Genomic DNA, 72,089 nt, shown 5'->3' on the forward strand with positions numbered 1-72,089 from the left:
CCTTTCCTCCTGAATAGACTTTGTTCATTGCTTTAGTGCATTCTGCTATGTCAACTGCTTTTTTTAATCATAGAATGTTAACATTTACTTCATCTTGATATTTACTTTTACTGTTATTACTTTACCTCAGCATTGTAATGAATGTTGGTTATTTTTTTTAAAGAAACAGTTGATTTGCCCTGTACAATCTTCTTGACAAATTAATGTAGTGTTGCTAATGATTGGGAAATGTGCACTTTAATTATTTAGACTCTAGCCTACACACTTTCACAGAACATTGGGCTGCTTTGCATGCCAAGGTAAGTCAAAGAAAGACGAAAAAGGTTAGTTGCTGGGCAGTAATGTCAGGGTCTACAAAGGGTAACAAAGTTTTAGTGACCAACTTGATGGACTTCAAAGATACTTTATTCTTAAGTACTTATTATGCAGATGACTAATTTGTGTGAAATGTATTTTAAAGAAACTGAAAACCAGTGAAATTCTGTTTATAAAATTAAATATCATAAAGTGTGGTAGAATTGGAAATCCCCTCCTCAAATTCCAGACATACAAATGCCTCTTGTAGAGAAAAAAAATCAGTTTTAGCAGTTGGCCATTGAAAAAATGGCAAACAGTAAATTATAAATCAAACTCCTGTGAGTTTCAACAGGAAGTGAGTGTCGCCACCTTACCCTTATTGTACAGATATGGTAAAATAAGACCAGTATCTATATAGATACTTAGGCTGCCCTTATCACCATAATCACTTCTGAGCTTTTTAAGTATTTATCATCACATTTACCTTTATGAGATCAGGCAATACTATTATCCCCCTTTGAAATGAGGAAGAGAGATTAAATGAGTTTCCCAGGGTCACACAGGAAGTCCATAGGAGAGCCAGGAACTAAACCCAGATCTCCTGATCTCCAATCAGCCTTAGCTACAAAACCATGAACAATCACACCTGCTACGTAAGATATTAACTGAAAAAATCAAGGGGAAGTAGATAGACTCAAGACTCAATTCTAGTATTGTTGATAACATTTAATCCCTTCCAAGTCTATCAGTAAATGCCAGTAAAAAATTGATTTCACCTTATACACATATACACAGATTTTAAAAAATTCCATTGATAGTAATTGAAATTTACAGATAGGCAAAGAGAGCAAAATGTTGCTTGAAAACTTATTAGGGTTTGATTTAAGGATATGTACTTTGTATATTTTCACATGCAATGTTGACAAATTGTGCTTTAATGGTTATAAAGCTTTAACTTCTGGAAACTCAGCATCCACTGTAATTAAATAATTATTTTCTGACAGCCCCCGCAATGTTGTGCAACTGAAATAGATAAAAATCAGAAAAAAACCTTCGAAATAAACATTGAGATCATCCGTCAAATCTATAAAAAAATAATTCTGCCAGACCTCTTGAAACAGTATTACTGATTTTGTTTATTCTACTTTCTAGTAAAGATAACATGCAGAATTATAGCCTGCTACCCATTTGGTCTGTGGCCAGCCTCATCTTATTACACTGGCTGATGCTGACTTCTGAGTTTCTAATATTGTTTGTCAAGTTTGTTCTATAGGGCTACATTGGTACTTAGCAAACCAGATTGGACCTTGCAATTTAGCAAACCAGATTGGTGGCCTTCGACTACTTATATTATAAAGCTTTTGGGGTATGGGTAGACTTTTTTTCTGTTTTTTTGTGGTGCTTGACACATTGGGGTCCTGGCCCATGACTACTGCAATACCAATAATAATAATAATTATCGGTAGTCACAGTGAACCAGATTCAGCACTGGTCCAGTTCCCATAAATTTGTGCTTGCTTGTGGTAGGATTGAATTTGGCCCTTTAATAATAAATTTCACCACCAGTGATCTACTGAAGTAAAATATAAAAACATATATTATCCCCTTTTGACAATCACATTTAAACATATAATCCTGATTTAAGTTGGGCCATGCAACTAGTTAAAGTAGTTTGCAATGGCAACATTCTGTGTGTAAACATATTTGTGATCCGGTTTCAAAAGTCTGCCCCTTTTGTTTCTCATTATAGAATGTAATACATGTTAATCTCATCCCTTATTATAACTTTCTACAATGTGAAATGAAACAGCCCATCTTACCACAAAACCAAGTCTTCGATAGTTGTTTAGAAACCACCAAAAGGACATTTAGATTTTTTTAATCTATTATGTCATAACAGTAATATCTGGTATTTACAGAATGTTCCACAAAGTAAAACCAGATGGCTGATCTCCTGATTCATGTTGGGTCTTAAAACAGTCTTAAGTTTTAATTTAAATGCCATTATTTCTTCCAGTGCCAAAGTTGCTGAAGATGTCAGCAAATATCCAAAACTGTGTCTTAATGCATAACCCCTATACTCGGCTCTAAAATATGGATCTCAGAATAACATACTTATTTGAACTTGAGTTTGATATGGTTCTGAAAATTTTGACTGCATGTAATGATTCTTAGGGAAGAAAATTGCAATTAGATCACTGGGGCAGTAAGTAAGTGGAAGGAATACAGGGATTATCATGCCAGAAACCACAACATTGTCTCCATTTGTGCACCGCCTCTGCAGTGGTTCCATCTGATCTCCCAGAAAGTTCAATGTGAAATCAAAAAGAGAAGTTTCTCTTTATGCACCTCTCCTTCACACTCTCATACTAGATACCAGAGGAAAACCTGTTCAGATGCAAAAGATATTCCATCCCCGAGGTGGAGTTTCTGATTTACAACAGTCTCCAGAGACCTAGACATTTAAAAATGGATAAATGTATGCATCTCTATATTAGGAGAGAAACTTTTAATGTAAAGGCATCAAGACAAGGCTAATTGTGGAAGTTATTGTTCTTTCATTCCCACATCATGGGTTCAGTTTTTTACACAGAGTTACTCTTCTATATTTTCTCCACACCAAGTTAGGTACTCTCCAGCAAATCACTTTCTCTTTTGAGGAAGAGTCTGAAGTACTATTATGCAAATATAATGACCGTGAGGAATAGATAGTATAATAGAAAGAATAGCAATTAATATGGCCACCATTAGAAGACAAATCAGGAACACTTTCTTGTCTTTATGAGTTTGGTGGTTAAAACATTTATTTGAGCAAAATATGTTTGAAAATTGACAGTAAAGATCTAGCATACATCTTTCGCTTTCTTGCCACAGACAAATATATATTTGGATTACATGAGAGAAAGTGACAAAAATATTTTGACCTTTGAGAGAAGAACACAAGATGCTTTGCAAGGGAAGGAAATTTCAAATATATACCTGTCTTCCCTTCTAGGTTATTGGGTGAAGTCAGGAAGCTTTGTGCATAAGGAATATATTTCTGAGACAGCTGTTTTGTACCCAGGGAGTACATCTGACTGAGGCTCAGATATGAAGAAACAAGTGATATTTCTGTGCTGAAATGTCTTCTAATAAATCACTAGAGAGGATAAAGACTGACAAACACCTGAAGGAGCCAGAGAGTAATATTGTGGAGGTGTGATGGGGAACACCCTAACCCTAGTAAAGAGGATGTTCATGAGCACTTCTGAGTTCAGACAGCACTAACCAGACACACTTGTAAAGCTTGCTCTGCCTGGAGGGACGAGTCTTAAAATGGGAAAGTCTGGGACAGGAAGGGGTGGGGCTGCTTGATGGTGGTCTGAGTGCTGGACTCTGGGTGAAAATGGTGAGGCTGAGCTGTAGGAGCAAGCTGTGTGGAAAGAAGAAATACATAGAAATGAAAAACAAAAACAGAGTAAAAGTCAACATTTTATAATTGTCAAATTAGTGACAGAAGAGTTGAAAATATGAGATGTTAACCCCTTGAAAATGACAGAATGGATAAAGCAAAGTGATGGTGACACACAAAGAGTTAAATAAATTCTATCTATGGATAGAATGTAGACATAAGGAGCAAGCTGAACATTTTCTTAAAACTGTAACTTTAGGGAAAATGATAGGTACTTGCCAACTGCCTAAATTCCTGCCAGGAGCAAGGGAGGTAATGTATGGAGTGTCATTAGGAATGTCTGAGGATGATATCAAAAGGAGTATATGTGCAGATAAATTACTGTTTGTAAAATGGCTACTTACTACGAGAGAGGGAGAATACCGGTCATCTATGGCTTTATGCATAACACTTAAAGGTGGAACACTTCCAGATAGGATCTAAATGGGGTATCAATTTTTCTGGGTTAAATCATATATTCCCACTTCCCAACCCCCACATCCTCCAAAATGCTATAACTGTCAAAGGTTTGGACATTGTAGAAGCCATTTGTACGGGAACAATGAGGTGCAGTAAATGTGGAAGAAATCACTTATATGAGAACTGTGTAGAAGGAACAGAACCTAAATGCAGCAATTGAAGGGAAAAACAGAGTGCAGCATATAAAGAATGTGTGCAGTAGCAGAACAAGCTAGAGAAATACCAAAAAAATAAAAGTATTCAAAAAATATATGCAAAGAACAACAAAAGGTATTCACTGCAGAAAATAGAAAAAGAAAAGAAAAGACACAAGTAAGAGAAAAGATGTACAGGGGCAGCAAAACACATCTCTGATCAGGGAGGTGAATTTGAGAGGAATGGAAGATGATGTACTGCTTGTAGGTAAAGAGACATTTATAGCATTCATTAGAGAAGTAATTAACTGCACCTTGCAGATGGGGGGAAAACCTGAGAGGATTAAAAACATAGCAAAAGCAACTGGAAAATATCTATAGACAACCTTGCAAAAGACTGCATTTACACGATTTTAAATTAAGGCAATAATACATGCTCTTAACTCCTTAGCTGGACTGTGCGTAGTTTAATAATGCATAGATAGGAATTTAAGAAAGCCATCTTTGAAATGGGAAAAAGTCTGATGTAATGTGTGGAAGAAATATGGCTAATAAATAAACTTGTTTTCAATCTAGGAGAATATGATACGATATACTCCAGAGGGATCGAGAAGCTACCAAATGAGCGGGATCTATGTATTTATAAAACAGGGACTATGTTGAAATGGATATGCAGAAACAAAGTTGTGAATATAATGCAGTAAAAAAACACATTGATTTATAAAGTTTATAATCCATTGAAAAATTAGTTATTGTAGAACTTGAAAAAATAGTTAAAGTCAAAAACCCATTCATAATTTGTGGTGACTTTAATATCATAAGGAACTATGGGAAGTAAGAAAACTGACCAAATGGAAAATGTGTAGAATAATGTATGGATATGAGTAAACTTGTATTATTGAATTTAGAAGCACCTATTATATTTGATTCAGTGGATGGATCCTTTTCTGTTTCGGATCTGGAAACTGTAACAAATAATATAGCTAGTAAATGCAGCTGGGAAATTCATAAAAAGATAGAATGGGAAGTGATCACTTCCCTATACTTACTGAGTACCAAAATTAAGGAAATGTTTAAGCCATAAAAAGAGTTCCTAGTTGGAATTTTCAAAAGAGCTGATTGTGGCCTTTGTGATAAAGTAAAAGTAAATGTATACCTGGTCTTAAATAATGAAACAGGTCTCCAACTTAGGAGAGGCAGACATTTTAGCAAAAGAATTTCAAAAGGTCAGTAGTAACATGAATCAAAACAGTGAGTTTCATGGGGGGAGGGGAGGGGAGGTTTATTGAGGATATCTGTGAACTATTAAATAGCTGGAGAGAATATACTGTTGTGTTAAACAAAAAATTAATATGGAAGAGCTGATTGCAGCCATTAGAAAAAGGAAAAAGTATAGCTTAGTAATGAAATGTTTCAACACTTGTCAGAAGGGAGTCTAAAGATTCTATCGTGGTTAGAAATATTTCCATTGTATTCAGTTGGCTCTGGATCAGGCCTATAGTTATTAGTCAGGTCAGGTTTCTGCAACTAAAAGGGCTTTAACTCAAGAAGTCACTTCTTTTTCTGCAGTGTTTACATACAGTCAGGAGGCAAAGGTCATTTCAGTATTTCACCATTCTCAACTTCATCATGACCAACATTCCCCCCACTACATCTATTCCCAGTGTTTTATACTGCTCAAGTCACATTTGTCACTTCGTCGTCAGGCAAGAGCATGGCATGGAATTTCTGCCACACCCGCCCCCCAAGGAGCAAAAGTCTCATTCTGGGAGCTCACATTACAGTGAAGCACAAAATATCATCATCAGGCCCATGCACAGGTTCTCTTTTCTCCTACTTATGAACAGCAATAGGACTTTGGTTTGTCCAGTGCAGTGGTTCTCAAACTAGGGCCACCGCTTGTTCAGGGAAAACCCCTGGCGGGCCGGGCTGGTTTGTTTACCTGCCACGTCCTCAGGTTCAGCCAATCGCGGCTCCCACTGGCTGCGGTTTGCTGCTCCAGGCCAATGGGGGCTGCAGGAAGGGCGGCCAGCACATCCCTCGGCCCGCACTGCTTCCTGCAGCCCCCATTGTCCTGCAGCGGCAAACCGCCACCAGTGGGAGCCACGATTGGCTGAACCTGTGGACGTGGCAGGTAAACAAACCAGACCGGCCAGCCAGGGGCTTTCCCTGAACAAGCAGCAGCCCTAGTTTGAGAACCACTGGTCCAGTGGCTACCAACCAAGATAAAAATAGATATGTATCAGGATGAAAAATGGAGAGTAGATATAGTGTCCAGTCAGATAACATTAGTGCCAAGTTTAGTTGCAATAGTATAAAAAACTAAAACAGACTCAAGCCCCCTGATTTTCATGGCACTCAGTGTATGTTTCCTGTCTGACTATTTCCATGACCTTTAAAGTCTAAAGCCTGGGACAGGAAGCTGAAGTTAAATTAGAAGCAGAGACAAACTGGTAATGATACATTCTTTCTAATGTAGTTTGTAATATGTTTATCGCAATTTCTTTTTTAAAGGATTGGCTTTTTATGCATTTAGTAGCAACAACATCTATACCTCCTTTATAAACATGTTTATAAATAGTATTTCCCTGTGAACATATTGTAGCTGCATATTCAATGTCAAGACTGCCTAAACTCAGCTCACAATCTGAGAAAGCTATGAGCAGTTGTGATTAAGGCTAGCCCATTGGAAACATCTGCTTTATAAAATAGTGAAGAAATGAAGATGCTTTATTAGACACAGAGTTGAGTTGAAATCCAGTTTTTCTGCTCTCCTGGTATTCTTTGTTAAATCCAATGAAATAAGCTACCAGAGAAGGGTATATTTTCAATGCAGTGTACTATAATTAGACTTATGCCTCATGTCAATGATAATGGTGTTAATAATATTCATTATATGTCATATTAAAGATGTACCTTGGGAGATACAAAACACAATGTTTAACTTACTTAACTTCTAGGACCCTGTTTTGGGGGTCTGCTCTGTACTCAGCGAAGCTCAAAAAATGGGAGTACAAAGGTGCATTTCAGCCATCTTCTTGTCACTGGTGAGGCCAGCTGGAGACTGGGATGCTCTTCAGCATACATTAGAGGAGCCTCACATCTGCTCTAACTGTTGCCTGATTCCTCATAGCCCCAAGGTAGAGTTAGTTGGCAAGTTTCAAATGTCAACTTTTTGATGATTTTTTTCATCAAGATTTTGCATTTTGATGAAAAACAAAAAAATGGGATCTATATTCTTACACATACATCTCAGATTATTTCATTCTGTTAAATAGTTTAATATGTAGATGCAGTTCCTAATTCTATTAAGAATCATGTACCATTTTTTGATTGTCACTATCCAAGTAAATCAGAACATCTTCAGAGAAGCTAGTTCCTTGGATAAATCAAATTGAATTCAAATAGTTGTCATATACCAACTTGTTCATATTAGCAGCTATGACAATGCAGTGAGGGAATTTAAATATCATTAGAAGCAAACATTGTTTTCCCCTTTCTAAAGCAGTGATTAATTTCTAATGTGTATAGGTGGGCCAGAACACTTTTTCTCTGAAGCATCACTAATGTCTAATTCCAGAGGCAGAATACTAAACTAGATGGACCAGTGATCTAACTTGACTTAAGAACATAAGCACTTCCCTTAACTTAGGTCTACAACATAAGAATGGCCATACTGGGTTAGACCAAAGGTCCATCTAGCCTAGTATCCTTTCTTCCAACAGTGGCCAATGCAAGGTGCCTCAGAGGGAATGAACAGACCAGGTAATCAAGTGATCCATTCCCTGTTGCCCATTCCTAGCTTCTGGCAAACAGAGGCTAGGGACACCATTCCTGCCAGTCCTGGCTAATAGCCATTGATGGACCTATCCTCCATGAATTTATCTAGTTCTTTTTTGAACCCTGTTATAGTCTTCACAATATCCTCTGGAAAAACAGTTTCACAGGTTGACTGTGCATTGTGTGAAGAAATACTTCCTTTTGTTTTAAACCGGCTGCCTGTGCTATTAATTTAATTTTGTGACCCCTAGTTCTTGTTTTCTGAGAAGGAATAAATAACACTTCCTTGTTTACTTTCTTCACACCAGTCATGATTTTATAGACCTCTATCATATCCCCCCTTTGTCGTCTCTTTTCCAAGCTGAAAAGTTCCAGTGTTATTTATCTCTCCATACCCCTAATAATTTTTGTTGCCATTCTCTGAACCTTTTCCAACTCCAATATATATATATATATTTTTTGAGATGGGGCAACCACATCTGCATGCAGTGTTCAAGATGTGGGCGTACCATGGATTTATATAGAGGCAGTGTAATATTTTCTGTCTTATCTATCCTTTTCTTAATCATTCCCAACATTCTGTTTGCTTTTTTGACTGCTGCTGCACATTGAGTGGATGTTTTCAGAGAACGATCCCCACTGACTCCAAGATCTCTTTCTTGAGGGGTAACAGCTAATTTAGACCCCATCCCTTTATATGTATAGTTGGGATTGTGTTTTCCAGTGGGCGTAACTTTGCATTTATCAACATTGAATTTCATCTGCCATTTTGTTGCTAGTCACTGTTTTGAGAGATCCTTTGTAGCTCTTCGCAGTCTGCCTGGGACTTAACTATCTTGAGTAGTTTTGTATTGACCAGTGGTATGATCTGTCTCTCACAGTATAATGAGCAAAATCACATCACGTCTGTTATGTCACTGAACCCTATTGCCCCTTGGCGTGAAAATTCTCAGGTAACTTCTCTTGATTTCTCACATATTATTTTGTTGGTCTGCCAGTGTCTGATAAACATGGGCAATGGAGGCATTTTTTGTAAATACCACTTTGTTTCTTTTGCCCCAGAGCTCTTTCATTGACTCCTGCTCCTCTCCCTACTGGCATATGGAATGTTTAAGATTATAGTCTCACTACTTTTTTCTACCCCTTAATTAAGTGTAATATTCTGATTCACTTATTAGCACTGAGAAGCACCTTGCCTCACAATTATTTGCTAATCAATGTAAAGGTATCAAAATCTGGACCCAACATTTTAGCCATGTCCAAAGATTTCTCCCTTGTACTTCTGAGTTTTATATTTGCTCTTCCTAACTAAAAAACAAACACAATATATGTCTCTATTTTTATATATACTACTTTGGTGCCCTAGCAGCACATCTGAGAGAATCTGAAACTCATATATTTCTTATTGAAAAGAAAGAAAAGGCAGAGCTGGTTTATTTTAATAAAAGAACTCATATGTAGCTCTTTGTTGTGTTTGTATAAATGGAGAAGTTCTCAATGAGTGTCACATCATATTTTGCTTATAGAGAAAAATCCTATGAAGGATTAGAAGTTTCCATTATCACAATTATACCAAAACAGTCCACAGGAGTTGGAGCCAAGTGATACTGCACCTGGGATAAAAGAAGTCTGGATATTAGGCAAGTAAAATTAATATCTGAAAAAGATATCAAATGGAAATTGTCAGGATCCCAGCTTCCGAGCACCGATTGAGGCCGGGGCTGGGTTAGAGGTGGCTCAATAACAAGGTCTGAGCTCCATCCAGAGGTTCAAGGTCAGAAGCAGCCGTTCATACTCATGTGATATTGTAGAATCAGGTTGGAGCTACACTGGGTCAGAGCCAAGTAGGTCAGCAGAACAGAGGCAGGGCAAGGTATCAGGAGCTGAGCAGTGGGCCAAAACCAGGGACAAGAAGCAAGGCAACAGGACCCCATGCAAGAGGGTCTGTTGTAGCAGCAAGCTGAGGACACATCTAGTTGCAAAGATAGCCTCCAGTGTTTCCCCCTATGCCTTAACAGCATCCCCAGGCCAATCAGGGAACATGGTAGGCGGGCCGTGAGACATTTTGCTGACGTTGACTGTTCACAGGCATGGCCCCCTGCAGCTCCCAGGGGCTGCATTTCACCGTTCCTGGTCAATGGGATCTGCAGGAAGTGGTGGGCCACAGGGATATAGAGCACAAACTTCAATCTCCTCTACAGATTTATTTGCTCATTGAATCATAGTTGTAACTTCTCTTAACTTTGGATGCAGTATGAAAATACCCAGTTTCTGAGGGAGGAAAATAGAACACTTTCCCCCATTTAAAAATAAAATATAAATAAATGAAAATTAGTCATGTAAGGGTGGGATAGTCAAAAGTGTCCAGTGTTGCCCAAACTCTGTTCTTATGGAAGAAAATGATAAAACTAATGTAATTGGCCTCCATAGGAGCAAATATTGGCCAATATTGGGTATTTTAAAAGTTACCATCCTAAATCTTGATTGATTTTAAGAAAGCCAGGCTTCCAACACTACTTAGCACTTACACAGCACTTTATATATTTTTAAGGGCATGCTAGAATTAGCTAATCCCCACAATATCCTTGTGGCATGAGAGTGTATTTTTGTTTCCAGTTTGCAAAGAGAGATATTAAGACAGAAAGAGGTTAAGTGACTTGCTTAAAGCCACACAACAGTTGAGAGGCAGAGTCTGGTTTAGACATCAAGAGCTACTTCCTTCCTGCCTAATACTCAGCCCACTGCATCCTGCTCTCTTTCATGGCAATAGGTACTATAAAGGATTACTTTCAGCAATGTAGAAACCTGCAATTCGCAGTGACGTCACTTCTGCAAATGAACATATACAAGTCTATCATTACATAAATCAGCATTAATACCCATTATATTGATGTATTGATAAAACCAAATAATGTTTTGCAAATCATCAGGCAGTACAGAGAACAGCAATGCAGGTTAAATATATGTCATAACATCAATAGAACAACACTATCAGAAAAAAGAAAGAAAGAATGCTTTCAAATGATCTGTAACACAGAAAAGGAATGACTAATACAAAAGTTGTGTGAAAGGAAATTACAACCACCAGGTGCTACAGTATATGTAAGGAGGACTAACATCTACTAGCTCTTGTGCAGTTTACACCCAGCAACCTATCTTTATAACCCAGTCCAATGCAGTGTCAGTTTTAATTACATTCATATACATTTTGTTTTCATTGTGATATTGATGGAAGCATTCATTGGTTTGAATTATCTTGGAATACTACCAAGTAACTGCTTTTCAACACAATAATATCTACAATGTGAGAAAAGAACATTCAGGGCAAGATCAGATAGCTGTCAAAACAATAATAAGTTGCTACACTTCTCCTTTAAAACTGGCAAGCACTTACATGGAACAGTTATATATTCCTGTTGCATAGCATTGCATTAGTTTATACCATTTTTGTGCACTTTTTGATTGCCATGAGATTAATAATGCAGCTCTTTAGAGATTATAAAAAGAACATGACTCAGAGTTAACTTTATTCTTGCAAGAAGTGAGTAGGAAGCAAGGTCTGGGTCAACTACTCTGACAGAGTAATCACAAGAATCTAGAGAAAGTGGCACAGACAATTCTGTATGTGCTGATCTGTGAGCCTAAGAAAAGAGAATCTTACTTTGAAAACTTCACAGATGTAAGAACAGAAATGCTTTATTTTTTTCCCTTTGCTATAATCCAGTTGTTCTCTTCATATCATGTACAGCTACTGTTACCTAACAGTCTGAAATGATTTAGAAAAAAAATCTGTTATTCAAACTATTGACCCACAAAACTTAGATATACTTTATGCCATTGGTATAGCAAAGTACTACATCAGCTTTAGGAATGTATAGATATTAAAATGTTCATTACAAGCCCAAAAAATGTGATATTCATAGGTAAATCATCAATAAAGTGTCTATTATTACAGGGAGATAACGAGAAAGGTATGAGACATAACATTTTATAGAAGTAACTGAAATAAACTTAGGTTTCAGAGTAACAGCCGTGTTAGTCTGTATTCGCAAAAAGAAAAGGAGGACTTGTGGCACCTTAGAGACTAACCAATTTATTAGAGCATAAGCTTTCGTGAGCTACAGCTCACTTCCTCAGATGCATATCGTGGAAACTGCAGCAGGCTTTATATATACACAGAGAATATGAAACAATACCTATTCCCACCCCACTGTCCTGCTGGTAATAGCTTATCTAAAGTGATTTCCAGCACAAATCCAGGTTTTCTCACCCTCCACCCCCCCACACAAATTCACTCTCCTGCTGGTGATAGCCCATCCAAAGTGACAACTCTTTACACAATGTGCATGACAATCAAGCTGGGCTATTTCCTGCATAAATCCAGGTTCTCACATCCCCCCCACCCCCATACACACACAAACTCACTCTCCTGCTGGTAATAGCTCATCCAAACTGACCACTCTTCAAGTTAAAATCCAAGTTAAACCAGAACATCTGGGGGGGGGGGGGGTAGGAAAAAACAAGAGGAAACAGGCTACCTTGCATAATGACTTAGCCACTCCAAGTCTCTATTTAAGCCTAAATTAATAGTATCCAATTTGCAAATGAATTCCAATTCAGCAGTTTCTCGCTGGAGTCTGGATTTGAAGTTTTTTTGTTTTAAGATAGCGACCTTCATGTCTGTGATCGCGTGACCAGAGAGATTGAAGTGTTCTCCGACTGGTTTATGAATGTTATAATTCTTGACATCTGATTTGTGTCCATTTATTCTTTTACGTAGAGACTGTCCAGTTTGACCAATGTACATGTCAAACTGGACAGTCTCTACGTAAAAGAATAAATGGACACAAATCAGATGTCAAGAATTATAACATTCATAAACCAGTCGGAGAACACTTCAATCTCTCTGGTCACGCGATCACAGACATGAAGGTCGCTATCTTAAAACAAAAAAACTTCAAATCCAGACTCCAGCGAGAAACTGCTGAATTGGAATTCATTTGCAAATTGGATACTATTAATTTAGGCTTAAATAGAGACTTGGAGTGGCTAAGTCATTATGCAAGGTAGCCTGTTTCCTCTTGTTTTTTCCTACCCCCCCCCCCAGATGTTCTGGTTTAACTTGGATTTTAACTTGAAGAGTGGTCAGTTTGGATGAGCTATTACCAGCAGGAGAGTGAGTTTGTGTGTGTATGGGGGTGGGGGGGATGTGAGAACCTGGATTTATGCAGGAAATAGCCCAGCTTGATTGTCATGCACATTGTGTAAAGAGTTGTCACTTTGGATGGGCTATCACCAGCAGGAGAGTGAATTTGTGTGGGGGGGTGGAGGGTGAGAAAACCTGGATTTGTGCTGGAAATCACTTTAGATAAGCTATTACCAGCAGGACAGTGGGGTGGGAATAGGTATTGTTTCATATTCTCTGTGTATATATAAAGCCTGCTGCAGTTTCCACGATATGCATCTGAGGAAGTGAGCTGTAGCTCACGAAAGCTTATGCTCTAATAAATTGGTTAGTCTCTAAGGTGCCACAAGTCCTCCTTTTCTTTTTTTGAAATAAACTTAAGAATACCTAAGAATGGTGAATTTATTTTAAAAAGGATGCATAAAGTGATTGTACATCCTAGATTTGTTCAAACAGTGCTGTTTCCACAAGAATTTCTTTTGGGGCTCCTTAAATGTTCCATATTTTTAATTTCTCCTTCAAAGTATTAATATGTATAACTATAAAATGTTTGTTCGAGACATACTGCTATGTGGCATTTGCTCTGTGCATAATGGAAACTAAAAGGTGTGGTGGAACAAGGGTTCAGTGTGAAGAATGGTGTTGGGAGTGAAAAGATGAATGCGTGTAGACACTATCAATGTTGTTCTTTTACTTAGAGTGAATGTTAACAAACACTTATTCCATATTTCATTATAAATCTACTCAGAATATTACACTGCTGGGGGAAAAACTCAAATATGAATAAGCTATTAGGCCAGTAGCTTACTGTAGTGACATTAGCACACTTTTTCCAAAAGTGGAAGTTTGCCTTTTTAATGAGATTTCATAACCGCCCCCGCAAAAAGTCCAGTGTCCTGGCTTCTATTTTGACAATATGGTCATAATGAAAGCAAACAAAGTAAAAATTACCTGCTTGACTGACACCGAGCATGGAAATATTTCCAATTGTAAATGAGACTTTTTTTCAGAAAGTTTTAATAGAAATCCTGATATAATTGTAAATAAAAGAACCTGTGATATGTCTGGCCTTAGTATGGGCTTAATATGGGAGAAACAGGTGTCCTGTATCTTCCTACTGATGATTCACTTAGGTTCCAGTCCATCAAAGCATTTAAACACATGTTTAAAGTTAGAACATGTGCTTAAGTGCTTTGCTGGCCTCATACTTCACAAAGGGGAAGCCAGAACTTCGATCTTAGGAGGACAGATCCTGGAAGCTGAAATTTTGAAAGGGCAACTTCAGCTATAATTGAGGGCCTTGTGCGTCCCTTCTTCTTCCCTGAAATCACCTTTTCCCTTCTCATCTGGAAGTCATCCTTAATTCAGATACTCAGATATTCAGATACCCAACTGGGCCTAATCCTAAATTGACCCACCCATTAGGTGCAACAAGGTACACTAATTGCTCTCTGCCAGTGTAGGGAATAAACCCCATCCCACTTCACAAATGCAGTTTTTTGTACGTATAAATGGATTCACTTGCCAGAGAAGGAGAGCTGCTACAAGCCCAGTGACCAGGGAACATACTGGCCCGGGAGTCACTTTTTCCGCTGCAGGAATATTGGATAAGTGTGCCCTGACCTCCCCATTTGCCATTATCTGATTTGTCCATTAAAATGTAGCCTTTTTTTTGTATACACAGTTACACTGACCATATCTGTGTGTGTCTATGGGAGTTCTTGAAAATTTAGTCTATTTTCCATTAATATCTGCAGATTAAATTGTTTGTAAACAGGCACATTCTCTTTGCAGTATTTCTCCTGAAAGTATTGGTTATTTCCATTCCTTTTCTTGCCAAATGTGGATGAAAAGGTGAGTTTTTTTCTTATAAAAACATGGAAAAGAAGTTTTCATCTCTTTTCAATATGAAACTTCTTTGCTTGAAAAGGTGCTCATTTCTAATTTCTTAATGCAATTAGATTAAAACCCCATACTGGTTGTGCATTTCCATTTGTGTGTTTTGCACCCTCTTATGATATCCATTTAGAGCAGGGTCTTTTACAGGTTTTCAAATAACATCTTTGCTAATGTTAAATTGTACAAAAATGTCATGTAACAGCTGGTATCTTTGTTTAGTTGATGGCTGACACTAAGAAACTTCACAGCCACTGCAAATGCCATTCTCCTATCAAGAGAGCTGTTGCTGTCACATCGCTCAGTTCTTTATAATGCCAAACCCAGCATGTCTTCTGCTTTGAACTTGCTGGATTTAATTGACTCAGTTTTCCACACAAATGTATTGTACTAGAAAGTGAGGCCACTGCATAACCCTGGCAGAGAGGGTGCAATGTGCATACACTACAGGCTAGGTCAGCTTCACTTCCTACTTCCCTCTGGAGAGGATGGTACCAACAGCGGCACTACATTGGAACAGACTTTGCACTTTGCGGGAGTTCAAAGAGTTACTTCGCACTCAACCACTGCCCCACACACCATAGGATCACTCCTTGGTTGAAATCCTGGCCCCAGTGCAGTCAATAGCAAAACTCCAATTAATTTTAATAGAATCAGGACTTCATCCGTTGTGTCTCTGCACAGTATTGGTCACAATTGAGGCCAGTGATGTTTGAAAACATTTAAATCAAGATTTATTAGACTCATGTCCTCAATTCTATCCACTGCATGATAAAGGCCTCATCATAGTCATTAACCATACACTTCCTGGGCCAAACATAAGCATTCAGGAACAGGCTGGAGCAACTCAGCTGCCTAGAGAATATAGATAAGTAAAATATGCCAATAACAGGGAACAGCAGCTCAAATTTTCATTATTGTAAAGTGGTAGGAGGGACCTCTCCTTTCTGGTATGTCTATTATCCAGAACTAAACTAACAAATCAGAGAAACTATAAACAGAAAAGGAAGTAAGTGATACACATCTTGCAACTTGTTGCAAGTTCTTATATAAAAATACACCCACATTTATATGAACAGTTAGCTAGTTCATGATTTTTTACAACACATTTAATTTGGAGAAATGAAAAACACAATAGTGTTGCTACAGTCTGAAGAGAACAGCATAGATATAACATAATTATGATGTAATCAAAGGATATAGAGTTCATTGCTAGAATACAAGATGTCTTCTTGAAGGTGGCCTCAAGTGAGATTGAACTATGTTTCAGTGTGTTACATAGTTAACTTCAGAATGTGTCCAGTTGATGAAAACTGAAGGCAACATATTTTCAGTAGAAGGAGTATATATTTTTTTTCAATGAGCACTGCAGCTGGTTTTCTTTACCTCTATTTTAACCTCTTAGGTATCTCACTAATATTGAAATAGCTCTTTGAGTTCACGACTTAGTGAGGCAGATGGGACTATTTTGACCCATTTGCTTCTTTTGAATATCTATCTACAGTAGCGGACAAGGAAGAGGAGACAGCAGCTTTGCCTTTAGGAGCAGAAGTGGCATGTACATAACCAAAATAGTGACAGCAGCCAGCTAGGCTGCAGCAGCTCCTTATACTATTGTTTTTTGTTTTCTTCTCTTGATATAGTAGCACAAAATAATGGCATCGGGTATACTTTCCAATGAAGATGTTTTGAGGCACTTTCAATTGCTTTACCTACTTACCCTATGCTGTATTTATTATCTCCACATCATATCCTTCCAGCAATTGAATAGTTAAATGTTCAAGCCCAAATAGTCAATACAGGCTACTTTGGTAACTATAGAGACCTAGTCATAAATCAGACATTTTAAAATGCAAAGCTGTTAAATTATAAGACTCAGATTATACAAGAAGGAATGAAAGCAAGACTAATTTGAAACATGTCCTAATCAACTTGCATGGTTCACAGAACTTACATCACTTTTGCTTATAGCTATTCAACCTCACTGTTCAAGTGTCTTTAATTATATTTAGGTTAAATTTTAATAAATTTAATGTGCAGCTTCTTGAGTTTGGCCTTTTATTAAATTCCAAATCTCTGAGCTTTACTCTCATGAAAATATTGTTACAGACACAGCCATTAACACCATCAAAAGCCTGCCTGTTTTGAACCAACTTGACAATGAACTGACTGTCGAGGAGCTTAGACTTTCCATAGATGGCCTCCCCAATGGAAAGGCCCCTGGAAAAGACTGCATACCATCCGAGATCATAAAATGTGGAAAACCTATTCTATTGCAACATCTTCATGAGTTGCTCTGCCTGTGCAGAAAAGCAGGTGAAGTACCACAAGAAAGGAGAGACGCCAATATCATCACTCTTTATAAAAACAAGGGTGACGGAAGTGACTGTAACAACTATCATGGCATTTCCCTTCTTAGTATTATAGGAAAAGCCTTTGCCCAAGTTGTTCTGAACAGACTTCAGACCCTTGCAGACAGAATCTATACTGAATCTATCCAGCTTCAGAGCTGAAAGGTCTATTATAGACATGGTCTTCTCACTGAGATAACTACAAGAGAAATGTAGAGAACAAAAAAAGCCCCTCTACATAGCCTTTATAGATCTCACAAAGACTTTTGACTTTGTCAGTAGAAGTGGACTATTTGCACTTCTAGAAAAGATTGGATGCCCTCTCTTCAATCCTTCCATGAAAACATGTATGGCACAGTCCAATATGACAGCTCAGTATTTGAGGCTTTCCAGATGCATAACGGAGTTAAGCCAGGTTGTGTACTTGCCCAACTCTATTGGGGATCTTCTTCTCCCTGCTACTGAAACAACCTTTTGGTTCTGCAACTGAGGGCACCCACTTGCACACAAGTTCTGATGGAAAGTTGTTCAATCTTGCAAGACTCAGATCTAAAACTAATACCCAGGAGGCCCTTATCCAACACCTTGTCTTTGCTGATGATGCAGCAGTGACAACCCACACAGAAGTTCATCTTCAAAGCCTAATGGACAGCTTTTCCAAAGCCTGCCAAGACTTCGGGATTACTATAATCCTGAAATGTCTAACAATGTGCCAAGGAGTTGAGGAATCACCCTCCATCAAGATCAACAATTATGAACTTGAAGTGGTGAATGAGTTCACATACTTGGGATCCATTATCACAGTCAACCTTTCATTTGAAACAGAACTCAACATCTGCATTGGAAAATCTGCCACAACAATGTCTAGACTGAACAAGAGGGTAAGGCAAAATAACAAATTGACAGACCACACAAAGATTTGTGTGTATCGTGTGTGTGTTATCAGCACACTTTTGTATGGGAGTGAGATATGGACCTTATACTCTCATCAGGAAAAGAGGCTCATCAGCTTTGATATGTGTTGCCTTCGTTGAATCTTTGGAATCTCCTGGAGGAACAGAGTCATCAACACTGAGGTGCTCAAACTGGCCAGCATACCCAGCATTCAAACACTCCTCAGAGATGCCTCTGCTGGCTTGGGGATGTGTGCTGAATGAATGATGGGCGCATCCCAAAGGACATCCTCTATGGCAAATTGGCATCTGGAAAAAGACTCAAAGGATGCCCAAAATTGCATTTCAAGGATGTGTGCAAGTGAGACCTCAAAGAAATGGACATGGATGTGGAAAAATGAGAAGATCACACTCAAGACCACAGCCTTTGGAAACAAGGACTAAACAAAAGTCTCTGGAATTATGAGAGGAAGCAGTCCATCTTAACAGAGGAGAAAAGAGCTCACAGAAGGCAGAGCCCAAAGGGTCGTAACATCACCTTTAAATGTGACAGATGCAGCAGAGATTGTCTCTCTCGAGTGGGTTTTTTAGGCACATTTGCAGCTGCCATAAAACCAACTGAGTAAATTCTTTACCTCTCAGAAGTGCATACCTATGGTCTCTTGAGACAGATGCCTAAAACTACTATTACTACTCTTAGAAATGATAGGGGAAATACATGCACATCCATTTTTGTGCCATTACTATATACCATTCAACTCAGTAGTTCAACCTGAAAGTGTCTTGATTTATCACAAACTGTTTATACACCCTGGAGAGCTGTATGTATCACATTTACCTGATTCTGAATATAGTTACGTTTGAAGGTTTATTCATGGGCTTCAGTATACAGATAAAGGCTCAATTTCATATCTGGTGTTAGACACATAAGATTCTCCGTTGGGGTAATCCAGCATAGTGCCACTAATTTGCATCATCTGAAGACCTAACTGAGTCTAGGGAGCAGTCCTTCTTTGCTAATAAAATATATATGAAGATACCAAAAGTTAGCCATATTGTGGGGTGGAAGGTGGGCTAGATGGTATATATGGGTACTCTACTGAGCATAATGTGGATACTCTTATGTGTATAATGCATTGCTGATGTATATTGAACTGGGTTGTGTGCATTGAATGTATTTCCTCATCTTTGTACCAATAATGAAAAAGCCATCGGAGGTCCTATATCAAGGGGACCAGGTGTAGGGACAAGGAAAATAAAAGCACCTAATTTTCCTTCATTTGTCACAGACTGTAGGAGGAGGTAGAAGACAACAGCAGAGCTGCTTCAGCAGATGCAGTCAGGTATCATATCTGGCCAAAAATATTCACTAGTTCAAGTTCAAATTCCGGAACAGCCACATATGCCCTGTTTTTCATACCATCTGGCAGCAAACTTTCTGCTGTACTTATAACATGAAAAAAAGTCTTGTTATGTTTTCTTTGAATTTTTGTGCTTTCCTCATTTTCTCTTTTTATACCTGTACGGCTCATTTTTTTGTCTATGATATGATGTATTTTTCCTTCGGTTCTTTTTCAGTTAATATTTCCCCATGGGTGAACACTTTGTTTTCAGAGGGGTTTCAGCTAATTTTTTACCTCAAGACAATTTTTCTCCCATTGTGCCTATGTCTTCCTATTTGTTTTCACCATCACCTCTAGATTTGTCTTTCTAATTTGCTACCTTTATTTCTCAGTCTTCACTTTGGTTAAATCTGTTTCCTCCACATTTTATTTTGCTTTCTCCTCCTCATCTCACTCCTTCCCCTTCCCTGAACCATTCCCTCCCTCCACTATTGTCTTCTTCCTCCATATTTTTTACTCTGGCCTCTCCCCTGAATTTTCCCTCATTTTGGTCTTGATTATGTGCACTGACATTAATGGAAAAAATCCCATTTACTTCAATGATTTGAGATTAGGTCCACTTTCTCTATATTTTCTAGGTATTTATTTTTCCTGTCCTTTATGATCTCTTTGTTTTGCTCCATTATTGAAGCATTAAATGGCAGTAATGGGATGACATGTCTGCCAACCCTTCTCTGGTCACTGTCAAGCTCCAACTCCTCTGTGCCTGCCTATTTAACCTAGAGAGAAGATGACTGAGTCAGACCTAATTGGAGTATTCAAATTAGCTAGCTATTTTAAAAAAAATGAGCTTGATATTCTGCTATAGTGTGTTTGAGAGTACAAAACTAGGAGATATAATTTTAAGTTTAATTACTCTATTTCTTGTATATATTCAATGCTTCATTCAGAGTGTTCTACTCAGCATAAGAGTATTAACCTTGCTATGAAAAGTCCTATCTAATCTATCTATCTAAGTAGAATCAGACCATCATGCTAAAGTAGTGGCAGGAGAACTTCCTGTAAGAGATGTTAACTCACACTTTGTTCTTGTTAGTGCACAGGGATCTATGCCTGCCTCTCTTGTTATTGTTGAAGGAAATTGTGAGTATTTGACCCCAATTCTCCACATCAGAAAATACCCTTAATTTCTTTGCATATGTGCATCCCTGGGAAAAATTGGCACTTAACAATATGCACATTTACTGCTAACATTGGAGTGTAAAATATACTTAAAAATTGAAATTAATTCCTCAAGGATGTTGGATGGAAAAGATACTTTACCATGTTATCTAGAAATCACAGGAGTTTTCTATCAAAACATATATAAACAGGCAGTCATACTTCTATTGTGTTTATCCACCATGGGTTTTATGTCAATTGCCATTGCTTTAAGGAGTTTATTATTTACATTTAAACAGATTTTCTTACATCACTGAACCATGAAAAAAAAAACATTTAAACTACTTTGAAAAGACTTTTTTCCCTTCTATGGCAATATTTTGCTGATATATTAATCAGCATATGTCTAAAGGGGAAATGCTTAGCTGTGTTTAAATATTCAGCTGTTGACCTCTAAGTTGACAGTGTATTCAAACCAGTCCTTGCCTCTCTAAGATAATACACAAAGCCAAAAAATAGGATCCTTGAATTGTGTGTTAGCCAATATTTCTGAAATCATGGTATATTTTGTTTTGTATTTGCTTTTTACTGGTGTCTATCAGCACTGCACAATGAAGTGGATTTAACTCTGTCAAAACTTCATTTAGACCTGCAATGTGGGGTTTTTTATGTCCATTAAACACAAAGGGTCAAATTGTGATGGTGCTTGCTTGGTGACGCAAGAATTTTCTCCCACTTACACAACTGAGCATGTTCCTCCTACAAGAGCAGTCCCTGTGCTCTGGATACTCCTCACTCCTGCTCTTTCCCTGGGGAGCAGTTTGCTTTAAAAGATAGGCAAGCGAAAGGTCATAGCCTGTTTCTGTTACCTCTCTGCTCTCCACAGCAGTCCCCAGAGCAGGACCAGCATACTGAGTGAAGCAATTTGCACCAGCCCAGTGGCTTGTACAGAGTGCACATGCACTGAGCAGCCCCAGAAGATAACGCATCCGTGTGAGGGGCAATCTCCCTTGTGCTTCTTCTAAGTCAGTGCACCCTTACTATGGGCAGCAGCATAAATGTCATGATGTAGCCTAAATCATATTCTGCCCCAAAATGTCACAGATCTCAGGTATTAAAGAGACAAGGAGGGTGAGGTAATATCTTTTATTGGATATCTATGATACAGTTGGACCAACTTCTGTTGATGAGAGATACACAATTTTGAGCATCTCTCATCAACAGAAGTTGGTCCAACTGTATCATAAATATCCAATAAAATATATTATCTCACCTACCTTGTCTCTCGAATATCCTGGGACCGACACGGCTACAGCAACACTTCATACATATCTCAGATAGTTTGATGGCTAAACAAATTCAATGCACACTCATGAAAAATCACAGCAAATCAACAAAAAAGGCATGGACGTGACCTTAAAATGAACTTAAATATCCAGTACAATTCTGTTTCTCAAAAGTGTTTCCACAATTACCTGAAATATTTAGAAAATTTGAATTTGGTATGAATTGGGGAACAATCCTGCCAGGTAGGGTAAGCACACTTCAGATAACTACAGATTTCAGTTCTAAACACATGTGCTTTGTTATCACTCCTTCAAAGAAATTTAAAAAAAAAACTAAAATTGGGAGAACAGATAAATCCCTTGTACAACATTGAAATCAGTGAAGTTACTACACAGATACATTTGGGTCCTGATATCTGTTTGGGTCATGATAACCTCTAGATTTAATGGCAAGTGTGGATGTGCCTATATTATTCCCAGTAAATGATTAAACCATGTCAACAATAGTCAGGGAATAGTCAAACCCTTAGGTGACTAGTATTACTGCTGGAACTGGATTTTCCTAATAATATCCAACAATCTTAGATAGTGTATCTCAGAATTATTCTCATCTTCCTAACCTTACTGCTGATAGATAGTGGAGACAGGCAAATTGGAATAGAAGAAAATAAGAACAAGCCTGCTTGTCCACTCTTTCCCAAAATGTTTTTATGAGTTTCTTCATACCATCCATAAAATAATAGATTATAAAGCCAGAAGGGATCATTGGAATCATTTAATCTAATATCCCGCATAACATAGGACTTCCCTGAGTTTCTTTGTTTGAACTAGAGCAAATATTCAATCTGGATTTTTTTAAAATGGGAATCCTCTAGGCCAAATTTTCTAGACAGCTCTGAGACAGACTGTCAAGAGCTCAGCAACCACAACTAGGACCAAATTTTCAAAAGTGCTCATCACTCAGTAGCTCCCACTGTAACACACAGACTCCTATTCTGGTGCCTAAATGAAAGCTGAACTCTTTTGAAAATCTACTCCTAGTTTTTGGTGTTGAGGACTTTTGAAAAATCTGTTCCTTACTGTGTATCTGTTCAACATCTGCCCACTTCCTCTCTATGCCCCAGAGGTGCCATTCATCCCCCTAATCCACTGTCAGTAGGGTTGCTGGCAAGTATTAGAAGGAAGCTGTGTCTCTCCTAGTTTTCTTTTATAGGAAACTGGGGCACAGATCCTCAAAGGTATTTAAGTTCCCAACTCTCTTTGAAATCAATGGGAATTAGGCACCTAAATACCTTTGAGGATCTGGGGTTAGTTCTCCAGCTGTGGAGATAATGAGGGAGCCAAGCACTCACCTTGCATAGCACTGGAGACAGCTGACAGTTCCAGAACCTAGCTGTGAGCCAGCAACAGGGACCCTTGACTCAGTAATACATGCATTCCACAAACAATGCCTTTATGGACAGTGCTCAACTACACTCAATCTCAACCCTCCAAAAAAGCATTTTGTTTTGGAGTCTCTGACTGAGCTCAACATTGCCAGACCCTTTCCTCCCTCTGTGCAGGTTCTTCCATGCATTTTATTATAGTCTCAGGATTGCAGCAGCCTCCATAGTACCTGTCCAGGGAGCATATGAAGACTCCAAGAAAGGAGCAAGGAGCTGAGGCAAAGGAGGTTCTGGCGGGGCACTGCAGGACTCTGCATACCCTGCCTCAGATCACCATCCTTATCATCCTTGGAATCAGGCAGGCAGGCATGGAGGGCTCTTATGTGGGAATAGAGAACCTATGGGGGACCCAGGAATTGCTGTTGCTATAAAGATAAAATGTTCTGAGGTGTATTCGTATGTCTGGAAATGGACAAATTAGACTTAGTGCTTCATTACTATTGAAGGTATCTGAAATACACACAAACTTCTTGAAAGCTGCACTCTAACCTACACACCAGGTGATAAAGAGTGGCTGTAAATTAGAATTTATACTGAAATTTCAACCACCTCTTAATTGTAAGTGCTTTCATTAAAAAAAAAAAAAATTCTTTATAAAAATGGGTTGGAATATCTGGAAATATTTCAAACAACACATTATTTGATCTTTTTCATCCACACCGTTGACATTGTAGTTATTTATTATTCACATCCATATTTAGAGTGATGCAAATTTGTAACGGGCATCTAATGCAAATATAAGAACTCTTCTCTTGAATTTTTACCACTACTTTATTACACACTTTGCAATATGCACATATCAAAATATTAATTCATATGCAGTAACAGTTTAAACTCTTATACTTTCAAAGCCATATATCAACAAAATAACATCCATGACCTTCCTCCTGCAATTAATATAAACTAGTAGACAAATTATATAAATAACAGAAGGATAGAGAAGAAATTGTAGTAGGATAGTGGTTACAATATTTATGAATCTTAGAACTAGAACTTCTTCTCACTGACAGCCTATTTTCTCTAATTCTCCACTAGTTTTTTTCAGATTGTATGCCTAAACTTTATTCAGAACTGAAAAGGATATTTGGGCAGGAGAATTGGTGTACAATAAGAGAAAGAAAACAGCGATAGTCTCAAGGATCCGTACTCGCTCAGTGCCTGATCCTGTAGGGTGATTGAGCCCTACTACCAGGAATTGGATATCCTCAAGCAGACTTGGGTTTTGCTAGGTGAAGTATATCTGCTAAATCCTCAAATGGCATAAATTGGCATTGCTACAGAGATTACACAGATTTACACCAGCTGAGCATCTGTTCCTAAAAGACTTTGGCTCTGCTGACATCAGTGGCAAAACTCCCACTGACGTCAACAGGGCCAGGATTTCACCCTTCATTTTTAAAGGGTTTAAAGCTGAGTCCAAACTGAAAGCCCAGATCTGAATACTCCAGAACGTCGTGCAAATTGGGATTCAGATCTGAAATGTACAACTGGCTCATGTTATGAATCAGGTGACTTGAATGGATTAAAAGCACAAGTAAAAACTTCAGGATTTGACACAGTCATAATATCAGCAAAGGGAAGTGTGCATATAAGAATGGGCACAGGAGGATGAGTATCCAGGACCAGGGAGGAAAAGAAAGTTTTTACTTTTTGGAGCAAGAACTGTTATTTATTATGTGTGTGTGTACAGTGCCTAGCAGAATGGGGGCCTCAATGTGGTTGAGGCCTGTCAGCACTACTGCAATATCAATGATAACTATTAATAAGAATGTAAATGATGGGTGGCAGAGGAAATGGTGTAACAAGGACAGCTTGGGACATTACCCAAACATTTTGAAATTTAAACTTTAGCATTGATTGAGTTTGGGAAAGGACTGACACTCAGCTGATTTATATTTTTTTCCGAAGCAGTCTGCAATGTAGCATCCCCGAAGGAAGTATTTCATATTTTCTGAACTCTCTGAACTCAATTCTTGGTTTTTGTATGTATTAGAAACGACAAGTATAGATGCAGCATTACAGTGAAAATAAATAAATAATAAATAAATAAATGAAGCAGAACATGATTCAGTTGACTCATCTCTTGAGAACTTATGCAACAATGATGAGAATTTCTGATCTCATACAGACAATACATGGTTCTTCAGCACTGTGCTTTTGAATCTCAGTTCTGCTCCAGTGCTTTAAAATCTACAGCAGAGAAGAACTGGAACAGACTGTAATTCAAATACTGAAATACATTAACTGTTTCTTTCAGTTTAATCAGGATGATTGTTCTGTTGACTTCAGTCCAGTGGTAGGAATTATCTTCAACAAGTAAAATATTATGATACAATAAACTGTTCTGTGTGACAGGAAGCGTGATAAATTCTGAAGGCTAGACTGCCCTTGTTTTAACCAGCTGAGCAAGGGAATAAGAAAGCGTAATTCTCCTTTCCCTCACACTGTAGAGATTTTTGTACAAGCCTGCTGCAGAGTGCAGGACCGGGATATTTCCCTTTGCAAACAAATGGGGATAGATGAGTTGAAGAGGTGGCAGAGTTTGGGCTGTGCCCCCTGCACTAATTCCACCAGTGTAGTGGGCCATGATCAAAGAGGGAAAGCAAACTGCACCCTTTCAAGAGTTCAAGTAATTTAGGGAGTGATCCGTGAAAGTATTAATGTGCCTAGGTACTGGTTTCAGGCTCTAATGAGGTCCATACAACTCCCACTTGGCTGCGACACAATCCTGTTTTGCATAAACTCACTCATTGCCTTTGTTTTTGCCTCTAGACAGGAACGCTGCATCCTCACATTAGGAGCCTGGGTGCCTATCTCCCACCTGAGCATGCAAACTGCAGCCTCTTGATAGAAGTCCAGGTGCCTAAGTCCCAGTCTGATTCATGAACTGGGAAAGATAGAGTTGGCCACATGTGGGGGCCCAAGCCAGTAGACATGCTCAGAGGCTGCCTACTGGATCTGGCTCCTCAGGCAAATTCACACAAAGCAGCTGGGGAATGGGGCAGAGGAGGACCTCCCTTATAACCTTTAGCCTAGTGGTTAGAGTACTCATCCAGGATCTGAGAGACCCCCGCACTTCAAGTCCGTCCCTTCTTCAGGGAGAAGTGATTTGAACAAGAAACTGCTACCTCTCAGATGAGTGCCCTAATCACCAGGCTGTGGAATAATCTGAAGCGGGTTTTGCTTAATTTCTCCTGTTCAAGGTGTTCCACTTTAAATAAATACTTAAATATTAATAGGGACAGTGAAAGGGTTAGAATAATTATAGCCTAGTGGTTAGGACACTCAACTGAGAGGTAGCAGTTTCCTGTTCAAATGTCTTCTCTCCCTCAGGAGGAGCGGGCCATAAAATGGGGGGCCTCCCACATCCTGAGTAAATACCCTAACCACTGGGCTAAAGGTTATAAGGTGTGGCAACCTGCCTTCTTCCCCATTGGACTGTTTTATTTTGGTCCCCATACAGGAGGTAAGTGGCTTATCACCTATCTTCCCCCCCAGTTCATGGATTGCAAGCAGAGATAGGTGCCTCTCTGCAGCTAAGATTTAGGAACCTATCTCCAAGAGAAGTAGGGATTAGCATACCCCCTTTGGGTCAACATCTCCCCATAGCTATCTTAGGTGCCTCCCCACTCTGCATGTTGGCTTTGTGAATTGCGGTCTCAGATGGTTTTCTCTCCTCATGCATTGTAGAGGGCCTAGGCGCCTAACATAGGCTTTGAAGATCACAGTGTTGTCCCTATGGCTTTTGTAGGCATCTAAAAGGTTGATGCTGCAGTGTTCACCATCATAGTACCTAAGGCCCTTCATGGCCCTTCATGGGCCTTTAGAATCTTCCTCTTCCTCCCCCTGAGAGCAACAGTGTCTGAGGCCACTCCTGGGGTAGTGCAGCCTATATAACTCTTTACATTTACCTTTAGTGACAGTGCTATCTAGTCTGTGATTATATCATTAAAGACTGTATCATAATGCATGTACACAAGGAGGCAGAGTATAGATTGCAAGTGTAACAACAGTGTTATTCCCTGACTTGTGTGTTTATATAAAGACGAATGTTAAGGTTGCATTGTCTAGTTTTTAATTGCACTTAGTACCATGTTGAATGCCAACTTTTCTGGCATTGAAATAATATCTTTCAGTAAATATGGCATTTCATCCATAAGATGTAGACACATTTTGCTTTGTTTCAAAAGTAAAGGTACAAACTATGTTAAGCAAAAAAAACAAGCATCTCCTCACTTCAGCGAAGCTTTGTGCAGCAATGGTCTTCAAGATTGCATCTGCATTGCTTTTGACATGATGAAAGATTTGCTCCAAAAGCAGAAATGCATAATTGAGTAACATATGGCTGATGTCTGTGCAAACAGATGTAGCAGGAGGAGGTAGACCCAGGCTGAGGTCTTTGCCCAAGTAGAAGATTCATTCCCTAAAGGCCGCCCACTAACAGAAGACACCAGACAAGTCATGGGAGATAAATGCTCCCTATTTACAGCATATCAGAACCTAGTGGCTGCAGCTTTTACAGGTATATGGCATCACAGAGAAAAGCTTTAGCTTTCTCTTATAATTTTTCAAACTTTTACCATAGGCACAACTTACCTTGTCTCCCCATTATAAGCTTGTACTCTTGAATACACGTATTTAATATTTTAAGATGTGCTACTGCAGTGGAAAACTCAAAGAAAGAATGTGCACTTTGAAAAAGTACTGTTCAGGGAATGTAACAGATTGACCCCAAAACATTACATTGCATGCATTAACTATGCCACAACAGTAAAGGCTAAAACTGGATTTACATGGGCATACTTCTGGCAGACAGGGGTTTATTTCCTATTTCAAAACCTTTGGCAATGTCATGTTGCCATTTTTATTACCGTTATGTGGAACAGACAGACCTCTTCCCACGCTGGGTATTATATTTTATGCATTTCAGAAGCTATAGCTGTTCTGTTTAGAATACATTTATTTTCCAATTTGCGTTCGTGTTGCTTTTTGTTGGCAGATCTAAGGCCTCAGAAGCAGGCACAGCAACTGATTTTACAAGGCACAGTATGTGGTGATGTCTGCAGCATATCTGGAGGCAAAACAGAGGCTCTGTTGTGGGTTTTGCTCATGTTATCATGGCTCACACCTCTCACAATATCATCAAAATCAGAGGTGGGAAAGGCTAATTTGGCTGTTTAGTCTGTCCTGCCCAAGCACAATTGTTTTCTGTACGTGTTCTAGTGATTTCCCAATATATTTTTCTCTTCCAGCCTTCCAGGAGGGTACTTCCAGGCATTTTTAACTCCAGCCTCAAGATATGAGATTCACTCCTTGCTAATGTCACTGTGTGATTCATAGATTTTTACACAAGCTAAACTCCAAAAACAGTACAGGCAAGAACTATCCTCATGTGACAAAGTTCACTCCCATGATGTCCCTGGGCTCTCTCCATTCTAGTGAAGAGGAGCAATCTCTTCTCAAAACAGCTCTCATACAAAAAGCAAAGTATTATCTCCATCCACTTCATTACGGGTTGATAGCAAGTCCTCCATGCATGGAACTAACACTGAAGGCAACTGCAATACTGTCATGGAGGGCTTGCAGGATCATATGCAAGGGCATGGAGCTGCATTAAACCTGGCATCTGTGGCTGGGGTAGTTGAGAGTACTTGACGATACCTGGGAGTGCTGGATATCTGGGCACTACTATGAGGGGTGGATGGTTCTCAATGAAGCCGTCTGGGCAGGAATCTGGCAGAGTGGTAGTGGCGGGGGGAGGGGAGCACAAACAAATTGGAGTAATTGGGCAATGTCTATGGTAGCTGCAGGTACTTGGTGGGTTGATGCATGGAGCTCCTGGGATGCAAAAGTAGTGTTTGCTATGAGGAGAGTGGGTATGGAGGAAATGTGTGATAGGGGAGGAAGAGAAGAAGTCTAGGGACAATATCCAGCTGCCCCTGACCTAGTGCTGCTGCTGCTCCCTTCAAGCTTTCTTCCTGGTTGTGATAGAGCAGGGGGTAGTGGCTGTGAAAAGTGGCTGCCTGCTCAGCAGACACCACAGTGGTCCCATGCAGCAGGAAGTAGCAGCAGCAGCAGTAGGGAAATGCCTGTAGCCTTTCCTGCAGCTCAGCTGAAGGTAGAAATGTGTTACAGGGCAGTCAGCACTCTAAGCGTCATGTTTTAAACATCTATTAAGCAAGTGATTTGGGATCTTTAACTGACTCTCATTAGAGGCGTCTCATATTAGACACCTAAAGATGACCAAGAGAACAAGCAGCTAAATACTCACGTTAATGGGTCATTTTCAGTGCTGCATATATTTACAGTATTTCATAAAGTTTGTTAAACATCTTTCTATGTAAAATTTTTCACTGTCAAATTTGTTTGTACCAGAATTATGTGAACATTTCATACAAGCTTGGGAAAATAACCAGAAGATGTTTAAAAGAAAAGGTTCTTGATAAATAGTCATGTTTGTTCTAGGTTGTGGTAATAGCTGACATAAAGAGTAGCACAGAGGGAGCAATTTGGAGTGCACAATTAGAAAGTGTTTTTGATTCACCAAAGCCAGGAATTATACTACATGTTCTTAAGCATCACCTATTGGCACTTTCTCGATTATCTACATATATCATCTCTCATAATTGTTACAGTAATACAAGGACAACAATATGGCAGAGAGCTGCATGTGGGGGGCCAGTCCCTCCTGGAGCCCCACTGAATTTTGTGTTTTACATAACTGGTATTGATAGTACTATACAGATATAAACTAGTTAATTTAAAGAATAACTCCATAGTTCACCAATAGCACACCCTGGAGTAATATCCCTAATGATATGTTCTAGTCATCAGCATTGACAATGTTATTCTGCATGTATCAGAAAAAAATATCTTCCATCCTCGGCCCCTGTAGACAATAACTAATTTCAGTTAGATCTGTACGAATAGCTGGTTTTTGGTTCACTGGCAGCTCTGAAAAATCTAAAAGTTGGGGGAAAGATGTTTCTGGTTGAATTAAACTCTTTGATACAAAATGAAGAACTTCATTTTCAGATATTTTAAACCCCTCTTTTAATAGAAGCAAAGGAAATTTGGAAATAAAGGGCTAGCTTCACAAGGGGACTTAGGTTCACATTCACCAAACTGAGAAGGTGGTGGTGACTCCTCAATAGCCAATAGCTCAATGGTTAGGGCACTCATCTAGGATATGTTTCAGAGTAGCAGCCATGTTAGTCTGTATTTGCAAAAAGAAAAGGAGTACTTGTGGAGACTCAGATTTGCATTTCTTCTGTGAAGCAGGGACTGAAACCCACATCTCATCTTTCTAAGGTACATGCCCCTAGTCACCTGGCTATTGGTATTCTGGGATGGGGCTCTCTCAATTTCTTCTGCTGAAGCTGTTCCACTTTGTATAAATAAAGCCAGAACATGAGAATGATTCCATAGCCTTGTGGTTGTGGAACTCACCTAAGTAGGGGGACACCTGGGTGTCAGTCCCTATGCTAATGATTATTACCTAGGGATAATTACTCCAGCCAGAACAAGTTAGGCATTTTAGAACTCAGTATTCAAAGAATTAAATGTAAGCATAAGAGAGAAATAAAATTATGAAATGCATAGACCAGTCAAAAAACTAAAATAACAGCACTTTGAAAGAATAAAATTACAGAAAATATATGTGCATTGCAGGAAGTACTAAGAAGTAACAACAAACAACAATAATACAAGTATGTGTTGGGAGGTGAATGTGAAAGAGACAGAATGTGTGTGTGTGAGTATGTGTGAGAGACACAGACACTGTGCGTGTGTGCATGTGTGTGTGAGAGAGACACACACACAGAGACAAAGTGTGTGTGTGCTGGCTGCTGGGGAAGTCTATGAGGGACGTGTGCTGTCTCTTTAAGGCACTCAGCAGAAAGCTCATTCAGACCACAGCAGCCACCAGCAGCTCAGTCCTGCTCCTAAGCTCTGTTCCCTCCTTCCCTGCTCTGTGGAGATGGGGTACATGGGCGGGTGGGAGGTAGGGGGAGATGGACACCCTGACGTGAGCTCCCCCCTCCACTCCTCCGCTCTTCACAGCAAGCAGGAGGGTCCCGGCGGGGCCGGCTTTAGGCACTAGCAAAACAAGCAGGTGCTTGGTGCAGCACATTTCTAGGGGCTGCATTCTGGAGCCGGCCATGCTGTCCCTAGAAATGTGCCCCCGCCGCCCCAGCTCATCTCTGCTCTGCCTCCGCCTGCTCCCCTGAGCGTGCCGCCACCGCTCTGCTCCTCCCCCCTCCCTCCCAGGCTTGCCGCGCTTGAAATGGCTGTTTCGCACAGCAAGCCTGGGAGGGAGGGAGGGAGGAGAAGCCCAGCAGTGGCTCACTCAGGGGAGGTGGCAGTGGTGGAGCGGAGGCGAGCTGGGGCAGGGAGCGGTTCCTCTACCTCCCCCTTACTTCCTGCGCTCCCTCCCCCCCCCCGCTCATCTCTGCTCCTCCTGCTCCCCTGAACGCGCTGCTTCTCCCTCGCCTGAGAGGGAGGGGGGAGAAGCGGAGCGGCGGTGTGTTCAGGGGAGCAGGCGGAGCAGAGGTGAGCTAGGGTGGGGGGTTGCGGTGGTGGGGGGAGCCGCAGGAAGCAATGGGTAGTGGGGGGGGAATGCAGCACACCCAGGGGAGGAGGCGGTGCCGGGGATTTGGGGAAGGCGTTGGGAAGGGGCAGAGTTTGGCCAGGGGTTGCGGGGCATGGAAAAAAAAAAGTGGGGGTGGCAAAATTTTTTTTTGCTTGGGGCGGCAAATATCCTAGAGCCAGCCAGGGGCTCCATGGCAGAGGGCAGGAGTAATGTGGCTGCAGAGCAGCGGGGGAAGGGGCTCTGCTAATCAAGTGTGTGGCACTTGATTGACTCTGAGCCGGCCATGCAGCTTAAGAGGGAAGACAGATGAGAACACAGATGCACAAAGATGCTGACGTACAGATCCCTCACCTCCAGTCTAACTTTGTTCAGAACCTGTCAGGTTGTTTTTTTTTTCTGGTTGTATATGTCATACTATAAGTATATCTGTAAGTAATTGAAATACGGACAGATAGCTAACGACATGTAGTGTTAAGAAAAACACACAAAGTATCACTGATGAGAAGAGATGGGGTATGTGGACAGCTGGTGAATCTCAAAGGGGGTACACAATATGAAAAGCTTGGGAACCTCCACCTGAGTCTATGGGGAGACCTGTGTTCAAGATGCTTCTCCAGAGACTCAAACCTGGGTTTCCCACATCCCTAGAAACTTCCCTAACCAGTGGGTTAGTGGGCATAAGCAGGGAGGACACCACCACCTCTTTTTCCATTTTGTGACACTAACATAAAAAGAAATTGAAATGGTTGGTTTCATACATGTCCAATGAAACAACTTTGACATTTCAAAAACATTTTTCCTTTCATCCAGAAGAGTTTACTGAAATCAGCACGAATTTCCCATATGTTTTGGTCTACCTGAATGTCAATTTTTCTGGGGGTGGAAAAAGGTCAAAAAATTTCACTCCTCTCTGATTACAGTATTCATTACTCTTCAGTATACAAATGCCCAGAATAGTTCAGTTGTATGTATCCCAACTCTCATTAGTATCTGTAGCTTTTTTCTCTTTTTATTGATAGATTTTTTTCTTCATAACTCACAGTATGTGTAGCTTCCTTGTTGTTTCCAATTATCTTTTTTGAGTAATGAATGATCTGTAATCTTCCAGTTATACTAAAGCTGGGACTTTATTTCATGAGTATTAATGTGATACTTCTGTAAAGTAACTACTTGGGGGTTCTGGTAGATGTTGGGGTTTTGATTGTATGTTTGGAGTATTTTGGGGGAGGGGGAGCTGGGTAGCTTGTATCAGAAACAGCTGAGTCTGCTAATAAAATATGTTCCTATACATCAAGAGTTCCTCATTCTCCATTTAACTACTACAACCTTGTGTTTACATTGACTATTTGTAAACCCTGTGGCCTGAAGTATGGAGGATAAGGAGCCCTCTGCTCCCAACTACTTGTGAACAGGGAGACGAATGGCCTTTTAGCTGTTTCATCTGCATAAACGTAGAACTCCAAGTGGACAGAAGCTCCTCAGGAGAAGGAGCTCTCTGACACGTTTATTGGTGAACAGGGGAAGTATGGCTATAGAGAAAGATTTATCTGCATAATCTTTTAGCCCTGAATTCCTCTCTTGATAATTTAGGAGTCACCAGAATTGTACACAAACCCAAAATTGCTTTCACAGTCAAACAGAGACAGGGAATGGGGTTCCTACCTTTTAGCAAGTTGTGTGTCCCTAGTAACATGGATTCGGCTTAATAGCCCACTGTATTACTGCTTCTCCGCTACTGAGGGTCTTGCACTATTGGGAAGTCTGATAAGAAGTGGCTCCTTGACATGTAATGCAGAAAAGGGTCTTTGTTGAAGCTGTAGAGAATAATAGCAAAGCTGAGTGAACTCTGGTGAGGCCTCTCCTGTGTAGCCACTTCATAAAGCTGAAATCACAGGTGTTGGAGCCTCAGGTGAGGAGCAGGCAGCACTTTCCAAGAAGTGGAGACAGTCTTATCTGAATGTACCTCAGGACAGTGGGTTGATACTATCCATTGACACCAAATCATGAGTAGGAATTAGCTAATGGGGAAGGGAGAAGTGTCATTTATGTATTAGATGCTCATACTGGAAAGTGGGGAAACAGAGTTAATAAACTACTTCCAAAGTCACGACGGGGAAGTATTTTATTTATCATTCATATAGATATCCTGTTCTTGTGTTTTTCAAAGTTGATGTGTATTCCTTTTTCCCCATACACTTTTTTTTTTTAATTTCATACACAAACTCGTTGCTCGTAGTAGGGGAAGTACTGCCTTTAAAGACCTCCAGGAAAAGCATTTATTGTTCCCACAAATTCTGGGTAGGGGATCAAGTTGGTGCTGTTTGTTAGTTTTAAAAGGGACCCTTAGCTATTTAAATGCAGCCCTTGTTGTTGTCAACATCACCTGGTAGAAGCATTATGCATGTGTGATACCCAGAGATGTCATTAACATTAGCAAAACTATAGTCATTTCAATTGAGTCTAAAGGAGTGCAGGATTAAATGCCAAGTCTTTAACATTTTAGCAAACCAATTACTTGCTGTAATTCCTCCTTGCAATTTTTCAGCAACTTTATCTTCTCTACTTCTATTCATAGGAACTTGTGCTCTTTTCACTTCTACTTTAGGCTGATGCTGTGTTAATAGGAATACAATAACCAGTTGCGGCCTTTTCATTGCTTATTTGACATGTGGTTTTCTTAAAGAGGCTCAGAATGGGTTTCAAGCATCTCAAAGGAATTCAGCACAACATGTTTTATGCCTTTGAATTGTTGAAAATACGCTAGCTTTCTAGCACCCTTGATGCTACAGGGTCTCATCTGACTGCATACTATAAGTGTCATGGCAGAAGCCTCGAAGAAAAAATTGATTATTAAAAAAGTGGTCAAAGCATGAATGAGAAATAACAAAAGTCACAAGTGGTGTGACTCTATAGTTAATCTTGGCAAGCCTAGTGTAAGAAAGCTTGTCAGGTAATTGAGGTATTTATCAAATACATATAACTCCCCCCCCCCTCCATTAATTTGCATTCTATTAGCCACAATTCTTCACATGTAGTTACTGACAGCAAAACACTTTATGATGACAATAATCTGACTGCTTTATTGGCTAGTGGCCATTACTTCCTTTGATTAAGATAGTTTTGTTATTTTCTTGATGAATCTTTTTGATTTTTAGCTAGAGATCAAGGGACCAGATTCTGTCCTGGCACCAGTTTCAGCCTAGTGTAATTCCTCATTGATTCTAGTGTAACGGAGAGCAGAAGCAGAAACTTCTTATCAGGAGTTGGTGGCACACAGTACTAGGCACTTTACACAAAAATAACAGAAAGACAGTCCTGTCCTAAAGATCTTATAATCTAAATAGTAAGAATGTATCTCTATGAGTTTGATCCTACTCATTACATAGCTGGATGCTGGAAAAATAAACACAATGTAAGAGTTATGAAAGGGAGCCCAGAATAACCAAATCCTGCACTAAAATGGGCTTATCTATTCTAGAGTATTTTACTGCTAGTTAGTTAATGGACAAGTGATTAACTCTATTTAGAGTCTAGTGAAGACAAATCCTTGTTAAGCAGGGTTCAGCCAAGGTGAAGTTGGTGCCTTGTTTACTTTATCAACTTTCCTTTTTCCCCTCTCTTTCTCCACATAAGCAGAAAATGGTCCCAGCCATCTTTTCCAGCCCACTCCAATCAGCGCTCTAGTTTCTGGAAGTGATGGGAATGTGCTAATTCTTGTGCTTATTAATTATTATTAATTATTATTATTATTATTATTTGGGACAATGCCAGCACACGAGTAAACCAAGCCAACCAAAACTCCTTTCTGTTGGAAGCCAAATCCAAATCAAACATTTGTTGAATGTCCAGACTAGCATGTAAAAACATGTTAGCTAACCAGAGGTAACTGCAAAAAGAAAAGGAGTACTTGTGGCACCTTAGAGACTAACCAATTTATTTGAGCATGAGCTTTCGTGAGTGTCAAGGTTCCTCCCCCACTCTGAACTCTAGGGTACAGATGTGGGGACCTGCATGAAAAACCTCCTAAGCTTATCTTTACCAGCTTAGGTCAAAACTTCCCCAAGGTACAAAATATTACACCTTGGACAGGCCGCTACCACCACCAAACTAATACTGGTTACTGGGGAAGAGCTGTTTGGACGCGTCCTTCCCCCCAAAATACTTCCCAAAACCTTGCACCCCACTTTCTGGACAAGGTTTGGTAAAAAGCCTCACCAATTTGCATAGGTGACCACAAACCCAAACCCTTGGATCTGAAAACAATGAAAAAGCATTCAGTGTTTTACAAGAAGACTTTTAATAAAAAATAGAAGTAAATAGAAATAAAGAAATCCCCCCTGTAAAATCAGGATGGTATATATCTTACAGGGTAATTAGATTCAAAAACATAGAGAACCCCTCTAGGCAAAACCTTAAGTTACAAAAAAGATACACAGACAGAAATAGTTATTCTATTCAGCACAATTCTTTTCTCAGCCATTTAAAGAAATCATAATCTAACACATACCTAGCTAGATTACTTACTAAAAGTTCTAAGCCTCCATTCCTGTTCTGTCCCCGGCCAAGACGACTACAGACAGACACAGACCCTTTGTTTCTCTCCCTCCTCCCAGCTTTTGAAAGTATCTTGTCTCCTCATTGGTCATTTTGGTCAGGTGCCAGCGAGGTTACCTTTAGCTTCTTAACCCTTTACAGGTGAGAGGAGCTTTCCCCTGGCCAGGAGGGATTTCAAAGGGGTTTACCCTTCCCTTTATATTTATGATAGTGAGCTACAGCAATTCTTAAATTGAAATTAGAATCTCTAGAGTAGTTATACCCTAAGAGTGCTACTACACAAGTGCAAGTCATAGTGCTCTTGCTTAGCTACGCTCCAGCTTCTAAAAGAAAAGTAGGCAAACACCTTTTGCTTTGCCGAGCACCACATCACACCTACACACCTGGGTCACAAATCACGTTCATTCTATGTGAATAGCCATCCCTTTTCATATCCTGCACTCCTATGAAGAAAAAAAAAAAAAAGAGAGTGGCTTTGCATAGGACTTGAGAGTATACCTAGCTTTTAAGCTTACTTGTATTGTCCACTAAGCCTTGCCCTTGAGTTCAATAACCTTACATCCCCTTTTGTCCATCAAATAGAGATTTGTAGGATCAGGGTGTAGACATTGTGCTCCACATTTACATCAATTTAAGTTTCAAGCCCTTGTAAACCTATTCCAGAATTTAAATGGGATGGGGTCTGGGCTGATAATGGTTAAATCAAACTGATTTAAGTGTGATCCTCATCATGTTAATGAAGCCCTTAGTTATGAACTCCTCTCTTTGGCTTTAATTCTGCTAGTAAGCAGGCATATGTTGGTTACTGCATGGCACCGTTTTCATTAATGCAGAACTGGATTGCCTTGTACCTCCTGTTCTGGACAACTTTTTATTTTCCATTTATATGTACAACACCCTGCACTTGTACTATGCAGCATCAGCCCCTCCCCCCTTTTTTTTGTGCTTCAGAATCAGACATGAGATTTTTTTTAAATGGCATTTTTATGTTTTCATATCAAATAAATACAATTTTAATACCGGTTGCTTCTGAATAATGATTCTTTAGTTTCTTAGCTGAGCTTTAATCTGTGATCATGAAATTGAACATCTCAGTTCACATTTGAATACATACTCATCTCACTTTCAGGTAAATTAGGGTGTTGTTTTTTTTAATTGACCAAGACCTAAAGACATTGTATGTTATCTTATGAATAATTAAAGTAAAACTAGGTATTGGATTTTCTACAGCATCCCACCGATCATATGTCATTTAAATAATATCTTACGCTAATGCTTTTTTCAACAGAAGGAACCGGCAGCAATATATGACAGACTGTCAGAAAGAGAATGAGAAGTAACTCCACCAATCAAAACTACAGATGGAAAGTCTGAAATCTATTGGATACTACTGATGTGTACTATATAAAAATACTACTTCTAGACAGGATCTAGGTAGGAAGACTAAAACTGGGATTATTACTCCTACTTTCCCTAAAAGTAGGAGAGAAACTTTTTAGCCACAAGTAGTCAAAACTTCCATTTTTATATCTTATCCAAACAGCAGTATCTTCAGCAACACAGTCTCATAATGCCTCATAGATTAAATATTAACTAAAAGGATTGACTGCTACCTTCTGGGTCATGAAAGGCTTTCTCCACCAGGTAGTTTGTCCACAACTAAAACTTGTTTGGCCCAATGCTGAGCAAATCCTGTGAAGTGCTGCAAACTCTCTGTTCGCATTGACTCAGCATCTCATGGGTTCATTGCCTTCTGGAGGAACATTCTGAACAAGATGACTTATTAGCATGAATTTTTCAATTCCCTGGCCCTATAAGCATTGGTCCAGGTTTGGTCATGATAATAGAATTGTGTCTTTCTTTCTTTTGGCTCTATTTCTAGATCATATAAAATTACAGGGAGTATGATGCAATGTAGTTGTAGCCATTTCCCTCCCAGGATATTAGAGAGAAAAGGTGGGGAGGTAATAATTTTATTAGACCAATTTCTGTTGGTGAAAGAGACAAGCTTTTGAGCCACACAGAGATCTGCTTCAGGTTTGGGATAGGTACTACGAGCATCACAGCTAAATGTAAGGTAAGTTGTTAGCACATATTCTAAGGGACCATTCAAGATCATATGGCTTATTACAACAATCTGTAACCCACTAAGCTATATATGATCTTGGATCGTCCCTTAGATAATGTGCTAACAACTTATGGTAAACAATTACATTTAGCTGCGACACTCGAAGTAACTTTGCCAGACCTGAAGAAGACCTCTGTGTGTCCTGAAGGCTTGTCTCTCTTACCAAAAGAAGTTGGTCCAATAAAAGATATTACCTCATGCGCCGTGTCTCTCTAGGAAGCATGATGTTAGAGGTAGTGGGGTTAAGCCACTGGAAAGGACAGAACTACTCTTTTCCTAATTACTTCTCTGTTTTATTCTTCTCCTTCATTGAGAAGGATTTTTAATCTTATGACAAATCTCAAGAACTTAAACAGGATTATTTAATTTTCCAGTTCTTTAGTTGAACTACACAAAGCTGGAATCCTCTGCTAAATTTAGTTCTTACCATAACTGTACAGTATAATTTAAGCTTTAAAACAGTCCATCTTTCCACCAATGTAAGAATATTTAAATATGAGTCTATATTAGATTAACTGCAAATTCTATTTGGTTTGAGTATATTATGAGTGTAATACCCAAATATTTAAAGTAAGTAATCAGGAAATATGGTATACATTGGGGTTGCGTTTTTGAAAAGGGTGACGGATACTGAAACTGAGGATACGAGGGTTTTTTCCTCATAAGAAATAATGGAATAAGGAGGGGGGTGCATTTACAATGTCACCACACTCGCCTATGACAATGCTCTTTTTCCCTAACAGTGTACTTTTTTACAATGACAGGTTATACAGTACACATTTTACCCTTAAAACATTGAACAAAATAATGTAGAACCTTACTAACACCGTTCAAACACAGAACATTTTAATACAGCAAATACAGTAATATAAAACCGTGTCAATTATGTTTAACTTAGATAGGGCTGGTGGCTGGGTTTTCCTGGGATGGCTTTTCCGTGGCTGGCTTTTCGGTTGCAGAAGTCCTAAAAAAGGGATTTTATCTATGTCTGCTCTCCTGCATTAATCTTTGAATTATGGATCTCCCTGTAGCAAGCCACTGCATCATTGAGAGCCCTGGAGATTTTGGCAGACCGTTCATGAAAAGTTTAACCGGTCTATATGATTTCCATCATCTCATCAAGTAATACAAAGAAATGAGAGAGAGATTATTTTTCATCAGACTCCTAGCTTCCTGCCCTACATCGTCATCATCCTTGCTTTCTTCAGATATCCGTTGTTGGTCCAGCTCAATCAGTTTCTCATTTGTCAGTTGCTCAGCATGAGACTCCAACAACTCCTCTACATCCCCCTCCTTCACCTCCTTGAAGCTGACATCCTTCACCAACTTGACAATTTCTTGCTGGAGAGCAAATCCCATGAAGCTGTGGACAGCATTTGGCCATGCACGGCACCAAATGCCATTCATACATTGAAAAGTGACCTCCTCCCATGATGCATCAATACTTTCCATGCCATTCAAGATTTTGTAGGACTTCCAAAACTGCTTTACATTGGGCTTTCCTTCACCTGCCATCTCCTTAATCAGCATGGAAAATGTCCTCCACAGGTTGTAAGTCTTGTGGCCATTACACCCTGGTCCATAGGATGCAGCAACAATGTGGTGTTGGGTGACAAAAATAGGACTTTAATGTTCGGGCAGAGGGCTTCATAGTCCAGTACATGGGTGCTTGTGTTATCCAGCAGAAGGAGAATGTTAATAGCCAAATTTTCATTCTGTCAGTAAGCCTTAAATTCAGGGACAGCATGGTCTACAAACCACTCACAGAAGATATTGCATGTTATCCAGGCCTTTCTGTTCGACTTCCAAATCATGGGGAGATGAGACTTGACATAGGCCCTCATTGCTCTTGGGTTTTCACTGTGGTAGACAAGCAAGGGGTTCAACTTGTAATTGCCTTCTGCATTTCCCCCAAGCAGAAGGCTTAAGCGGTCTTTTGAGGCTTTGAATCCAGGAGCAGTGTTCTCGTCACGAGAAATACAAGTTCCCGCTGGCATCTTCTTCCAGTAAGGGCACATATCATCAATGTTAAAAGCTTGTTTCAGAGAGTAGCAACCTTCCAAAACAATTTTCTTTAGCTATGCAGGAAACATTTCAGCCACTTCTTCATCTGCAGTAGCTGCTTCTCCTGTGAGTTTTACATTATGTAGATTGGCATGCTTCTGGAATCTGTGGAACCATCCATGACTAGCATTGAAGGTCTCTTTTTCCACTGTTAATCTCTCTCCCTCTTTTTCCTTTAAATTGTTATACAGTCTTTTGGCCTTCTCCTGACGCAAGCTTAAACTCACAGGCATTTTCTTTTGATGGAAGCCATCAATTCAATCAGCTAGCAAACGTTCCATCTTCTCCATTGTACTTCTCTTTGTTTAGTTATCTTCATCTATGACAATTTCATAGCACTTCTAGTGCTTTCACGAATTCAGTCAGCACTCTTAAAAAATGTACATATAATCGTAGCAGACAAACTGAGTATATGAGCAATGTCAGCTGCACACTCACCTCTTTCAATAAGCTTTATAACATTTAATTTCACTTCTAATGTTACACTTTTATGTTGCCACTTAGACACAAACCCACTCAACACTTTGAACATGTTTTCCACTCATGATGGGTAGTATTGTACTGTACAGTACTGTACTCATGGCCCGCCCAGCCTCTTGCCACCCCCCTCCACCTGCACTTCCATCCCCACCACGCCTCTTCCCACCCAGTTCCACCCCTCCCTCCAAGCACACCCCATCCCCGCTCCTCTCCCTCCCTCCCAGAACCTCCTGCATGCTGCTTAACAGCTGATCGCGGCAGGCAGAAAGCATTGGGAGGGAGGGGGAGGAGTTGATCTGTGGCTATGTGGGACGCTGGTGGATGGGAGGCACTGGGGGTGGGGGCTGGCTGTTGGTGGGTGCTAAGCACCCATATAAAAGTGATGTAAAAGGTGAAGTAAGTAAGTTGCAAACAACAGACATGTGGATTGGGACCAATGTGAATCAGAACATGTTTCCCTATTGATGAGCAATGGATATGCAAAACAATGGATAAGGGGCAGATTATACCAGGGACCTCCCTGTATCAGAATACTCCCCCTGCACTGGTGCCTTGGGGTGGGAAGCAAACCCAAAACTTCATCCATTGTGTACTCCTCTCCCCCAGTATCCTGTACAGGTGGGGTAAGTAGCATTCTCCGCTACACAACATGCAATGGAGTAAGAGGAGCACGCTGGGACCCCTTACTCCTCTGTACAGGCTTATAGTTCCTGTCCTTGATGCTCACTGCATTTCCTGCATAGTATATTTACTACAGCTAGAAATTCTGAACACAAAGTTTGGAATTGTGCATTACAATAGAAGGTTATACTGAAACACAGACTATATTTCCACTTTGCCTATGGTACTCTCAAGATATGAATATATATGTAAAAGTAATGGAATTAATTACACAGCAAAACGTTATAATATTTTAATTCAGGTTACACATTTGCCATCGCTAGACATCTTAACATCCATCTGCAATATATAAAAAATCCAGTGTTATTGTACCCTCAGAGCAGAGTATGACTCATTTTAAAATTTATATTAATGTAACATGATCGGCTTCCAAACCTTACCTCTAGAAAAACAAAAATAGGAACACAGATAGTGATAGCAGTTGACGTTGTGTGCTCACAAATTACATGTAAGGTTTTTTTACTCCCTTCTTTTGCCATCTTATAAAGCATGAGCTCTGTATAAATCAGTTGATAATTATTTTGTCCAAGTGCAGTAAGGCCTAACACTCAATGTGGATATTAAATGTAATCAGTAGGCTTCATTCTCTAAGGATGAAAATCCCCTTTGTGTGAGGGGCCACTTAAATTGTGCTTTCCAGCTGCATGGCAGCGTTACCAAAAGAGGGCCCATGCAGTAATGATTTTACACTCCCATGCGCTGGTGATCTTCAAGTGGTTTTCTGTGCCAGCACTGCTTTGGCTAGTGAGAATGGTAGAAATGGAGTAGAGCCCCAGAGAGACTGTGACAAATCCCAGTTTGGTTTTGTGAACCTCATTTTTTTCAGTGTCTCTACTCTGTACTGCAGGATTGCAAAAATCAGGACATCAAAACTCATGAGTCAGACCTCACCCCCCAAAAAAACATCATGAGGTTTTTTATTAAGATTATATTGTGTTTTTTTAGGTCATTCTCTTGAGTTTGAACTCCCTCTGCCCATCCACAGGACATGTGGCAATTAGTGTTGTCCATTCTCCCATATGTACTGGATGAAGTGATTTTGGCCCTTGTACAGGAACTCTCACCCCCACCTGACCATCTCCTGACCATCAATTAATCCTGTCTGCCAGTCTCCCATTAGTTCTGTCCCCACCCAACCCCCCTCAATTCAGCCCCCCCTTAGTTCAGTCCTGCAGTCCTCATCATACCACCCCATCAGTTCAGCCTGTCTAACCCCATTGACCCCCACCACCTCAGTTCATCCTCCCAGAACTCACCCCATCTGCTCAGAACCCACCATCAATACAGGCCCCCTACCCCATTAGTACTCACCCTCCTCAGTTCAGCCCCCCACAGCTCCCAGGCCATAGTTCAGCCCTCTCAGCTTCATCGCTGCTCCTCATAGGGTTATTCACCCTCTCCAGACCTGGGGGGTGTGGTGGGATCTCATCTCCCACTTCTCAGGCTGACAGCAGGAGCCCTGGGGCTGGGGCTCACAGCAGCAGCCTCTCCTCACAGCAGCTGGGGCTCCTGCCCTCAGTCCACCTCAGGTGGCTGTGGCCAGAGGTGCTGGAACAATTTTCATAGTGGGGGTGCTGAAAGCCATTTAACAAAACTGTAAACCCGATATATGATGGAAACTGCTTCAAACCAGGGAGTGCTGCCACATGTACAGCTGTGGCTCCCACTGTCAGCAGGAGCCCCAACAGCCTGGAGCAGACTGACGGTAGGAGCCACAGCCACCACAGCGATTTCTAAGTAAAATTAGTCCTGACTCATGATCTGGGGATAGAACTCTCAATGTCAGAATTTTTTTTTAGCCACAGCTTAATTTTACTGATAAAACACATCCCTGGTGATTAATTCGTAAGAGTTGGCATGTCTGATACTGCAACCTTCAGTTTGGAGTTTGGCCTAATATGTTGTGTTGCAAACTTCTTTGTTGATTAGAGCAAGCATTGTGATATCTACTGGAAAAAAATATGTCTGAGGGGTTATGAGGGAGCCATCAAGGGCCATCAGAATTGAATGTCTCCTAATGGGACAAAGGACTTTATATTGATAGCCCATTGATTTTGAATGACTCTATGTAGAAGCTTTCACAATGTGAAAGATGAACAGACCAAGAAGACCAGATGGTCGGCCTGGCCTGAGGATGCTGACCAGATTTCACCCTTACAGAAGGGGTGAAACCAGATGAGAGAGGCTGCACTTAGGATTTTGTTTAGAAGGTCTATAACTCTAGTGTGCTTTAAAAGTTAAAGTGTCTGTCGTTAAGAAATCCCTTTGCTAAGCCTGAGTTCCTTCTTTTCCTGCCACATTGTCTCTAGAAACCAGATCTCCCACAGCCTGGTGTGAATGTGATAAAATACTGGGGACTCCAAAGGCCTGTGGCACTGCTTCTGGGTTCTAAGGCAGACACACTGTGACTTTCCCTAGTCCCAAAAAGGTGTCAGACATTGGGAGTGCACCATGGAGTGTGCTCTAATGACCTAGATTTAGGAACAGTGATCAGCCACTACCCAGATCCTGGGGCTCTTAGAATCACATTGGATCTACTCACATCAGACTGGTGACAATTCACAGAGGAGTACTGGGTCAGGTTGTGGCAGGGCCCATGGGAAATAGATTTACATGGGGCATCCTTACCAAACATGCAAGATGCTGCAGTTAAAATAGCCGCTGCTCGCTGGTTGAATGGGTGGATATGACCACTCCAGACCACTCTACACTTCATAAGCATATACTACAATAACTGAGGTGTTATTTAGGTGAAGTGAATTTCATCTTAACTGAATTGTGTGGTATTTATTGCAGACTGGGGAACAGTTTAAAGAAGATGTTCAGTGGCAGAACAGGGTAATGATAAATCACAATATAAAGAGTTTTGGGGAGGGGGGAGGGAGGGTTGGATACCTTGAGGTATCCATAGGGTTTCACAGGAATTCATATTTGGACTGGTTTTATTTTATTAATTATCTGAAAGGGTAAAAACAACACATTAATTTAGTATCAACTGAAAATACAATTAAATGTTCCAAACCCACATCACTATCACTTTTTATGAGTGACATTCCATTTGTTATAGAACTATAATGAGGCACATTTTTCCCCCCTCACACTTTTCTTGTGTCAAAAGTGAAATACAATCTACTGAGTTCAAGAAAAATGTTGGCAAGATTATAAATGTCCTTCATACAGAAGTATTTTTGAACTACATACAAGAAAGTCAGGAATACAAGTTTATTGTATTAGCATATTTATATTAAAAATAAATCATTCTTCAGGTTAAAAAGCCTACCCCACTTTAACAAGGGTGGGATTTTCAAAAGTGACAAAGGGAGCTTCGTGCCCAAATTCTATTGAAAGTCAGTGGTAGGGGAGAGCTTTACTTTTTCCTCAGGTAATTTTGAAAACCTGTCACAATACTAGTACTTATTGTCAAACAACAGACTAACTAGGAAACTGACAGCTATCATAATGAAAGTCCACTTCATTCAAAATCTTTTCAGCTGGATGCCTGCATTCCTCTTACATATTAGGCATAAATTATGCTTTCAGATGCATGCACAGTTCCTACTGACGTTACATATGAAGCCAAGGGCAGAATTTGATTCATAGTGATAAATAGATAATAAAATAATAATAATAATAATACTAATGAATAAATAATTAGTTCCTTGATTATATAAATTGTGATTAATAATTATTCTGTAACAAAATGTATTTGTTTTAAAATGATCTGTATCTAACAAATAAGTATAAATCTATATTTTTATTCCCATTTGCAAAATTTCATCTTAAAATACCTAATATTGGTTTAGATCATACAATAAATAAATTAATCCATAAACTTCCAATAATGTTTTTTAATTGTTTTAGAGTAACTCCGTTTTATAGCAGCTAATACCATATTCACATCTATGCCTGTCTTAATTGCATTGGATACAAAAGTGCCTCTAAAAAACCAAGCATTGCATTTTTCAATGTCAATATCAACCTCACTCTCCATGAATTTAACTGATGGTGTAATTCTATTAACCTTGGCTTGTTTGACTAGTCCAGTAGAACATATTCAACTTTTTCTCCTGTCTTTAGATCTCTGTGCAAACATATACAAATTTGATGGGAAATAAAAAAAAATCTTTCATATTAACATATGCAATTTAATAAAGCTGGAGAATCAATAGTCTGAGATTTTATAAACAGGCATCCAGAAAAAAAATTAACATCTCTCTATGATTCCCTTTATCCTGGGTCTGAAGTTCTAATCTTACTTAAATTTATATACTACTGAACATGTTGAAGCCAATAAGTACAACAGGCTATTTTTACAGACCCCTTAATGTAATTACCGGTATTCATTTTATGTTTTCCCCAATGATAAAAAATCATATTCCCAAATTCAATATATTTAGGTTTTACTTGAATCAATGTTCAAAGTGTAATAATTTCTTTATAATTATCGACAATAGGAAACACAGATGTCAGGGCTAATGTATATGATGTGATAATACAAGTACCATCAAATGATTTGACAGCAGGAGTACATTTTAAAACTTATTTTCACTAAAAATTCAATAAGCAACAATTAAATTTAATCAAAAATACTTTTACTTCTGGATTCTGCTCAAGAGACAATCTCTACAATGTGTTCAATGGGGCTGGTAAACAATTTTTTAGAATTTCATTATATTATCTTTTCTCCAAATATTAGTGATAAAAATGAGATGAAACTCTCATGAAAATTATTACTTCAATACAGCTACAGAACCATGAGCTCTTTACTCCCCTTCTTTCACCCAGCACTTTCTTCTTTCATTTTCTCCTGGCTATGTTATTCAACAAAGGACATTTGGACCAGCTCAGTAGATTGTTTTATCTAGAGTAACTATTATCACATTTGCTTGAAAGATGAACAGTTCCTAATAAAACAGTAATGTCACCTGTCCTTGCTGCTCAGAAGTAGCTTATTTTTTGTCTTTCTTGAACAGTCAAATGAAAACAAATGAGTAGTTTTAGCTGGATAAGGTCTTCACCGCAGTCCAGTAAGTTAGAGCTACTGCGCTAGCAAAGCTCATAAAGGTTTATATCCTGACATCAGCACAGAAAGCAAAACTTACCAAGCGAGTACCAAGTCAGAGTGACTGGGCCTTGTGACCAGTCCAGCAAACTGGAAATCTTCAGACCATATCCTCACCGAAGTAGAGGTGGGGAGCCACTGATGAAGTGTGACAAATAAATCATCACAAGACAACCAGCAATCCCTGGACTAAAACCAGTACAACTGTTTTACCAGCCCACCAAGATATAGGTGCTAAAGCTGAAAAGTCTCAGAGGCCTGGGCATTTACATTAGCCCAGAAAGCTAAATGTGCTGAACAGGGAACCTTCAGGGACCTTTGCCTTGAAACCTGCTCATCAAACTATGATTACTGAGTCATGAACTCACAGAGGCCTAATTATCAACAGCCCCTGCATCTTAGCATCTCACTGATGATTTTTGTTTGTTTGTTTTCTCTATATAACACAATTCCAGGAATATCAGTGTGAAACCTCAAATATCTGAGCCTGTGTGAAGTGGTGGTTGAGAGCTCTTTTGGTCAGAATACCACCAAGTTCAATCATCACTGGGATTCATGATCTGTTAACATCCAATTTTTAAGTTCTCAGACATTTTGACTTTACAAATTACATCCATATGACAGCAACGACTGCATCTGTGCCATGTGAGTCCAAACTAAACCATTGTGATATCAGAGGTAACTCAGCCAATAACCAACTGTCCTCTACAGGTAATTTCTATACAACAATTTCAATGATTGTATCGGGGAGATTACACTCACAGTGGATTACTTAGCCCAGCTGCCAAGCAACAATACACACCTCTCATAGCATCACACCACATCATTCACCACCCACACAAATCAGCACAACACAATTCACCAAACACAGTAACCCAAACATCATTTTGAAGTATGGCATCTCTGAGTCAGTGTGAAGTGATGGAATCAGATACAAGCAGGGTGAGAGCTCTTTATGCTTAGAATATCACCAGGTTAAATAATCCCTGGGATACATAGTTTGTTACTGTCCCATTTTGGCTTATTTTTTTCTAAACACACACATGACTTTAGGAACTACATCTTTGCAAGAGCACAGGATTACAGATACTGGTTAAGAATAAGAACCATGGCTATCACCCACAGGATATAGCTGCCTGAGCCAATTATTCCAAGGAGGAAAGGGATGAAGTCTATGTACATTAACCCCCTAATCTCTCCCCACTCCAAAATAAAATTATAGAAGTTAGCTTTATAAATGGATAAACCTAAACCAAAAAGTCTCTTTCCAAAGAAAAAATATTATAATGGAATCAAAACAGCTCTCTGAAAAAGAGAACTTGGCACACAAGTCTCTCAAGGCAGACAAAGGAGAGAAGAATCAATCAGCAGCAGAGGCAGATATTAAAAAGTTATAGGCAGAGGAGAAAGCCCATGGGAGCTGATATTAACTCTAAGATATTGGCTCTAAATGCAGAACAAAGCAACATCTCTTCTACCATGGAGAAAAGAATGAGAGAACACTCTGAAGTGGGAGCTAATCTACACAAAAATGAAAGCAGTGGGGAAAAAAGAAATGCAACTAAAATAGGATGACATTGAAAACAAGGAGGGGAGGAATAATATATTAATTAAAAGGCTGCCCAGGGAATTCTGAGAATGATAATCCCATTGGGTTTATTTAGCACGTATTAGAAGAGCTGCTTGATCAACAAAGTGCAGAAGAAACTAATTGACAGAGCACTCTACATTCACTGTAGTGTTGGCAACAGACCAAGGTATTTCATAGTGAGGTTCCATTAATATCACCAAGAGGAGTCTATCATGAGAAAAAATAGCAAACTGAGTGAGAAAAGTTTTCAAGGTCATACAACAGAAAGTGATTAAGATTTTTCTGCCTTGATCCTAAGACTGGGTAGGGCATTAAATAAAATAACAGAAGAATTGAAAGGAACAGAGATAGGTTACCAGTGGGGATTTTCCTTCAGCATTTTTTTCACATAGTGTGGACCATCATAAAAGATTTACATGAAAACTCCTGAAAGTGCTGGGATTAATATGTAGAAATAAAAATGCAGTCAAATGATCAGTGAAAAGATTCAGAATAAAATTCACTAGCAATAACAAAGGACTGTCAGCTGTTAAAACTTAAAAAAGAAAATTGGAGTGCAAACAACAATCTAAAAATCATGTTGAAGAAGAAAGCTCAGAGACAGAGTGTGTTGGAATGATTGTTGAAGTTCTAATTTGAATGTAACAAATAAATACAAAGAACATGTAATTTGTCACAATTAATCAGAGCACTGGTTAGCCTGTGTCTGGCAGTGACCAGCTCTGGATGCTTCTGAGGTAGGTGCAAGAAACTCTACAGGGCATGTGCAACAATCTACCTCTCAGTGATGTTGCCTCCTAATTCCCATTAGTTTGAGATTTGTTTATACCTTGAAGCAGGAGGTTTTATAACCTGTGACAGAGCAGCAGTAACCTAAGGTTGACTCACCACTTTGGGCACTCCATAAACTTCCCCACAGAGGCCAAACTGAGAAGATAAATTAATTAAGGACAGGGTGATTAACCAGTTAACAAGAGGATTTAGCACCCCAGATAGAGATGGTTAAAAAAGAGAAGAGTGGGCTGGAAGGAGAATAAAAAAAGCCAAGTTGCTCAGAGAAGTGACCTCTCTCGCCCCTCTTGCCCTGTGCTTAGGGTGTAGGCAGAAGCTCAGAGAAAGCCTTCTGTTGTGGGAGCAAACCTGTATCAGACGCTGTAAATAAAGCACACAGTGTTGAACCTTCAGTCCTCACCCACTCCCAATTGGCAAAGTGAAACACATGGGAAGGGAGAGCCCACCCTGTGAAAAGTTGGGGCTTGTCCAGGATTTCTCCTTCCAGAGAAGGATGTCGGATGTAAGAAGGCACGGCAGACTGGGCAGCATGAACAAACTTGTGCACTGGGTAGTTCAACAGCAAAAAGAGTAGAAGCCCTCTACACCAACATTCCACACAAAGATGGACTACAAGCCGTCAAGAACACTATCCCCGATAATGTCACGGCTAACCTGGTGGCTGAACTTTGTGACTTTGTCCTTACCCATAACTATTTCACATTTGGGGACAATGTATACCTTCAGATCAGCGGCACTGCTATGGGTACCCGCATGGCCCCACAGTATGCCAACATTTTTATGGCTGATTTAGAACAACGCTTCCTCAGCTCTCGTCCCCTAAAGCCCCTACTCTACTTGCGCTATATTGATGACATCTTCATCATCTGGACCCATGGAAAAGAAGCCCTTGAGGAATTCCACCATGATTTCAACAATTTCCATCCCACCACCAACCTCAGCCTGGTCCAGTCCACACAAGAGATCCACTTCCTGGACACTACAGTGCTAATAAACAATGGCCACATAAACACCACCCTATACCGTAAACCTACTGACCGCTATTCCTACCTGCATGCCTCCAGCTTTCACCCTGCCCTGACCACACCACACGATCCATCGTCTACAGCCAAGCTCTGCGATACAACCGCATTTGCTCCAACCCCTCAGACAGAGACAAACACCTACAAGATCTCTGTCAAGCTTTCTTACAACTACAATACCCACCTGCAGAAGTAAAGAAACAGATTAATAGAGCCAGAAGAGTTCCCAGAAGTTACCTGCTACAGGACAGGCCTAACAAAGAAAATAACAGAACGCCACTAGCCGTCACCTTCAGCCCCCAACTAAAACCCCTCCAACGCATTATTAAGGATCTACAACCTATCCTAAAGGATGACCCAACACTCTCACAAGTCTTGGGAGACAGGCCAGTCCTTGCCTACAGACAGCCCCGCAACCTGAAGCAAATACTCACCAACAACCACATACCACACAACAGAACCACTAACCCAGGAACTTATCCTTGCAACAAAGCCCGTTGCCAATTGTGCCCACATATCTATTCAGGGGACACCATCACAGGGCCTAATAACATCAGCCACACTATCAGAGGCTCGTTCACCTGCACATCCACCAATGTGATCTATGCCATCATGTGCCAGCAATGCCCCTCTGCCATGTACATTGGTCAAACTGGACAGTCTCTACGTAAAAGAATAAATGGACACAAATCAGATGTCAAGAATTATAACATTCATAAACCAGTCGGAGAACACTTCAATCTCTCTGGTCACGCAATCACAGACATGAAGGTCGCTATCTTAAAACAAAAAAACTTCAAATCCAGACTCCAGCGAGAAACTGCTGAATTGGAATTCATTTGCAAATTGGATACTATTAATTTAGGCTTAAATAGAGACTGGGAGTGGCTAAGTCATTATGCAAGGTAGCCTGTTTCCTCTTGTTTTTTCCTACCCCCCCCCCCAGATGTTCTGGTTTAACTTGGATTTAAACCTGGAGAATGGTCAGTTTAGATGAGCTATTACCAGCAGGAGAGTGAGTTTGTGTGTGTATGGGGGTGGGGGGGATGTGAGAAAACCTTGATCTATGCAGGAAATAGCCCGACTTGATTATGTAAAGAGTTGTCACTTTGGATGGGCTAGCACCAGCAGGAGAGTGAATTTGTGTGGGGGGGTGGAGGGTGAGAAAACCTGGATTTGTGCTGGAAATGGCCCACCTGTTGATCACTTTAGATAAGCTATTACCAGCAGGACAGTGGGGTGGGAGGAGGTATTGTTTCATGATTTCTGTGTGTATATAAAGTCTGCTGCAGTTTCCACGGTAAACATCTGATGAAGTGAGCTGTAGCTCACGAAAGCTCATGCTCAAATAAATTGGTTAGTCTCTAAGGTGCCACAAGTACTCCTTTTCTTTTTGCGAATACAGACTAACACGGCTGTTCCTCTGAAAAAAATCATATGAGAGTTTTAATGCCCACAGTGACAGGAGAGACAGTCCTTGTTATCTTGGCAAGCAGAGCAGTAGCAAAACCTATGACCATACCAGAGTAAATGCAGCCAATCTTATAAGCTAAACTGTCCCTGGCATGGCTAGTAATTGGATGAGAGACCACCTGAGAATTCCAGCTGTTGTAGCCACTTGGCATGGGGTGGGGTCCTCCTCTCTGCTTTTTCAGCAGTCCTTACAAACACTACCAGGGAGGTTAAACAGTGTGTTTATTTACAACATAAAGTCTTCTGCAAGCTTCTACCTATGCCCTTGGCACAGGGCAAGAGGGGGGAAAAGTTCTCATCCCTTCCAGCCCCATCTTGTCTCCCTTTAATGTAACCATGTTCTAATTTGGCCCCTGTAAGGAAGCTTAGAGCGTGGTGAACCAGCCTTTGGCTACTTTAACTCTGTTACACTAACACTTCAGAAATATTTACTACTATAACTCTGGTTAAAAATAAATAAAATGAAGTTCTTCTTCACACAGCACACAGTCAACCTGTGGAACTCCTTGCCTGAGGAGGTTGTGAAGTCTAGGACTATCACAGGGTTTAAAAGAGAACAAGATACATTCATGGAGGTTAAGTCCATTGATAGCTATTGGCCAGGATGGGTAAGGAATGGTGTTCCTAGCCTTTGTTTGTCAGAGGGCGGAGAAGGATGGCAGAGGAGAGATCACTTGATCATTACCTGTTAGGTTCACTCCCCCTAGGACACCTGGTATTAGCCACTGTCGGCAGACAGGATACTGGCCTGGATGGATCTTTGATCTGACCCACTATGGCCATTCTTATGTTCTTATTCTTGTTGACCATAGAAGTGTCCAATTCTTTTTAATCTTTCTAAATTCTTGGCCTCAGAGACATCCTCAGACTTGCCATCCCTTTGGGTTTTCCCCATAAGATTTTCCATACCCTTCTATATATCTTCAGGGACAAGCTCTGGAAATCCACTGTCCTTTCCTCTTGAAGCAAATGAGGAAATAAAAACCCAGTCCCTCAGCCTGTTTAGCTAACAGAAGTGAGCTCTGGTGAAGAACTCGGTTGGGGAGTAGCTGTGGTTCGGGGTTTTTACCATCACATGGACAAGCAAAACCCACCCATGGATGGAACTACATGGGCCCAGTGTGTTGGAGCGATTTGAAGTCAGTGCCTGAAAAGAGGTCCTAATAAACAGAGGAAGCTGTATATCCTACCCTGATGATCCCTGTGAACTCTCTTTCATGTTGATCAAGAAGAAAGGAGTGTTCTCCTGAAGACTGGAGATGTGGAAACAGCCAGCACCTCCTGAACCTACATAAGGGTACCCAGTGGGCCCCTCCCAGAAGACACCCAAGGTAAGAAGGGATATAGGATTGAGGGTCAGAGGCACATGAAGAGGGATCAGGGATGTATGAGGGAGGTTGTAGGGGTTAGAGGTATTGATGCATATTTCTGCCAGTTAGAATCTACCAGGGATGGGGCAGGGGTTGCAAATATTGATAGGTATGGACCCTGTGCCAGTGAGTTCCAGAGCCTGACTATACTGAGTTAAGAAAAGTTTTGAATTTGTCATCTGTTTCACTGAGTGTACCCTTGTTCTTTTACTAGTGCAAATGGACATAAGTGTTGTGGCTGCCCCCTAACACTCCCTGCTAGCCAATCATGGCACTGAAGGCACACTCTGCCTTCAGTTTCTTTTGCTGGAGTGGATTTTCCTGGCTTTCCAGACACTGGTCTATTCTGGAGATATGGCTTAGACCTGCAGACAAATCAGAAACAATCTTAACCCTTTTTGGAGTTGCAAGAGTCCAAATTAGAACTTCTTCCACCAAAACAGTTATTCTGCCCTTCCAGGGTTTCTCTTCAAGCTGGACCCTGATCCCAGTCCCTTTCTAAGCTACATTTACAAGTCTTTCTGGCCCTAGGATACAGCACTATCCCCCAGGCTGCTTTCCCTGAAGTACTATTTTTAGCTTCTGGAGACCCTGGGTCATGGTCTTCTACAAACACCTATATATTCCCTGTAGTTCCATATTGAGTGAATCTCTTAGTCCTCTTATAAAGCCCAAGTGTTCATTAAAGCATCACCTGACTTTCCTACATCCTTCGCCCTCAGGCTGGGAGGCAGCTAATTAGTTAAGCCACAGGTGGGGCTGACCCCAGATTCCCTTAAAAGGGTCAGTCACACTGTGACAGTAAATAGTTCATTACTCAGAAGCTCTGGCCTTGGGAGTGGAAGGGGTGTTTTGGAATGTGGAGGATTATACTGAAAAAGGAAGGAAAAAACAGAACCTCCCAGTGACACTGTTCAGTCTTTCTCCAAGTGTAAAAGTGTTACTTACAGGGTAGGGATTTGCTTCTGAAGAGCAGAGCTAGATAATGTCTCCATTGCTGTTTTGGATTAGCAGTTTCCTTTTGGAAGAGAAGAACGTATTGGAGAATAGAAGATAAAATAGCCACTGAAATGTTATGTTTGTTACTCTGGTATTAATTCTTCTTCAAATTAACGTTTCTGGGGCATGGAAGAACTATTGACAGCTAGTTTGTTGTATGTTAAAGCATAACTCTCAAAATTTAAATCAAACTATGACCCATATCTGGAAATGGAATAAAGTAAACAAGTTGGAAATATTGGGTGAAATCCTAGCCCCATAGCAAGTTTTCATTGACTTAAGAAAGGCCAGAATTTCAACCATGATCTTTCTGAGATTGTATAGCTTATACTGTGGGAGTATAAAACTTCTGATAAGACTATGATTAACAATGTTAATAGCATAGGCTGGGATGTATATAAAATAAAAACAATGGGAAGAAATTGGGCTAAAACTAGTCTGTATACCGGCAGTCAGGCTAATAACCTCATGCAATCCTGTGTATCAGCCTATGCATTTTATAGGTGGTGAGTCAGTAAACTCACAACAGACTGAACTTCCACATCATTCTAGAAAGTTAGAGGTGCTGATCCGGTATCCTACTAGAGGTGGCTGTGCCTTGACCTCAGCCAGGATGCCAGAAGAAATGGACCCGCAAGTAATCTTAAGAAGGCCTGTACATTGACATCAGTCCATTAAACTAGATGTCTTGAGGCAGAAACTCTCACAAATGGTTATGATTTCAAAAATGTTCAGCAAGGTGGAGGTACTGAGACAGTAACATGAGCTTATTCTGGATTGGAACAGCAGTCCCTGAAATCTAGCAGTTTACTGAGTATTTCTCTACCAATCCACCACCCCTCCTTTTAATTTCTACTCAGTTTTAGAGCTTCAGGATTGACATGCAAAACAAAACAAAACCTAGCCAATGAAGAAAAGAACCAAGGAAACATTCCCCACAGCGATTCCATGCCTCCAGCCCCACAATATGGAATCACAGAATTGTAGGACTGGAAAGAACCTTGAAAGGTCTTCTAGTCCAGTCCATGCACTCAGGGCAGGACTAAATATTATCTAGACCAGTGGTTCTCAAAGCCGGTCTGCCACTAGTTCAGGGAAAGCCCCTGGTGGGTTGGACTGGTTTGTTTACCTGCTGCGTCCACAGGTTTGGCCGATTGCGGCTCCCACTGGCCACGGTTCGCTGGTCCAAGCCAATGGGGGCTGCGGGTAGGGTGGCCAGCATGTCCTTTGGCCCGTGCCGCTTCCCGCAGCCCCCATAGGCCTGGAGTGGTAGACTGCAGCCAGTGGGAGCCACGATCAGCTGAACCTGCAGACGCGGCAGGTAGACAAATATGTCTGGCTTGCCAGGGGCTTTCCCTGAACAAGTGGCCAATCGTCTTTGAGAACCACTGATCTAGACCAGCCCTGACAGGTGTTTGTCTAAAATCTCCAATGATGGAGATTCTACAACCTCCATAGGCAATTTATTCCAGTGTTTAACTACCCTGACAGTTAAGAAGTTTTTCCTACTGTCCAATATAAACCACTTGTGCTGCAATTTAAGTCCATTGCTTCTTATTCTACCCTCAGAGATTATTGACAACATTTTTTTCTCCCTCCTCCTTGTAACGATCTTTTATGTATTTGAAGACTATTATCAGTTGGTGTTGTTCCTGCTTTGATCAGGGGGTTGCACTAGATGACCTCTGGAGGTCTCTTCCAACCCTAATCTTCTATGATTCTATGATCATGCCCCTGCTCTGTCTTTTCTTCTCCAGACTGAACAAACCCAATTTTCTCTATTTTTCCTCATAGGTCATATTTTCTAGACCGTTAATCATTTTTGTTGCCCTTCTCTGGACTGTCCAGTTCATCCACATCTTTGCTGAAATGTAATGCCCGAAACTGGACACAATACTACAATTGAGGCCTAATCAACTGCATGATGTAGAGTAGAAGATGTACTTGCTTACAACACTCCTGCTAATACATCCCAGAATTATGTTTTATTTTTTTTTGCAACTGATTGCTCCTTCTTAATTGGAGTTTTTTGCATTTCCTCTCATTGTATTTCATCCTATTTATTTCAAACCATTTCTTCAGCTTGTCCATATCATTTTGAATTTTAATCCTATTCTCCAAATCACTTCTAACTCCGCCTATCTTGGTATCATCCACAAACTTAAAAGTGTACTCTCTAAGCCATTATTGAAATCATTGATGAAGATATTGAACAGAACTGGACCCAGAACTGAACCCTGAAGAACTCCCTTTGATATGCCCTTTCAACTTGACTATGAACCATTGACAACTATTCTCTGGGAATGGTTTTCCAAACACTTATGCTCCCACCTTATAGTAGCTCCATCTAGGTTGTATTTCCCTAGTTTATGACAGGGGTTCCCAACCTTGGTTCACAGCTTGTTCAGGGTAAGCCCCTGGCGGGCTGCGAGACACTTTGTTTACCTGAGCGTTGTCAGGTACGGCTGCTCGCAGCTCCCAGTGGCCGCAGTTTGCCATTCCCGGCCAATGGGAGCTGCGGGAAGTGGCACGGGCTGGGCCCACTGCTTCCTGCAACTCCCATTGGCTAGGAACGGTAAACCCCAGGCACTGGGAGCTGTGAGCAGCCATACCTGCAGACACTCAGGTAAAGAGTCTCGCGGTCCACCAGCGGCTTACCCTGAACAAGCTGCGAACCAAGGTTGGGAACCCTGGGTTTATGAGAAGGTCATGTGAGACAGTATCAAAAGCCTTACTAAAGTCAAGATATACCACATCTACTGCTTTTCCCCCATCCACAATGCTTGTTACCCTGTCAAAGAAAGCTATTAGGTCAATTTGACATGATTTGCTTTTGAAAATCCATGCTGTCTGTTAAATCACCTTATTATCTTCTAGGTCAGTGTTTCCCAAACTTGGGACACCGCTTGTTCAGGGAAAGCCCCTGGTGCGCCCAGCTGGTTTGTTTACCTGCCATGTCTGCAGGTTCGGCCGATCTCTGCTCCTACTGGCTGCGGTTCGATGTGCCTGGCCAATAGGGGCTGCGGGAAGTGGTGGCCAGTATGTCCCTGAGCCCATGCCACTTCCTGCAGCCCCCATTGGCCAGGCACAGCGAACCACAGCCAGTGGGAGCCGCGATCAGCCAAACCTGCGGCCGCAACAAGTAAACAAACCGGCCGGGCCCACCAGGGGCTTTCCCTGAACAAGCAGCATCCCAAGTTTGGGAAATGCTCTTCTAGGTGTTTGCAAATCGATTGCTTAATTATTTGCTCATTTATTTTTCTACGTACTGAAGTTAAGCATATTGGTCTCTAATTCCCTGGGTTGTCCTTATTACCTTTTATAATCTAACTTGTGTAAGTAATTTCTAACTTGTTCTTTCCCTATTTTAGCCTCTGATCCTACTTCATTTTCACTTGCATTCATTAAGTTAAATGTCCAGTTGCTACTATTTTTTTTGGTGAAAACTAAAACAAACAAGTAATTTAGCACTTCTGCCATTTCCATATTTTCTGCTATTATTTCTCCCCTCTCATTGAGTAATGGGCCTACCCTGTCTTTGGTTTTCCTCCTGCTTTTAATGTATTTGTAGAATGTTTTCTTGATATGCCTTCTGTCTCTAGTTAATTTAATTTTGTTTTGTGTCTTGGCCTTTCTAATTTTGTCCCTAAATACTTGTGTTATTTTTTTTTATATATCCATACTTTGTAATTGGACCTAGTTTCCACTTTTTGTAAGACTCTTTTTTGAGCTTCAGATCATTGAAGATCTCCTGGTTAAGCCAGGGTGGTCTTTTGTCATACTTCCTATCTTTCCTATGACCTGGGATAGTGTGCTCTTGTGACCTTAATAGTGTCTCTTTAAAAAACTACCAACTGTCTTGAACCGTTTTCCCCCCTTAGACTTGCTTCCCATGGGATCTTACCTAAAAACTCCCTGAGTCTGATAAAGTCTGCTTTCTTGAAACCCATTATCTTTATTGTGCTGTTTTCCCTCCTACGTTCCTTTGAATCATGAACTCTATCATTTCATGGTCACTTTCACCCAAGCTGTCTTCCACTTTTAAATTCTCAACCAGTTCCTCCCTATTTGTCAAAATCAAATCTAGAATGGCGTCTCCCCTAGTAGTTTTCTCCACCTTCTGGTGGAGAAAAGTATGTTAAAAGAACTCAGTAGAGAGATCTAAATCCTGGTTTTCAACTCAGTTATAGTCTTCATTTCTACTTCTTGTGACACGGCATATTCTCTCTTAGATTAATTATGACCCTAAATATGTGCATAATTACTATAGAATAGCCATAGCTACTCTATAGTTTAAGGCCAAAGTTAGCTTTTCATTACCAGGTCAATTTTCAAACTAAACTACTAATCCACACTCCTGAGGCTGACAGAAAGGAACTTCTTCCTGAACATTTCCATGCTGCATTTCATCCCAGGAAAAGATTTTTTTGGACATTTGATAGAGTAAAAGTTTAAAATTATAGAAGACCTGTTGATCACTTTAGATAAGCTATTACCAGCAGGACAGTGGGGTGGGAGGAGGTATTGTTTCATGATTTCTGTGTGTATATAAAGTCTGCTGCAGTTTCCACGGTAAACATCTGATGAAGTGAGCTGTAGCTCACGAAAGCTCATGCTCAAATAAATTGGTTAGTCTCTAAGGTGCCACAAGTACTCCTTTTCTTTTTGCGAATACAGACTAACACGGCTGTTCCTCTGAAACCAGAAGATAGAGTAAAACTTTAAAATTATGAGCCAAGATTTTCAAAAGTGATTAGCAAGTTTTGGTGCCTCTGTTTTTGTATACACCACTTCAGAAACCTTAGAAAGGTCTGATTTTTTGATGGAGGGAATTCAGCTTGTTTTGTTTTGTTTAAGTCGGCCTTTTATGGGGCTCTGATTTGGGTACTCTTTAGTCACTAATTGCTTCTGAAAATTTTCCCCTTAATTCATTTTGAAAAATGGTCTCACCTTTGTTGGCGTATGGTATCTTCAGAACGAGTTGTCTTGGAACTTCAGTTGTGACGATTTAGCCTTGCTTAGGAAAAATACCTTTCATATTTTGTGGGATACTGGGGAAGAATACAAAGGCATGATAAAATCAATTTGTGATGCCCAGAAAGAGCAGTCTCATAGCTCTTATGCTGAGTGGAATGAAAAGGAGGTAAAGAAAGATGAAATGATCATCAGCAAGACACCCAGTGTGCAGCACCACTTTTCTGATGCTAAACACAAGTATTCCAAGGGTTACTGAATCTGCAACGCTAGCTTGCTGGAGTGATGTCAATACCTTGTATTTATATGTTCACCATTTAAGAAAATCTTACTTGTCTGATGTCACTGTACAGACTTCTGAGTTTCATAGCTCACCACATCTGTCTTTTTGGAATTATGAGAAGGAACAGAGGTCTGTGTGGTCACTGCTTCAGAAACTCTCTCTTGCTCGACTGATGTCAAAGGCTGCAGTGAAGTTACCGGCTTAGCATCTGTAAATTGCTGAGATTATATTAAGGCACAGCTCGGAATGGTCACTTCTTCTCCACCTGTAAGTTCCTGCACTGCAGTCAAGATGTGGACCTGTGTGCAGGTACTTATTTAGCACTAGAGCTGGTTTTAAAAATTACAGAAAATTGTGAAAATTTCAAACTTGTCTTGCAAAACAATCATTACAAATTTGAATTTTAAAATGTTTGACTAGTCTGCAAATTTGTTGACAGCCAAAATTTTGACAATTCCAAACAGTTGGACCAGCTCTATTCAGCACCAGTCATGCTGGAGTAATGAAAGGACTCATCTCTGTTAATTTGCCCTGAATGAGGACAAAACAAAATGTGACAAATAGCAAGGAAAGTAGCATGGCTTCCAGACTGATTAAATCAGAGCTTTTTTAGATGTGAAATGGTTTGGGGAAATACTGCTGTGCTGGGTTACAGTCTGTCTTGTTCACATATAGCTGAACAGAACACAGGGAAATTTTATAAAACAAATGTCATTTTTGTTGCACTTTCAGTGTGGCAAACAGTAGCCATACATGTTTGTGACTTATTTTTTAATATTGTAAAATTCTTCACCATTATATGTGAGTCAGGGACTGCTTAGAGAAAACAATATTCCCACAAATACTCCCATTTTCTTGCCACATCACTCTTTTTTGTCCACACTGAAAATAGAAACCTGAATGCTAACAGCTTTCTGATCTACCTAAGCCTAAGAATCATAGGCTTCAGATTTTCTAAATGTTTCTATCTTTCCCAAGTCTTTATCTATTTTTTCACTAATACATTTCTTGAATAATAGAGCTATATTATGTATCTTTAAGCAATAGTTTGAGAGTTAGGGTGCCAGTGGATTTGTTATAAGCAAAATTATGTTACTCAGTAGAAGAAAAAAACCTTTAATTATTTTACTGCAATGCCCTGATGTATCAGCGATTCCGAATACATAGCAATCTCTATTTTAATGAAATATATTGAAGAGTCCAGATATGAAAGACATAAGGTAGAATCTAATACGATCCTTCTCTATTAATATTTAATCATGTCTGAGTGCACCAAAAAAATTGACAAATACAGAAAATAATCACTGAAATACAATTCATTTTTTCTATTAAATAATAACCTAGAGCTAAAATAACTTATCAAAATGTGGTTGATATTTGCTCCTCTGAGATTCACCAGAACCTGTTTAAAGTAATGCAAGATCACACTATTTTTTGCACACCAAGATACATATTGTACTCTAAATGCTAAGTAAATATTTTAATTCTCTATATGGTCCTATTAACATAAAAATTTCCATTTCTTTAAAGATAATTTAACATAGAAATCAAATCTTAGAGGTTTATTCTATATGTGAACAGTACCATAAGTGTAGAAAATGTTTTACCGTTTAGAGTTTACTTCAGGCTTTGTCTACGTTGGGATTGTAACACTCTAGTGTAGCTGCACTGGTGCGATCCCTACTGGAGACATCATTTATACAGGCACAGGCTGAAACCAGGCTAAATCACACCACGTGTGCCATGGCTGTTGAAATACTTGCTTATAAAAATCAAAAGATGTATTGGAACACTTCAAGAAATTCCTCCAGAACAGGACTTAACTTCCTGTTAGCCCTTTCTACCCTGTCCACATCTCCCCACTAGCCCCAGAACACAGATGACACAAAATATCAAAACAGCACTACCTATTGGTAAAGATACACTACACTTAGGGTTTGCACTGTTGGTATAGAAAAGGAGGAGCTACCAGTAGGACTCCAACTCCTTTATTTGAAGGATAAAAGAGTTGGAGGCGCAAGTGGTGTTCTCGTCCATCCTCCCCCTGGAAGGAAAAGGCCTAGGTAGGGACCGTCGAATCGTGGAAGTCAACGAATGGCTACGCAGGTGGTGTCAGAGAGAAGGCTTTGGATTCTTTGACCATGGGATGGTGTTCCATGAAGGAGGAGTGCTGGGCAGAGACGGGCTCCATCTTACGAAGAGAGGGAAGAGCATCTTTGCCAGCAGGCTGGCTAACCTAGTGAGGAGGGCTTTAAACTAGGTTCACCGGGGGAAGGAGACCAAAGCCCTGAGGTAAGTGGGAAAGCGGGATACCGGGAGGAAGCACAGGCAGGAATGTCTGTGAGGGGAGGGCTCCTGCCTCATACTGGGAATGAGGAGCAATCAGCGGGTTATCTCAAGTGCTTATATACAAATGCACAAAGCCTTGGAAACAAGCAGGGAGAACTGGAGGTCCTGGTGATGTCAAGGAACTATGACGTGATCGGAATAACAGAGACTTGGTGGGATAACTCACATGACTGGAGTACTGTCATGGATGGTTATAAACTGTTCAGGAAGGACAGGCAGGGCAGAAAAGGTGGGGGAGTAGCACTGTATGTAAGGGAGCAGTATGACTGCTCAGAGCTCCGGTACGAAACTGCAGAAAAACCTGAGTGTCTCTGGATTAAGTTTAGAAGTGTGTGCAACAAGAGTGATGTAGTGGTGGGAGTCTGCTATAGACCACCGGACCAGGGGGATGAGGTGGATGAGGCTTTCTTCCGGCAGCTCACGGAAGCTACTAGATCGCATGCCCTGATTCTCATGGGTGACTTTAATTTTCCTGATATCTGCTGGGAGAGCAATACAGCGGTGCATAGACAATCCAGGAAGTTTTTGGAAAGCGTAGGGGACAATTTCCTGGCGCAAGTGCTGGAGGAGCCAACTGGGGGGGGCGCTTTTCTTGACCTGCTGCTCACAAACCGGGTAGAATTAGTGGGGGAAGCAAAAGTGGATGGGAATCTGGGAGGCCGTGACCATGAGTTGGTTGAGTTCAGGATCCTGATGCAGGAAAGAAAGGTAAGCAGCAGGATACGGACCCTGGACTTCAGGAAAGCAGACTTTGACTCCCTCAGGGAACGGATGGCCAGGATCCCCTGGGGGACTAACTTGAAGGGGAAAGGAGTCCAGGAGAGCTGGCTGTATTTCAAGGAATCCCTGTTGAGGTTACAGGGACAAACCATCCCAATGAGTCGAAAGAATAGTAAATATGGCAGGTGACCAGCTTGGCTTAATGGTGAAATCCTAGCGGATCTTAAACATAAAAAAGAAGCTTACAAGAAGTGGAAGGTTGGACATATGACCAGGGAAGAGTATAAAAATATTGCTCGGGCATGTAGGAATGATATCAGGAGGGCCAAATAGCACCTGGAGCTGCAGCTAGCGAGAGATGTTAAGAGTAACAAGAAGGGTTTCTTCAGGTATGTTGGCAACAAGAAGAAAGCCAAGGAAAGTGTGGGCCCCTTACTGAATGAGGGAGGCAACCTAGTGATAGAGGATGTGGAAAAAGCTAATGTACTCAACGCTTTTTTTGCCTCTGTTTTCACTAACAAGGTCAGCTCCCAGACTGCTGCGCTGGGCATCACAAAATGGGGAAGAGATGGCCAGCCCTCTGTGGAGATAGAGGTGGTTAGGGACTATTTAGAAAAGCTGGACGTGCACAAGTCCATGGGGCCGGACGAGTTGCATCCGAGAGTGCTGAAGGAATTGGCGGCTGTGATTGCAGAGCCATTGGCCATTATCTTTGAAAACTCGTGGCGAACCGGGGAAGTCCCGGATGACTGGAAAAAGACTAATGTAGTGCCAATCTTTAAAAAAGGGAAGAAGGAGGATCCTGGGAAATACAGGCCAGTCAGCCTCACCTCAGTCCCTGGAAAAATCATGGAGCAGGTCCTCAAAGAATCAATCCTGAAGCACTTGCATGAGAGGACAGTGATCAGGAACAGCCAGCATGGATTCACCAAGGGAAGGTCATGCCTGACTAATCTAATCGCCTTTTATGATGAGATTACTGGTTCTGTGGATGAAGGGAAAGCAGTGGATGTATTGTTTCTTGACTTTAGCAAAGCTTTTGACACGGTCTCCCATAGTATTCTTGTCAGCAAGTTAAGGAAGTATGGGCTGGATGAATGCACTATAAGGTGGGTAGAAAGCTGGCTAAATTGTCGGGCTCAACGGGTAGTGATCAATGGCTCCATGTCTAGTTGGCAGCCGGTATCAAGTGGAGTGCTCCAAGGGTCGGTCCTGGGGCCGGTTTTGTTCAAGATCTTCATAAATGATCTGGAGGATGGTGTGAATTGCACTCTCAGCAAATTTGCGGATGATACTAAACTGGCAGGAGTGGTAGATACGCTGGAGGGGAGGGATAGGATACAGAAGGACCTAGACAAATTGGAGGATTGGGCCAAAAGAAATCTGATGAGGTTCAATAAGGATAAGTGCAGGGTCCTGCACTTAGGACGGAAGAACCCAATGCACAGCTACAGACTAGGGACCGAATGGCTAGGCAGCAGTTCTGCGGAAAAGGACCTAGGGGTGACAGTGGACGAGAAGCTGGATATGAGTCAGCAGTGTGCCCTTGTTGCCAAGAAGGCCAATGGCATTTTGGGATGTATAAGTAGGGGCATAGCGAGCAGATCGAGGGACGTGATCGTTCCCCTCTATTCGACATTGGTGAGGCCTCATCTGGAGTACTGTGTCCAGTTTTGGGCCCCACACTACAAGAAGGATGTGGAGAAATTGGAGAGAGTCCAGCGAAGGGCAACAAAAATGATTAGGGGTCTGGAACACATGACTTATGAGGAGAGGCTGAGGGAACTGGGATTGTTTAGTCTGCAGAAGAGAAGAATGAGGGGGGATTTGATAGCTGCTTTCAACTACCTGAAAGGGGGTTCCAAAGAGGATGGCTCTAGACTGTTCTCAATGGTAGCAGATGACAGAACGAGGAGTAATGGTCTCAAGTTGCAGTGGGGGAGGTTTAGATTGGATATTAGGAAAAACTTTTTCACTAAGAGGGTGGTGAAACACTGGAATGTGTTACCTAGGGAGGTGGTAGAATCTCCTTCCTTAGAGGTTTTTAAGGTCAGGCTTGACAAAGCCCTGGCTGGGATGATTTCACTGGGAATTGGTCCTGCTTCGAGCAGGGGGTTGGACTAGATGACCTTCTGGGGTCCCTTCCAACCCTGATATTCTATGATTCTATGATTCTATGACCTTCGCTGAAGGTCCCTTGGCCCAGGAGCTTGTCCAAAATAGCCCAGGCAGGCCTGTTGACTTTCAAGGAACACTGCAGTAACTATCACATGGAGCTCTCTTGTTTTAGACTACTTGTTAAGGGCTAGATTAAAATAAAATGTAGCTCTTTATTCATCAAAGGAATAGGAAGTCAATGGAACTGTTTGTGGGGTAGAGTTCTATGCAGTGTGAATAAAGTTATCAGAATCTGTCACTCATTCCATTTTATTAAAAGGGATCCAAAATGTACAATAATCTTATAAAATCATTTCCTAAAATTAGAAAACAGTTCATTTAACTAGCTTGATTAAAATCTGAATGCTTAAAAAAACCCCAATAGTTTGCCTCAATATTTCATAGATTTTAAGGCCAAAAGGAACCACTACTATTATCTAGTCCGATCTTCTGAATAACAGAGGCCAAAGAACCTCACTCAGTAAACGCTATATCCATTCCTGCTTGGTATTCCTCTGATTTCATATCTGAGGATTGTGTCACCTTCTTTTTCCATTAACACTAAACTGGCTGAAAAGTGAAAATGCTTCCATTTCTCATCAAGAGGCCTGATCCTGAGAGTTCTCAACTCCTGCTGTCTGCAATGGAAGCTGAAGATGCTCAACAAACTTATGAGGTACTTGGTTTACAATCCACAGCTCCAATCAGATAGTGCTCCTGTATAATTCCCCTGGGCTTTTAATGACTCAAACCTGTACAAAAGTAACTCAAAATGAAATGAGGCTTTCATTAAACTCTTTTCTTTTTAGGTATGAAAATAGAAGCCACACGGAATTCTATACAAACGCAAGTGAGCATATGGAAGCTAAATACTCTTCCCATGTAGCTCAGCATTTCCAGTTGTCACCCTAAGTGTTTTCATGACATATACAATGTTGAATCTTTATAATTAAAACAAAAGCTATATTCACATTTGAAGTTGAACTTCATTCTTATTGTTGTATTAAAAGATCTGTGTTATTCAAGTCCTCATTTATACATATATATATATATATATTTGTTATTTTGAACTGGCAAAATATGCTATTATGACTGAGTGCTGTATGCCTACACATTAACTAAAAAACTTATTAGAAAATGCCCCAAGGCTTAGAGAACTCACTTATCCCTTTCTTATACAGGTAGCATGGGACAAAACATTAGGCAGTCACTAAAACAGTACCTTAGAGTTCCGACCCTATTTTTTTCTTGTTCCTAATAGGTAGTGAGCAGCAGGACTAATTAGTTCACTCTCTTGCACTGGGCTGATATTGCAGAAGACAGATGGTTCTCACAAATTGTCAGTCTCGCATAGTAGATTTTTTTTCTCCTTGAGGCAGAGAAGGATTTACCAGTCTCTGTGAGAAAGAGAGAGAGAGTTAAATACCATCCTGATAACAGAATGACTAGATTTCAGAGTAGCAGCCGTGTTAGTCTGTATCCGCAAAAAGAACAGGAGGACTTGTGGCACCTTAGAGACTAACCAATTTATTTTAGCATAAGCTTTCATGAGCTACAGCTCACTTCATGTAGCTCACGAAAGCTTATGCTCGAATAAATTGGTTAGTCTCTAAGGCGCCACAAGTCCTCCTGTTCTTTTTGAGAATGACTAGAGAGATAGCAGGTACCTCACAACGTATAGTTGCTGCCTACTGCACTCAAAACAGAAAGGGTGTTCCTACCTTGTCATGGGCAATGCTTCTGAGATGTTTAGAGGGGTCTTACTACCCCAGATTTTCTTTGTGATATTAGTGATGCAGGATATAAGAAGCCATGCAGAAGGAAGAGTGATAGACTGCTTCCTGACAGTGCTCTGGCACTGCCCTCACTTTTATCTCCTCCTAAAGCTCTGAGGAACACTCCCTTGACCAATCTGCTGCCTCAGTTGTGTCCACTGCTTTAAATAGCAGTGCAGTGCTAGGGAGCAGAGAGATCATAGGAGCTGGCAAAGGAAAAGGGAAGAGATCACACACACTTACACACACATACACAAAGAAAAAGGGAGACACCACAGACTAGGTGAGAAATACAGAATAGGGAGAGAGAAAGAACTGAATAGAAAGGGGATAGGAGACAAAGGATGAAGGTAAAGGAAATGCTATGACCATAAGTGAAAAAAAAATGTAATTTCAATTCAAAGGAAGATAAAATAGATAAAAAGGGCCTGATTCCTCACTGCTTTGCACATTCTGCAGTCATTTACACCAATGCAAAAAAGATGTAAAATACTACAGATCAGAATGCATCGGTCCAGAAAAAGGAAAAAAAGAAGAAAAAATGTGTGGAAGATAATTCTTCACAAAAAAAGGAGAAAATAAGATTGGAAGAGGAGTTCTGGGGCAGATATGAGGGAGGAAATGGTGACCTATAAAAAGAAAAAAATGAAATCTAGAAGGGACATTTGTTTTTACGATAAATATATTTTAAAAAGTAAAGGAACATTGCAACATTTATATGCTCCTAAATATCTTTCTTAAAGTAAGGAAAATCCTATACCACCCTGTAGAATAGCACCCTGTAGAATGCATTTGTTTGTGCTCTTTTTTAAAAAAAAATAGGTATGTATCATTTGGCTCTATTACAATGACTGGTTGCTGAGGACTCAAATTTTGTATATATAAATACAATGAACAACTAACTGGCGTTCTCCTGTAATTACAGGAAAGGTGTTCCGCAGGATGCAGGTTGGTATTTATCTGCCATGTATTATGAACCTAAATAGGTTGACTGTGTTGTAGTGTATGTTCACCACCAGAGCACGCCCCCTGCGTTGTTGCAAGGGTCTTCATCTTCAAAACCCCTGGAGGCCATCTGCCACTGTGAACACCTCAACCTTGCAGTTGAGTAGCATCTAATTCAGATCCCTTTGGGGGCAACAGAAACTCAAACTAATGTCTAAAGTCTCTTATTAAATCAGCTTTTCCCCTGGGATCTGTCTTCAGTCTCCTTTCACAATCAGTCTAGAGTTGTCTTCTCCAGCTCTGGAGTGAGCACTGGCCCCCTCAGGCTGAATTCCTGAGGTGTGTCATAGAATATCAGGGTTGGAAGGGACCTCAGGAGGTCATCTAGTCCAACTCCTTGTTCAGAGCAGGACCAGTCCCCAACTAAATCATCCCAGCCAGGGCTTTGTCAAGCCTGACCTTAAAAACCTCTAAGGAAGGAGATTCCACCACCTCCCTAGGTAACGCATTCCAGTGTTTCACCACCCTCCTAGCGAAAAAGTTTTTCCTAATATTGAACCTAAACTTCCCCCACTGCAACTTTAGACCATTACTCCTCGTTCTGTCATCTGCTACCACTGAGAACAGTCTAGATCCATCCTCTTTGGAACCCCCTTTCAGGTAGTTGAAATCAGCTATCAAATCCCCCCTCATTCTTCTCTTCCGCAGACTAAACAATCCCAGTTCCCTCAGCCTCTCCTCATAAGTCATGTGTTCCAGACCCTTAATCATTTTTGTTGCCCTCCGCTGGACTCTTTCCAATTTTTCCACATCCTTCTTGTAGTGTGGGGCCCAAAACTGGACACAGTACTCCAGATGAGGCCTCACCAATGTCGAATAGAGAGGAACGATCACGTCCCTTGATCTGCTGGCAATGCCCCTACTTATACATCCCAAAATGCCTTTGGCCTTCTTGGCAAAAATGGCACACTGTTGACTCATATCCAGCTTCTCATCCACTGTAACCCCTAGGTCCTTTTCTGCAGAACTGCTGCCTAGGCATTCGGTCCCTAGTCTAGCGGTGCATGGTGTTTGTTCTTCTTTAATTGCTAGCTCAACTCCTTCACAAAACATTTTCTTCTTTTTGTGCTCCTCCCTTAAGACAGAACTCTCTCCCTTTTGTGAGGTCAGGAATGTATTAAGTTATTACATAATGTCTCCTAGTACTACCCCTCTGGATGAGAAGTAATTAATTAATTATGGCACAAGTACCGCAGACGTAATTTATTGGCTCATACCCTATCATGGGATCATGGAAAGGGCTATTAGCCATCACAAATTCTCTTCCATGTTTCTGTATTTTATTTTATTGTCTGGCAAATGGCCAATTTCAAACACAAGCAGAGTGAGGGGCTGTTTGTGGGGGGGGGTCACCTGATTGGGGTCTTCAATCCAAGAAGACTCTACAGTTCAGGGCTAGCCTGATTTCCCTTTTTTGACTTTGCTGAAGTTATACCTGCCACTGATTTGGTTGCGTATGATTGTTACAGCTCCAAAGTGTAACTGATTACTCCTTTCTTCTGTATGTAATTGGGCTGCACTCCAGTTTGAGGGTATGTCAACACCCTTTCCAGATATCAAGGTTTTGTAAATACACTTGTGTAACAAATTATATAACTGATGTGGGTTTTATGCTTCAAAGTTAAAATCTGTTTTCAGCTAAACTTACTGAAGTCAATGGGATTGAATGGGTGTAATTGACGATGGAATTGAAGATTTGTCTACATGGTTCAGCAATGCACACCAAAGGGATGTGAATTCTAATGCACACCAATCTGTTGCACCTTAAGTGGCCTTTGTAGACCCTGACACTAAGGAACTTTTAGTCTGTACCGGCAGGGTCTACGTAGGCCAGTTAGTGTGCAACATGTTGGTGCGCATTAGAATTCACACCCCTTTAGTGCAGGTTGAAGCACTTTGTCGATAAGCCTTGAGTCCTTGAAGCCTTGCTTCAAAATCAATGTGTGTATGTTGTGAATGGAAATGTTTTTATGTTCCTGTATTAAAAGCCTTGATCCTCTCAATATCAAATTTTCTATTTTGTATTGCTAAGTTACTGAATTCATATCAGCCTGTTAAACTTGTACTAAAAAGTAGATTAGGCAATTAACAAGACAAAGTAGAGCTTCCACAAACCAACCAAAAACATATTAGAAAATATCCCAAGGATTCCAAAGCTCATTTTACGTATTAAAAAAGAGATATCTATTTCAAAAGTCTGGTTAAACAAGACAAAATTTGGGTTACTTTGCCCCCTCATCTACTGTTTGCATTTCAGAGTTCACAGGTATGGGTTTATGAACTCAAATTATCCCCCATTGCTTCCTTTTTTTAACTACTCCATTTCTGCTGAACATACCAGATACTGTCTTATGTACCTAATTAATGTGTTAATATTCTAGCAAGGACATATCAGAAAATGCTGTAGAAAAAAGACATTGCACAGTCTGGGCAAACTCCATCAGTTTAATGTGGCCAATTCCATGCTTAATCCTTTCCTAGTCTTGCACGTATCACACGTTACATTGCTGAGCTGCTCTTTTTCTAACTTTCTTCAATTTCACAGTCAAATGCATTGCATCAGGTCCTGAGTAAGACAGACATACATCACCAGTGACTGAGCATGTTGAAGACAAAGCAAGTGAAAAAGTAGCATTGGGGCCTGAGGACTACCTGAATATTTTATGAACTATTGAGAGTCCAAATATCAGAGCTTGTGATTAAAGTATGGAAACCCTTCAGGTGTCCTTTTGTGTTTTTTCACTGTGTTACTTTGATAAACAATGCTTTTAAAATGCATCTTTTCAATCTCCTTGAAAAAAATGTGTTTTTAGTGATTTTAAATTTAACACACACCAATAATTCCCTGAGACCTTCCAAACAGCAAAGAGCTTGACCAGCCTCCTTAAGTACTATGAATACGGAGCAATTTCAAAGGCATTCCTTGACGGGAAAGTTGTGGGTGATTTTTGGTAAAACAAGTTTATTACTGAGTTCCTATTCATTTGATAAAGAATCCTCTTTTGTACTGAGTGACTCAGGTGGAAAAATCTACTCTAGGTGAGCATATATGGGAAACTGGAATATTGATCCTGATCATGGACCTTCTGTAACAGGAGACAGGAGAAAAAGTGGGCCTGATTTTTTACTTCCTTGCATTTGGTGGTGGAACTCGTATCTGTTCAAAGTAGGTGCAAAAATTACAAAATCAAAATGATGGCATTTTTCATTTATGTTGTGAAGGAGAATCAAGCCTGTTGTGTTTATATAAAACAAGTATCGAACACCAGGTCTACCTGGCATACTCAGACTCTACAGAATCTAGTTCTTCATTGTTTTGTGAAGTGAACCTTCAAAATGTGAAGTGAAGTGCACTGTTGTCTTCTTTAGTCTGCAGATAATGCTAAATCAATGACTCTGGGACACATGAACTCAACAGCTCCTATTAATCTAATTGGCAGTGTTGAGCCTGAAGACTGGTAGTAGCCTTTTATGTGTCATCATTTAGTTATTTCATTGGTGATGATTTTATCAGATGGGATGAGTTAGCAGGAAGGAAGAGTGTAAGCAGAGACAGGGTGGGCTCCACCCTGACATCTGGTGGTGAGGTGTGGCAAGTTGTGGAAAAGAACTTCAGGGGCTGATCTCATTTGCATAGGCACACCCACCCCGCCTAGAATGAGGCCATAACTGCCCAAATCGTCACTTTGGCTGCTGTGGGATCACTGTGAGTTCAGAAACGTTTGAAAGAAAAAATCCCCACACACTTCAGGTAATAATCATATGGACTATCACCCAGCATAATTTCATCCTGAACCAATGAATGACTGATTTCTTTATATCTGTTTAATAAATATTATTTCCTGTGAGTTAGTATTAGAAATGGGAGAATTAAGTGTGTTAAACTGTGGTATTACCAGCTTGCTTTTGGAGATTTAGCAAAAGTCTGAGTATCTGATTTAATGTCAAGTAGCAGAACCGTCAGTATAAACAAAGTTATACAAATTTGGAAGTCATTTCCAAAAAAGAGAGAGGAAGTAGATGTCATATATGGAATAAATCAAACCACTATAGAAAGACATATACATATTTTTTTTTAATGTGTCCTCAAGAATTTCAAGGAAAGGATTATCTGCTAACAAGGGCTGGCGAGAAAAAAAATTCCTTCTTGTGAACAAATTAGAGCTTTAAAATTTGGTTTTGCTCCACATCAGTGTGAAATCAAGTTGATCTTCTGAAATTTTTCACAAAAATGCACAATAGAGTCCCAGACACAACAACCATTGCAGAATCACCAAAAACCCAATGATTAGGACACTCACTTGGGAAGTGGGAGACATAAGTTCCAGTCCCTGCTCTT

The sequence above is a fragment of the Lepidochelys kempii genome, chromosome 1, assembly GCF_965140265.1.
Source record: "Lepidochelys kempii isolate rLepKem1 chromosome 1, rLepKem1.hap2, whole genome shotgun sequence".
Taxonomy (NCBI): Eukaryota; Metazoa; Chordata; order Testudines; family Cheloniidae; genus Lepidochelys; species Lepidochelys kempii.